Source organism: Vulpes vulpes, chromosome 5 (genome assembly GCF_048418805.1).
Source record: "Vulpes vulpes isolate BD-2025 chromosome 5, VulVul3, whole genome shotgun sequence".
NCBI classification, from domain to species: Eukaryota; Metazoa; Chordata; class Mammalia; order Carnivora; family Canidae; genus Vulpes; species Vulpes vulpes.
This window is the reverse complement of record NC_132784.1, coordinates 100314272-100386360: the sequence shown is the minus strand read 5'-3', so window position 1 is coordinate 100386360 and position 72089 is coordinate 100314272.

Sequence of the window (72089 nt, the reverse complement as noted above, 5' to 3'; positions counted from 1 at the left end):
AGATAGGTGGCACATGAAATAGATGAAGGAGATAAGAGGTACAAACTTCTAGTTACAGAATAAATAAGCCAAGAGGATATAATATACAGCAGAGGGAATATAACCAATAATATTGTAACAACTTTGCATGGTGATGAATGGTAAATAGATTGTCATGGGGATTATTTCATAATATATATACAATCACTATGATAAAAACCTGAAACGACAGGATACTGTAGGTCACTTATATTTCTTGGGTTGTAATTGAGCGTACTATGACTCCATTGTCTCCCTTTTCTTAGTATGTTATATTTCTTTTTTTTTTTCATGGTTGTTATAATACAGGTACTTTATAATAGAATATTCCCAATCTCTCCCTCCTTATTGTCAATTCATCCCATTTATCTATATACTGTAATCACTCAATACATTGTTCCTATTATTATTTTGAGCTGCTATCTACCAATTCATTATTATTAAGAATAATAAAATTAAAATATTTTGTTTACTTCGTTTATCTGGAAAAAGTTGTATTTCTCCTTGACATTTGAAGGATATTTTACTTAAAACAATTCTATGTTGATTTTTTTCTTTCAACACTTCAGATATTTCTCTTTAATCTATTCATGTTTGCATGGTTTCTAATGAGGAATTCAATTAATTATTTGTTGTTTCTCTATGGGGAAATTCCTTTTTCTCTGTTTTTTCAAGATTTTCTTTTTGTCTTTGGATAACTATAGCTTAGCTTGTGAACACCTCAATTCTCTGATGGAACTGAAAAAGTCAGTTTTTTAATTTGTTCAGATATTTTCTTGTGAGGATGGGACTGATAACTTCCAAATTTCACTTGTCAGAGCTTAAATCCTCTTTGCCTACATATTTGTTCTTTATAAAATTATTAGAAAAAACTTAACACACATTATTATGGAGTAATAATTTTATCATAAATAACATTTATTTACTATGACTTTGTTTAGACTTTCATGTAAACAGTCATTTAACATTCTCTAAACATTTATATAATATTTTACAAAACAGATTCCTCTGCATTCATAAGGAAGATATAAATAAAGAAAAATTACATTTTGTTACAATATTCTGATGCCACATAGACTTCAGACATTTATACTACTGTTCATTAATTACACCAGGAAAGAGGATAATTTGACAATTATGTTGATTCTCAAAAGATCACTTAAGTATTAAAAAAAAAAAAAAAAAGATCACTTAAGTATGTGTAAATTTTCTATTTGTTCACTTCCAAGTGTTAGTGTATTCATTTCTAAACACTTCAATATATGTTTGAGAGGTAGCAAAAAGCACCACTAAAGGCCCTTTCAATAATTACAGTAAATTTGAATTCTATGATAGAACTCTTTTAAGATCTTTATTTATTTATTCATGAGAGACACAGAAAGAGAGAGGCAGAGACACAGGCAGAGGGAGAAGCAGGCTTCATGCAGGGAGCCTAATGTGGGACTCAATCTTGGAACTCCAGGATCAGGTTCTGAGCTGAAAGCAGACATGCTTAACAGCTGAGCCACCCGGGCATCCTGATAGAACTTTTTAATTAGCCCTATGGACCTAAATTTTATTTTTACAGATTACCAACATTGAAATATACAATACAGAATAAAGAAAAACTAAATCATCATTTGCATGATATAAAATATCTAGATTCTTAAATATCTTATTAATTATCTGCAAAACTTCCATGGCTCTATAATTTCATTTAGAAAATGAAAAAGTTTCCAGAACAACTGTAAATATGTAAAATTTTGAAATATAGATCAACATTTATAGTAATTCTATACTCAGTAGGAAAAAACATGAACACTTCACTCTTAGTACAATCTATTCTGGAATATATCCTATGTGTAGGATATATTTTTCAAACATTTGAAGCAAATTGCATATGGTAAAAACATATACCACAATATCTATGGTGGTTCTTAATAAAGAGAGAGGAAATACCTGTGACAGTTATGTTATAAATTAAAGACGATCAAGATATACAGAGTATATGATTTTTAGACTTAACCCCAACAGGTAAAATGCCAATACCAGTAGGCTTAAATAAGTTATGTATATTTAATATAAAATCTAAAGCAAACATTAAATGAAAGTTTTACAAATAGCACATTTATAAAAACTATAGATAAATCAAAATGACATCTTGAAAAAAGGTTCAAATAACTCATATGATGTCTGGAAAGGGAAAATAGAAAAAATAAAACAACAGCAACAACAAACAGAACAAGCAGAAAACAAAAAAAAAATGTCAGACTTAAGCTATAACATGTAATAATTACGTTAAGTGTAAATGGATTATATTAAAAATTTTAATGGATACAAAAATAAACAATGTACTATCAAATACTATAAGTAATTTATATAAAATACAATGACATAAGAAGTTGAAATTGAAAGGATAGAAAAAGATGTCCTGTACAAACATTAATTGAAAAAAATCAGGTGTGGCTATATTAATATCAGATTAGGTAGATTCAGAGCACATAAAATTACCATGAATAGAAAGGACATATGCAACGATAAAAACTCAATCCCTCAAATACATAGCAATATTAAATGATGCATATACACAAAAATACTGAGCTGCAAAGGTTATGAAAGGAGAAATAGATATCCATGAATACAATTGGAGACTTTAACATTCTCTCTCAACAAATAATATAAAAATTGGATAGAACATCATCAAGGATATAGCAAAGACCAGAAACATTATCAATCAAAATGATTTATTGAATATTGCTCCCAACAACTGCAGAATACACACTCCTTTCAATTGGCTATGCAATACATATTAAGAAAGATCAAATACTGTGCCAAAAAAAATCAACAAACTTAAAAGAGTTAAAATCAAAGTGCATTCTCAAACTACAAATTTAAAATAAAATCAAATAACAGATATAAGAGGGAAATCTCCAAACATTTGGAAACTAAAAATCTACTTCTAGGTATCAATGGACCAAAGAGGAAATCTCAAGGGAAATATATATATATATATATATATATATATATATATATATATATATATTGCATTGAACTGAACGTAAATGAAAGACTATATATCAATATGTGTGGGATTCAGCTAAAACAGTTCTGAAAGGGAAATGTATAACCTTGACTGCTTATATCAGGGTAAACCTCAAATCAATAACCTAAGTTCCCATTTCCAACTAGTAAAAGAATAACAAAATAAATTCAAATCAAACCAATAAAAGGGGCAGCCCGGGGGGCTCCGTGGTTTAGCGCCACCTTCAGCCCAGGGTCTGATCCTGGAGTCCCCGGATTGAGTCCCACCTCTGGCTCCCTGCCTGGAGCCTGCTACTTTCTCTGCCTGTGTCTCTGCCTCTCTCTCTCTCTCTCTGTCTCTCATGAATAAAGAAATAAAATCTTTAGGAAAGAAAAACGATAAAAGGAAATAATGAAGATAACAGAAGCTAATGCTATTGAAGCAGAAAAGTAATGGAGAAATTCAATAACCAAACAAAAAGATTTGGGGCACCTGGGTGGCTTAGTCACTTAAGCATCTGCCTTCAACTCAGGTTATGATCCCAGCATCCTGGGGAAGAGTCCTTCATCTGGCTGCCTGCTCAGTGGAGAGTCTTCTTTTGCCTCCCTCCTGCCCCTACTCTGGCTTGTACTTTCTCTTTCTCTCACTGTCTCTCCCTAAAATAAAGTATTTTTTTTTAAATTCTTTGTAAAGATTAATAAAATTTTCAAACCTCTAGCAAGATTAGCAATGAAAACAGAGAGAAAATACAAATTACTAGTATCAAGAATGAAACAGAATATCACCACAAACCTTGCTGATAACAAAAAGATAATGAGCAATATTACACACATTTTTACGCATATAAATTTGACTAATTATATAAGATGAACTGATTCTCTTAAAAGTAGAAACTGCTATGACTTACTCAATATGCATAAATAATGCAAATAACTACATAACAACTAAGGGAATTTAATTTATAATTACATACTTCCTGAAAAAGAGATCTCCAGCTGCAGATAGTTTCCCGAGAAAAGTCTGTGAAATGTTTCAAAAAGAATTAACACTAATTCTGCACAATTTCTTCCAGAGAATATAAGAGGGAGTACACCCGAACTTATTCTATAAAACTAGTGTCAACCTAATACCAAAATCATACAAAGACAAGACAGAAAGGCAACTATCCTGTATCCATACCTACAAATCTATAAGTCTCATAAATATGGATGCCAAGATTCTCAACAAAATATTAGCAAATAGAATTCATTAATACATAAAAAAAGAATTATATATTATGGTCAAGTGGGGTTTATTCCAGCCTTTTTCAACAGCTGAAAAATCATTCAATGTAACAGGCTAAGGAAGAAAAAACAAATGATTATAACAATTAATGCAAAAAAAAAAAACAATCAAATTCACTCATTGATTAGAAACAACCACTTGTGATTATATTTTTTAAAATAAATGTTATTTTATTTTTTTATTTTTATTTTATTTTTTTTTTTTAATAAATGTTATTTTAGAAAAAGAGAGAGAGAGCAGGAGTAGGGGTAGAGGGATAGGGAAAGAAAGAATCTCAAGCCGACTTCCATTTGAGTATGGAGCATAATGCGGGCCTTATTTCACAAACCTGAGGTCATGACCTGAGCCAAAATTAAGTAAGTGGCTTAACTGACTGAGCCACCCAGGTGCCCTGGAAACACCCCTTTATGGATTTTAAAAACTGAATTAACATGAGAAAAAGAGTAACAGAGGGATGTTTCCTCAACTTGATGGAGAACGTCAACAAAAGCAAAAACATATTTATTGTATATTTTTTAAAATTTATTTATTTACTTTAGAGAGAGACAGAGAGAGAGTGGGGGTGAAGCAGAGGGAGAGAGAGAATCCTCAAGCTGACTCCCCACTGAGCATGGAGCCCAATGCTTGATCCTAGGGGCTTGGGGCTAGGGGTGGGGCTTGATCCTAGGACACTGAGATCATGACCTGAGCCAAAATCAAAAGTTGGATATTTAACCAACTGAGCCCTATTGTATAGTTTTATTATCAAGTTATTTTTGATTTTCGAAAGCTAATCCTCATGATATAATGTCATAATAGAGCGAACAATATCATTAAAGCCAGGAACTCTGCTTTCAAACTTGACATTTCCAATTATTTTGGAGGACAGATAGACAAATAGATCAACGCAATAAAATAGAGAATGCAGAAATATACCTATTTAAGCATGGTTAACTCCTTTTTGACAAGAGGGTAAAACCAACTCAATGGAGGGTGCAGTCATTTCAACAAATCATGCTGGAGAAATGGGATACAAACACACACACACACACACCAAAACCCAACAAACCTTAACCTAAACCTTACACAAAAATTAGCTCCAAATGATTTATAGATTTAACTATAAAATGTAAACCTATAACTTAAATAAAAAACGTTGGTATCCAGGGCCTAGTGAACATGACTGACGCTATAAGTATCGTCCATAAAATACAAAAAATCCTAAATTGGCTTTTTTCAAAGTAAAAATGTTTTGGTTTTATGCACAAAAGATCCTGTTAAGAGGATGAAAGACATCCTCTAGACTATGATAAAATTTTACAAACTGTATATCTGAAAAGAAATCGAATCTAAAATATATGAGGAATTCTCAAAATTCAACCCATAAAAAACAAATAAACAAAAACAAGCAACCTAATTAGATTGTTGAAATGAGCATAAAGACAAGAAATAGGCAAAGACGTGAAAATACATTTCACCGAAGTGGATAAATGGATGGGAAAAATCAAATGTAGATGTTCAATATCACTTGCCATTAGAGAAATGAAAATTAAAACCATGATGAGAACAGTTAAAATTAAAAATAATATCAATATCAAATGCTCTTGATGATACAAAGCAAATGAATCTCTCATACATTGCTGGTAGAAGCATAAAAATTACAGCCATTCTGGAAAATTGTTTCTAGAAAACCAAGCATACACTACCATAGACAATTGCACCCACTCCTGTGTATTTATTCCAGAGAAATTAAAACTTATTTCAAAAACAACAACCCACAAAAACTGTACATAATTAGAACATTCTTGAAATGGAAAATTTCAGATATGGAAAAAATGATCATATTTGTTAGGATTTAAACATGTTAAGGAATTGGAAGGTGGGCATAACTTTACACAGACAGCACTAGGGAGATATTTGCAGAGATGGAATATTTTATATTTTGATTGTGGTCATGATTACACAATTCTTTATAAATTAATATACAAATTATCAATATCAAATTCCCATTTTTGGTAGTTTACTATAATTACATAAGATGGGGAAAACTGGGTGAAGTGGGCATGGGAACTTTAGGTGCTAAATTTTTTCCCTTCTGTGTTAATTTTGCACTTTCCTGAAATATAATTATTTCAAAATGCAAAGTTTTTTTCAAAGAGCTACTTATGATTTCCCTAAGTGACATTGACATTCATCCACTTCAACACAATCTGTGTTCTCTAGTGACCATTTATACTCCTTTTCAGTAAGATTTATGAAAACAATAAGATTTTCAGTAAGATTTATGAAAAGCTTGTCATTAACTTATAAAATATCTGCATTTGCTACAGAAACCTGATTTTACCTAGTTATTCAAGAAATTCTCTAAATGAGAATGAGAAAAAGTAATTGGAGAGTTTGAATGTAGAGCTTTCATCTCCTTTACCTAAACTTACAAGGGCAATAGAATAGAAGACATTAACTCTTTTCGATGTTTATGTCTTTGAAATTTAACTTTCATAGAGATTAGTCTCTCAAATGAATTTCTTCCTAAGAATTCAATAATGGTAGGGGATTTATATCCAAATTTGGGACTTTTCTATATAGCTGTCGAATCACTGGGTGTTTGATCAGAGAAGCAGAAACAGTATGAACAGTACAAGATAACTGATTTATTATAGTATTTAGAATTTACACAATTAAGGGAGGAAGAGAGGAAATATGCTCCGGAATGGAGAGCTGAATTATCCAGATAAAAGTCACTACTGAGCCCTTAGTATACCCTGGAGCATGCAGATAAGTAGGAGCTTGCAGAGAAAGCTGGGAAGCTAGAAATATGCACCTGCCAGAGTAGAATTATAGGAGACGTAAGTAATGGAGAAGATTATGGAAGGCTGCTGGCTCTGTGTTTGTTGTTAGGACTGGGATTGCTCATCACCAGAAAGAAGAGTCACATAAAAAGCACAGGAAAGAGGACCATCATGAACCTGAGAGCACTACTGCATATTTTTCTAACCATGGAATAGATCGAGAGCAGGCGCCAATCCACTGGCTCTATCAGCTTCTAATCACCAGGATGAATATGGATGATGTGTCACTTCTGCTCTCCAAATCTCATATATATATTTCTCTCTTGGCTAAATCTGACTTGGAATAATAAGAAAAGGAATTCTGGGAAATAAAATTCTATCTTAGCCAAAGTGACACAGTCCAAAACCACCACAGTTATTGTTTAAAATCAAGGTTTTCATGCTTTGAATCTCATAGCTGAACCATGGGTGCAACATGTTTGAAAACAAAAGTGGATATAATTCGAGAGAGAAAGAAGAATTGAAAGCACATTTTGCATATTTGAATAAAGTGTTCATGGAATCAATTTAATAAAGAAACTTTTTAATGTATTTTCCTGTCTTCTAGAGACAATCCATCTTGTCCTTAGAGAGTATACTAAATAATGGTTTGTATGAATATAAAAACTTCACAAGTGTATGAAAAAGGCTCTTCCAGTTTTCCAGTATATAATAGCAAATCCTCTACTTGATTACAGGGTTCATATTTTATGCAGATAGATTAACAGAAAATGAGCTCTAGAATATTGGGAGAAAAGAAATTATTCTTGACATCTGGTGGTTCGAGGTATATGAAGGAATATCTGCTAGCATAATTTCCCTGACCTCCAGTTCTTTCACTAACTCATTTCTAGGGAAGGAAGAATAAGTTACATGATTGGTGTATTTGGAACAAAGATTTGGACATATGCTCAACCACTCTGTCATAATTTTCTTAGGAAACAGTTGTCAACAAGAAACATGACTTTACTCTAAGGAGACCTGTTGTTTTACAGTGCCACCTGTAGCTGGACCCATCTATCTAATTCTGACATTTGGGAACGGAAAGACCTTGTCTTCTGGTAAGATTCTGTTAACTGGATACCGGCCTCCTTTTCTATCCTTTGTTTCAGAACGTGAGCAGGGAAAATTAGGGCAATTTCTTACCTGTTTTCATCAAAGCTGTCAAATTTTCTTTTACCTAAAAGTAAAGTCCATCCTAAGTGATAAAACATTTTTCCTTGGGGAAGGTACCACTTCAGTGGTTCCTTCTCATGAGAGAATAGGTATCTTATTGGATTGAAGGCTATATGCTAGGCTGTTATAACAAGAATTTCCAAAATAGAATGCTTTTAACATGACAGAAATTATTTCACCCTGAATATGAGATAGGCAGATGATGAGGGCTGATATTCAAAGCATGTGGTTCCCAGGCTCCTTCTTTTCCATTCTTAAGGCTTTTCCATAACATATAATCAGAGATGTCTTACTTCTGCATTCCAGCCCATATTCAGGTGGAAGAGAAGGGTTCACTCTTTTCAATAATATAAGGACAAAATCCAAAGTGGGTCACAACTTTTACCTCAATGTCATTTCTTTAAACTTAACTATGTTACCACATTGCTAAAAGAGAGACTGTACCCAAGTAGTTATTTTCTCAGTTTAATTTATTTTTTTAAATTATATAAGAAGAGAAGAGTTGATTTGGGATAAGAATTAGCTATTCTTACAAAAATGCCTGGTCTGAATGTCTAGCTGCATCTGGTTTGATGTTAAAAGGCTGATATATATATTATTATATTATATATATTATATATTATACATTATATATTATTATATTATATATTATTATATTATATATTATATATATTATATATTTTATTTTATATTTTATTTTTTCTGCTCTGATGTGTAAAGGATGGGGAAACTGGTCAAAGCTCACACCTTCTGATGGCTGGCCAAAGAACACATCTCTTTTCCAACTCTTGCTTTTCTGTGTCTGACAGGTGTGTGACTGTCTACAATGTTCAATATGCATAAATTTCAGTATATTACCAGCTCCAGTCAGTTCACTAGTTGGTGCTAACATCAAATTTGGGAGGCAGTATTTTTGTTTATTTAAATTTCAACTTTGATCTTCAATCCAGTTACAAAAAATTGTAACTATGAGCACTAAAGTGCTCAACTTTTATGACCATTTCCTGAATTTGTTCAGAAGCTAGGGAAGAGATTAAATAATTAAATGTTATTCCAACTCCAACGTATATTAAATTTTTGATCCTGAAAACAGTACAGCAAGCTAGCTGAAGTGATATTGCTATTCTCAAGTAAATATGAGGAAATTAACATCAGAAGAACTCATTTTAAGGAGAGAATAGATTCAGAAGGGAAACACTCTGGGAAATGTTTGTACAGCTTTGGTTAATTGGTTATTTGCTCAAATAGTGCAGAAATAGATAACAAACATTTTTAAAGCATTCATTTTTATGAGGATAAATAAAACTTATTAATGATGAAGTAAGGAAAAAAGCATGGCTTTGGAATAAGACACCATTGGCTTTGACTCAGATCATCCACTTCTTTGTTATATGAACGCATTCATATAACTATAATTGCATAATTAACTATATACCAGTAAGTTACTTAAAACTCTCAGAACTTCAAGGCACCTGGGTGGCTTAGTCAGTTAAGCATCTGCCTTCAGCTCAGGTCACGATCCTGGAGTCCTGGGATGGAGTCCTATGTCTAGCTCCCTGTTCAGCCAGGAGCCTGCTTCCCCTCAGCCCCTCCCCCTGCTTATTCTCTCTCTTTCTCTCCCTCTCAAATAAATACAATCTTGAAAAAATAAATAAATAAAATAAACTCTCAAAACTTATTTTTTCTATTCTAAATGAGTGTGATGACATTCCTTCATAAGATTATTGGAAAAATTAAGTAAAAGGTAATATGAAAACATTTACACCAGTATTTAACATACCATAACACTTAATATAATTTAATTTTATCTCAATCACAGAAACCCATAAGTAAGAATTTGTTTGCTTTATTCCATAATGCAAAGCCCTGGGATTTAAATTTAAAAATTATATGTCATATCAATTTTTTTCTAGTTACTGCCCAATAATAGAAATTCAATAAACATTTGTTTTATGAAGTAGTTGAGGATCTTAAAGATTAAAGAAATATAGACTTGATGATATAAGTAATGTGAAAGCATTATTACATTAATATGAAAGAAATTCTAAATATACATGGTTTGAGGTAAATATAAAAGAAGCCCAACAAAATCTCTGTAAAATTCCTTTTGAAGTCATTGTTAAAAACAGATATTGGTTATCTGATCAGTTTAATCATTCTTATATTCTCATATTCAAATTGACAAAGATAATGTTACTATTTGGGTGAGTTAAATTTAAATAATAAGACTTTGATGATCTCTGAGATTCCCTCAAGGGTTAAAACAATCCCTATCTTCTTAGAAGTTGCTGCAAGGATTTTTAAGAAAAGTGGTTTTTTTCCCCTTATTTTTCTCAAACTAGAGCAATCAAAAAAACATTCAATTCTGTGCACAAAATCATTCCCATTTGATGCTGAAAGAAATGATCCCATTAAGATGATTATCACTTACAAAAATATTTCATTTTACAGTCTATGATAGATTTCCTATTGACTTGCTACTCTTCAATTCCATCCTAGTCTAACTTCTAAGATTCTGTAGTCCCTGCATTTCCTTCTAACTAAACCCAAATATTCAGTATTATTTTTTGCTCAATAGGATGTTATAACAAACATGTATTTCATGTTGTGCAAGAAATGGTTTCTTAAAAAAAAAAAAGAGGTCTATAGGGAAATTTAAGGAAGAGGACTACATCCACATAATATGGATTTCTGATAGAAAAAAAATGCTTTAATTAAAATGCTTTAATTCTTTTTTAGTATTTGTTAAAGGAAAATTAATCTTCAGAAGAATGGACAGGAGAAAAAAGATTGTAATACAACCACCAGTGACATGAGGAGATGAGGCTGAGGACAGGGATGGGGACAGTTAAAAAGAAGGAGACCAAGACAAAAAAAAAAAAAAGAAAAGGTAAAAAGCCTGACTAAATAAGAAAGTTTTCTTGATAGAAAGGGACCTAATGGGGATTCCTGGGTGGGTCAGCGGTTTAGTGCCTGCCTTCGGCCTAGGGCATGATCCTGAAGTCCTGGGATTGAGTCCCACATCAGGCTCCTGCATGGGGCCTGCTTCTCCCTCTGCCTGTGTCTCTGCCTCTCTCTCTCTCTCTCTCTCTCTCTCTCTTTGTGTCTCTTATGAATAAATAAATAAAATATTTTTTAAAAAAGGGACCTAACCTACAATTTTCCAGGATCAATAACCTTGGAGAGATAAAGAGAAAATGAGGGTAGAAATCAAACTGAACTATACTGCAATGAAAGGTAGTGGCAAACTCATATAGAAACTATTGGGAAGAAAACAAGAATATATATCACACTGAACACATATTCAGATGAATAATCAATGTGGTGAAATATGATGATAACAGTTTGGTAAAAATATCATGACATTTGAATCAATTAGAAATTAGGAAAGTAATTGCACTCAGATCAAAGAGAAGATATAATTGTATTTTGAATTAACGAGGAAAAAAGGTAACAGGAAAGAGAACCAAAGAAAATAATCTAGAAATAATCTCTAGATAAGTGTAAGTTTGTCAACTTTATTTTATTTTATTTTATTTTTAGTTTGTCAACTTTAAACAATACTTCAAATAGCAGAAGGTGATTTGGGGAAAAATACAATCCTTGTTAAAAGGAGAAGGCAGGAGTATAGAAAGAAGAGCCAAACATTATCAGATGGAACAAATGATGCATTTCAAAAGAAGAGCATGTCCAAAATAAGAGACAATAAAAAAGCTGCCTAAAAGTTCTTGGAAAGATTCTTAGAGGGTTATTACTGGCATATTCACAATAAAATTTATTAAAATTGGGGCGCCTACGTGGCTCAGTTGGTTGGGCATCCAATCTTGATTTCTGCTCCAGTCATGATTTTGGGGTCAAGGGATTGAGCCCTGCCATCGATTCTGTGCTCAGCACAGAGTCTGCAGAGTCTGCTTGAGAGATTCCCTCTCTCCCTCCCCTCTACCCCACCCTACCGCTCATGCTCGCTCTCTAAAATAAATAAATAAAAATAATTTTTAAAAATTGTTAAAATCATCCCACCTTGAAAAGTTATATAACCATTATTCTTACTGGCACCAGAAATAACTGCACTTTGATCAGAAAGGAGTATTCTCTCCCTGCCATTGATAATTTGATGCAGATTATCACCTACACATCAACTATACATTTTTGATACCTGCTAAATGCCAGGCATTGTGTTAGGCACTTTGAACTATAAAGATGAAAAGAATACCTCTCATTCTGAAGACATTGACAGTTAATGGCAAAGCTGACAAACACATTTGAAATAAAATATAATAATTAAGAAAATAGCATTGAATTCTACTGAGGGAATGCAAGGCAGATATCAGAGTGGACTTGCCTTTGACCTAAGACTTGAAGAATAAATATGCATGAACTCTGGTAAAGAGTTTTCTTCCATAATATGAAATTTTGCAAAAGGCTCACTAAACTATTGACTATAAACTAAGAAATAAATCACACTACTTTTTATTGAGTATTGGATTTTCTTTTAAATAACTTGGGAATATTAATTTTGAAGCTCATAATAGGACGTAGAATATTACAAAAATGTCATTTCAATTGGGTGTACCTGTGGCACATTTGTATTGTATTTTCTTCTCCTGTGAGCCAAGTATATCTGGGAGTGTACTATTAGCTTTTCCAGGGAAAACATTTCTGTGACTGAAACCATTTTCTGTGACTAAATTTGGCCCATCCACGTGATTGGAGTAGGATAGACTGTAGCAGAGTCTTGTATTGACCCTACTATTTATCCTGAATAAATACTAAGTGAATAAATAAATAAATAAATAAATAAATAAATAAATAAATAAATAAATACTAAGTGCTAGAAGAACAATCTAAAGGGTCAAATGAAGAGTACATAATGTAACACATTAGTTCAGTTGGAGGATACACCTATACTATACTACCCTATATGATAAATGTGACAATTACTTTATATAAATATAGTATAAACATTATCTATTAAAAATTGAGTTTCAGTTTTTTCTTGATATTAAATTTTCAGGAAACCTAAAGAACATACCATTAAATCCACGGCCACAATACATAAACACACATACACACACATGTACATATAGGCATGCACATGCCATTGAAATATGAAGAACTGCAAGTTGGCAATACACAGTTGTCTCTTCATTTCATTAAAAAAAAATAATAGTACCATAAATTTAATTTGAACTGTCCAAGATATGAACTGAAATTTATCTCCCTAGGTTCACATATATTCACTATGACTCAGCGCTATTTTTATACTTTCATGAATAAATAAAAGCTTTTGAGATTTAAGTGAAATATTTTGTTTTGAGAATTCAAATGTATGTGTGTGTGTTTCAAACAAGATACCATTTCAAAGGTAGAAATAAAAAACTACATACTATATGATTCTATTTCTATAAAATGTCCCAAAATATCATTCTCTTTGGAGACAGAAAATAAATTAGTAGTTATCTCAGGCTGGAGCTGGGAAGGGGAATTAACAGCACATGGGCATGAGAAATTACTTCAGTGTGATGAAAATGTTATAAAACTTTATTATGGAGTGTTGCACAACTCAGTGAATTCGCTAAACACTGTGGAATTATATGCTTAACAGGTAAATTTCATGATAGGGATGATTTTTATGATAAATTATATTTCAATGTATTATTTTAAAAAGAAAAAGGAAAAAAAAAGAATATGTTCCAAATAAACATGTTGGATGAGAAATAAATCTCCTTTGGAAAAGAAATCAGTATTTTAACAAATTAATGTGTATTTTATCTTAGGAATAGTTTCTTAATGTTTTAGAGTGAACTATTTTCCCAAGAGATATTTCAATAAAATGACTCAGATCACTTCACAGTTTAACACTGTTATTATGATATAATTACAACATTTCACTTATGTTTTCATCCCCATGCTTTTACCCATATTTCATAATCATAAATCTTACTAATTAGTTTAACAACTACAAAACATCCCATCAATTGGACACATCACAGTTAATTAACACTTCATTGATAAGCATTTAGTTATTTCTCCAATAAATAAACCATTCAGTTAGGACATTGTTGCATATATTCATTTGGATATTATGACTATTTCTTTAATATATTTCTCATAGGTTAGAATATTCACCACGTTCATATTCTTTGTCTCAGAATTTTTTGATCTGCCTATATATGGATCAAAGTACTTGATGTGGATATCCTTTGCTGTTGAATATGTTAAATTGTTTTCCACTTTGTCTGTCTCTTAAACTCGGAGGTTCTTGGGATCTCTGGTGCACAAGATTAGGGCTTGTCACCTGTGGCTTCCAATTAGCATAGCAAGTGAGAGCATTGTTATTAGGTTACAGTATCTGAATCCTAAAATGAGGAAGCGTTCTGTGGAGTAGACATAGCTAAACCAGAATCACTTGTTCTTGCAAAACCATATACTCAATGTCATTTCATAAACATCATCTTTTGTTTTGATTTTTACTTTTCAGTTAGGAAGTCCCGCAATTACCTTTAGCTAGAATGGAAACTTTAGGGTGTACCACTTCAGTGGGAAAGGAGAGAGGGAGGTCTCATTTTTGCAGTTGTTTTTTTGGCAGACTTTCCAATCCTCCTTTCCTTTTGACCATACCCTTATCTTCCGTGACTTCTGCATAGCTAACTCACAATCTGGAACTTCCCTGGCACATGTGTTGATGTTAGTGTACATAACACACATATTCAATTATATATGAACAGTGTTCGAAGAGAAAAGCAAGCTACGTGTAAGTGCCAGGCTCCTTTTATTCACCAATCTAGTTTAGCAATAAATTATATACAAATGTGTGTCATAGTGAACTTAGAAATCATACAAGTCTGTAGTGTAATTGTTTCTTGATTTAATGGTAGGTATTTACATTCTCAACCTTGACTACAAAATAAAATCACTCAGGAATCTTTTAAAAATTACAATACCCAATCTCTTGTAAAGATCAGTTAAATCATTGTTTTTGAAGGCAAATTCAAGAATCACTCTATTTTTAAAGATCTTCAAGTGTCCCTACAGCCAAGGACGGAAATTTTGAATATATCCATTTTTTATCAAAAATAATAATGCAGTTATTATCCTAGTTATATTATTTTTGAAAGTAATTTAAGATTATTTTTCGTAATCGATACCTGGGTATGAAATTGCTGGACTAAGTGGCATGCGCTATCTAAATGTCTGTATGAATTGCTAAATTGCCCATTGAAGGTTTGTCAATTAAACAATATGTGGTGGGATCCCTGGGTGGCGCAGTGGTTTGGCGCCTGCCTTTGGCCTAGGGCGTGATCCTGGAGACCCGGGATCGAATCCCCCATCGGGCTCCCTGCGTGGAGCCTGCTTCTCCCTCTGCCTGTGTCTCTGCCTCTCTGTGTGTGTGTGTGTGACTATCATAAATAAACAAAAATTTAAAAAAATAATAAATAAATAAACAATATGTGGCAATGCCCCCCATATTTCTTTGTATAATGATCAGTACTAGGTATTATGAGTAAATTTAGAGATTAGATTTGTTTTAAAATGCACCATTGAAATCTTATTATTGTTATAATTCATCAATGCAAAAATCAAAATCATACAAAATCCAAATTTGAGAATTTACTATTCCTTTATTTCTATTTTTCATGGTTAAGCCAAGAGAAGTATAATTTATTCATATTTGACTATGTTTTGATTATTTTCTAGCAGTGTGACATCAAAATCTCTACATATTCACTATTTTTATTTTTTATTTTTATTTTTCATATTCACTATTTCTAAATGATAATGACAGTTTCTCACAAACTTAGAGAATCAGATTAAATATCATTTGTTATATAGAAAGCTTCACATAAGTCACATATGTGAAAATGAGAATTTTGAAATCTGAAACTTTACATTCACTTAGTACTCTATAAAACCAGTAACGTCCGCTTTTTGGTTACATGTAAGTTAAAGCAAAATTGCTTGAAGCATAAGAAATTGACAAAACATTAATAAAGCTTTCAGCATTCACACCTTGTCTTTTCTGAACTGAAAGCCAGACTCATTCAGGCATGTATTAGGGTCATTAGGAAAATGACTTCTATTTGTTGTTAGAAATATTACTTTTTATCTGTACATGAATTGCCTCTGAATTTGTAAGAGCCATGTATTGACTGTACATCCTGTCATAAAATGGGATGTCTTGTGGGAGTTTGGGTTACTTTTCCATTTTAGGCATATGAGTGTATATTTTTCCATTGCCCCAACCACATACTTATTTATTTATCTCTGGTAGAAGGACAAAAATGTTTGACATATTCTGATCCACATAGTCATCAGTAAAAATAATTTACCAAGTTTGTGGCTGATTGTATTAGCAGTAGAGTAATGACTCCTTAGACTTTTGGAAAACATGCATATAAGAAAATTATTTCATGATTAATCCCCCACAGTAACAATCTATTTTTCAGTGTGAAACTCTAGTGAATTGTGCTCAATTTTGAGAGGCTAGAGGTCTGAATAGTTGTCAACTAGAAAAAAAGGTGAACTGGAATTGGAGAGGACCTGGAAGAGACTAAACCTGAACTTCGAATTAAATAATCCGTGAAATTGGGTTGAGTTGACTGGAGTGCTAAGCCAACAGCACTATAAATTCCAGAAACAGATCTATACCTACATGGACACTAGGGTTATGATAAAAGCTTTACTGAAGAGATGAGAGAATAATGATGTTTAAATAAGTGTGTTTGGAAAATAGGGTATGTTTATAGAAAAATTAAAAATGACCCCAAGGTCATATACCATATGGAAAAGTACAATTCAGATGAAATGTAGATTTGAATTTAGGCAAAATAATAAAGATTCTAGAAGAAAACATAGAGAACATCTTCAAACTTCATGATGTGAAAATGCAGAATAAAATATTTTTAAAAAAAATATTGATTGGATACATTAAAATTGCAAACACCTGCTTATCAAAAGATACAAAAAAATGAGTGAAAAAGAAAACCAGTGGAGAAAACTGCAACATATATGAGTGATTATGCACACACACATTATAAATATAAATAATTTATATGTTTACTTCCTACCAAAAAATTATGCTACTACATATGTAAACTATCTCCCGCAAAGAAACAAAAATAATTTAAAAGTTGGCAAGAGGGATGCCTGGGTAGCTAACCATTTGGGTGTCTGCCTTTGGCTCAGGGAGTGATCCTGGGGTCAGGAATCGTGTCTCGCATCGGGCTCCTTGCAGAGAGCCTGCTTCTCCCTTTGCCTATGTCTCTGCCTCTCTTTCTCTGTGTGTCTCATGAATAAATAAATAAAATCTTTAAACAAATTTTAAAAGATATTTGGTTGGTATTTTGCACACAAATGTTTTTCAGTGACTTACAAACATAGGAAAAATTATTTGATCTCTTTAAATCCAGAGGAAGAACAGTAAAGCATAGTGAGTTATCAGTTATCATTATTCACACACTATGATGGTAAAGGAAAAAGACAGCTCAGGCCAAGCTTTATAATATACAATGGTGGGTAGTCAGCTGAATGCCTCAGGAGGATGCTCTGCTAATCTCTGGAGCTCTTTCTCTGTGTTGCTCTCTCCCAGGATTCTGTTCATCCTACAAGCTCTAGCAGCATCCTTGGTTTTCTAGCACTTTCAGCTTAGTCTCCTCAACACAGGGTGTCTCTTGGGCTCTGCTGGGGTCTCCTAGCCTGGCTAGGAGCCCTGGAGCTTCTCTCAAGATAGTAAACTTATAGAAATGTAGGGCTCATCTTATTTATTTCCCATCTCTAAGAGATCACTTTGTATTATTCTCTGCCCTCTAGTATCTCAAAATTTGTTTCATATATTTTGTCCCGATTTTTTGGTTGTTTATGAGTAAATCTGGTTTATGTTGCTCCGTCGTAGCCAGAAGCAAGAGCAGTATCACTGCTTTTTAAGTGATTTTTCTCAGCATAGTTAAAAGCAGAGTTCTGCTACTGCAAACTAGTGAAAATACTAGTTGTATCATTTTATTTATCATGTCATGTATTGCTTTCTGAAATCTGCTTTTAGTTTAAATAATAAAATACAATTAAACTGGTCATCATATTCTTCATTATTAGTGTCTGGATTATGAAGACAAATATTTACCAAAGAAATTCTTATGTTCCCATCTGAATTATCACAATCCCCCGAAGTATATCATGTTCACCCCTCAGAAGGGTGATAAAGGTTCCTATTGCTCCCTGAAACTTTCACTAGCTACCATATCTCATGTGTGTTGCAAAAAATGCTAAAGGATCCTTATAGTAGTTGAGTCAATGTGGCTCTCCATGTGGAAATTTTACATTCCATGTTTTTATAATGGAAATATATTAGATAAAGAAGCTTGGACTTGTTTCACTGAACTGGAAGTTGAGGCATTTTTCTAACCATTGTCTTATTGAACACTCATAATTGCTGCTTTGCTTTGTGTCAGATGCACATGCTATTTATTCCTCTTGCCTGTCACTGAGTGATAGCCACTCATGGTTGAGGCGAGTAGTCCTACCACATTCTTGCCTCATTCTCTCATTTAAGAAGATATTCAACACAGCAGAGTCCAAGTGGGGTAGTGGAGGTTAAATCTGCTTAAAACGAAAAAGCATAAAATATGTGGATTTTGTGGGTATATTGAATTAAACGAACCAAAGCAAAAATTGATATTTAAGAAAATCAGGACAAATTAAAGATACAGGTTATTAGAAAACACTAGTATTTATGCTTTAGGTTTCCTTTTTGAATTTAATAATGATATGACTATTTTGAATCCTTATCACTTAGAGATACTTACAAAGTGACATATGAGCCATATTGTATGATAAATATAATTGGCCTTAAAATACTCAAAAAAAAAAGTTAGGTGTTTGCATTTGAATAGAGACAGTGACAAGAGCTAAAAGATATAGTAGAATAAAACTTAATTTTGACAAAAGGTGTGAAAATTCAAATGAGTTATTACAAAGGAAATACATGACAATCTGAACAAAAGAGATTACTACAAAAGTAAATAAAAGAGAATCATATGTATTTAAAATAGTGGTTAAGGTAATTCATAAATAATATGTATTTTTATGAATAGATATTAAATGTATATTAAAATCACATCATCACAATAAGCAATTTTCATTTTTCAGCTTGTATGGTTGAATAACTATTACCATTATGTTTCTGAATATAGGCTGACCCCCCAGTAGTTGCGATTTCTGATGATGGGGTATAAGTAAAATGTCAATAATATTCACTTTTTGAGACATAGGTGAAATAGGAGAAGAAAATCTATTTAGAATTTTACTTTTTTGCAAAGTCTTCAGGATGATTTCTTCACAAACATGCCCAAGGTAGAATCATTTAAAGTTGTTTCTGTTCAAGAGATATACTAAATCGAGAGCAGACAAACGAGTCTGTGGGCCAAATCTGGACTGCCACTCATGACTGTAAATAAAATCTTATTGCCCATAATGGTAACCGTAGAAGTTACATGTCATCTGTGGCTGCTTCTTTCTTTCAATGGCAGAAGGAAGTGGCGATTTTAAATTATATATTATATATTGTATCTTATAAATATAAAACATATGGGACACATGTATTATAATTATTGTTAATTTTCAAGAAATGGAAAAAATAGAAAATCATATTTAATAGAAAGGAATGTCAAAGTAAGACCAAGGTATATTAAAAACATGAAGATTTTTATATGTTTTATCTCTAGAAAGCTATACCATATAGGCTGTTTTAACATAAAAAGAAATGTCTTTGCTACACATAAAATTAGTAAGATTATGTTTTTACTTAAAATAGTTGTGTTCTTTTGCATGATTTAAAAATCCATGTAGTGTATAAAGGTTAAACTAAACAAGTTACACAGGTTTAAATTGTACCATATTAATGCTTTGAGGGTTTTTTGTTTTCGTTTTTGTTTTTTTTTTTAAGATTTCACTGCTTGAGGACATGTGTGAGCCTAGGGAAAGCACTTAATTTGTTCATGCAGAGAATTCATTTTAGGTTTTCTGATCTTTCATGCAGAATTCGATTCATTCTTTAATACCAAAAGATAGTGATCTTTTCTAAATAGCATCATAACATGAGGACTTTTCTGTCCTTCTACATTATAAACAGAATACTAATTTCCGTAAGCTCTACAGGGAGTAAAATTTACTTTATGAAAAAGAGTAAATCACAGATTTTTTTTTTTTTTTAAGAAATCATGCTCTAGGGGTAGGATAAACAAGTCAGATATTTCATGGAAGGCATCAATAGAAATAGCTGTTCACAAGAATTAAGACAGCAAAATGTTTTAACTGTAAAACAAGTGAGATTAGATAACAATATTCATTTAAATGTGTGAGTGACTCATCTTGTCTGCGCAACCCAGCCTCTGCTCTAGGTCATGCACAAAACAAGACAGAAGTTTTCCTAAAGCAAATCTCAGTGTGCCTGTAGTAAAGAAGCTGTCAGAAGGACTTTTCTTTAAGCTCTTAGCCTATGGAGTTTCCTTTTATAGATCATCAATAAACACCATCATAGAAATAATAAATGTCATCACTTCCACATCACAGAAACTTATCTTGTCATGCCATGTTTTTCATGAGGTGCTTCTTGGTCTTATTGGCATGACTATTAAGTATTAATTAAATTTTTGAAGATTGAATCATTAAGATTTAGAGTATTTTTAGTTCACTTAAGCCATGTGAATAATCATCACAATTTCATTTATATTTATCTTGGTTTCTGTCTCAAGTTAGCCTGACTGACTCGTTTATCTGAGTCTACTGGCAGAACCCATAATGGCATTATTTTAACTCCTATCTACTCTTTCTATTCTGTTCTCTGTAGAGACAAAAGATGACCCTCTTTTCTCCTATATATAACTTGAATCATTTAATTATTTGATTTTTATACACTTAAACAATTAAAAGCACTGCAATTCTACTACTACTACTACTACTATCACTACTATTGCAAATACTATAGGTAATTAGAAGCCATTGCCTTTTTATTAATATTTCTGAAAGATATTTTGCTGCTTTTGCCCTTCTTATAAAAAATACTAGACAAGTTTCTCATTTCTTAAGAAATTATATATGAATAAAAGGTAATATGTAGACTTACAGTGACTTTAAGTAAGACAAATACAAATTATGAAATTTGGTTGATATTTTGGAGGTAATCGGTGCAAAAATCATCTATCACAAAGACATACTTGTAATTTAATCTAGCATACTTCTATCATTTTAACTACAAGGAAAATATTTAAATGAGTAGGAGATAATTAGGGTTAATGATTAATATGTATACAGCAGTGTAGACTGACTACATATTATAGGAGACATCTATCTGATGGGTTAGTTATACATTCCAATTGGTTCTTGACCTTCTCAAATAATTTGTTAAATATTCTGATTTTCAATCAGAAACAAATTGGTAAACTTATAATATGATCCCATCTCTACATTTAGTGTCATAAAAAGTTGAATGCCTAATATTCCTTTACAAGATATATCACTTTCTAGATAAAACCCAGAATCTGGACTGTGTGAGTGGCTTAACTAATGTTACAGAGCTAGTTTGTCTATTCCCAAAACTGGTATTTGGCATATCATTGAGTAACTCAGTTGCAATCCAAATATTTCAAAAGCCTGATTTAGAGTTTTATTAGGTACAATCATTTATCTTGGCTGTTTCTGATTTTTTTTTTTAAATTTTTATTTATTTATGATAGTCACACAGAGAGAGAGAGAGGCAGAGACACAGGCAGAGGGAGAAGCAGGCTCCATGCACCGGGAGCCCGACGTGGGATTCGATCCCGGGTCTCCAGGATCGCGCCCTGGGCCAAAGGCAGGCGCCAAACCGCTGCGCCACCCAGGGATCCCTGTTTCTGATTTTTATGCTCAAGATTGGAATATGTATTTTAAACAGGGTAAGCTTAAACACAAGAATATAAATTTTATGTAACAGTGAGTTTCTAAGAAACTCAATCTATGTCTCTTGACTATTCCAATCTGTTAAAGTCTTGGCTACATTACCACTAGTGCTCTTGCTTCCAAATCTTGCCCGTTCAAAATCCAACCTAAGAAATACTATTTGAATATATTTCTAAATTGGGAGAAATATGGAAATCTAGTATATAACTTCAATGCTGCAAAAGGTATTGAATTGATCATCTCTCTCATAAAGTGTAGAGATAACAAAAGGTAAATGCACATGTTTACATAGTATGCTTATACATGAGAATTATACATACACAAGTGCATATGCAATGTATGTCTTTCCTATTCAAGAAATAATATTCAGAAACATAATATTCAGGGCACCTGGGTGGCTTAGGCAGTTAAGTGTCTGACTTTTGGTTTCGGCTCAGGTCATTATCTCAAGGTCGTGAGATCAAGCCTTGTGTTGGGCTCCACACTGGACATGAAGCCTGCTTAAGATTTTTTCTTTCCTTCCCATGAGGTCCCCATGCTCACATGCTCTCTCTCTTTATTTCTCTCAAAACAAACATAATATTCAATGTCTTTTCTTATTGTTTTGTGCAATTTACCCATTGCTGGCTTCTCTCCTAGTAAGATATAATATTTTATAAGTTGATTTGTGAACTATAACCCCAGTGATAGAAGTGAAATACTTTTTCCCCTCATATACTGAGTGTGTGTATATATGTCTATATGTGGAGATTTAAGATGTGTGCCAGCTATTGATTTCTTGCCCCCTCACTTGAAATACATACATTTTCTACTCTGTGAAAATGGATCTGGGCCCTTAAAATATTTTTCTTTGTCAGTCAGCACTGAAGCTTTGTCAGTAAAAGGCACAAAGAAGGCATTGCAAGAGGAAAGAATCTTTGCTTCCTAGTTCGGGTGTGCTTACTCAGCAGGTGCTTGAAGCACTCACTGGGCATGGCTTCTCTAGTTCCCGGTTCCTGCAGCTTCTTTGGCAACAATTTCCTGCAACACACATGGTTTCCAATGAACCTAGACATACTTAGCAGTTTATGGAATCATACATCAGCACACAGTCCCATAGGGGATATTACAGTAGGAAGTATGAACTGGAAGCTCTTGGACTTCAAGATAATAAATCAAAAGCAATACCAAATTCCTGGGGTAATGCCAGAAATTGATTCCACCATAAAACACTTGAAAGAAAGTAGAGGTGATATTGTCTATCATAGTTCTTCAAAGATTTCTGATGCTCCTGATATTCCCCAAAATATCACACTGGTCCACCATGTGATACGACATTATGCTGATTGAATCTGAAGTAACGGGTTCTTGAGAGGTCTTAGTAAGAAATATGTAATGAGAGAGTTGGAGGTCAATTTCACAAAAATTCAGGGACAAATCACCGTAGTGACATATCTAGGATTCAATGGTCTGGAGTAGATTGAGATATCCCTTCAAGGTGAAAGACAAGTTGCTATACCTCACCACTATAAAAACAGAGAGGTACGATGCTTAGTGGACATTTGTGTGGAAATTAGAGGCAACATATTACAGAATCACCTGTAAGGAGGTCAGTTTTTAATGAGACCAGAATAAGAGAAGTGTATAGAGGAAGTTAGTAGAGTCGATATACCTCACACTGATCATAGGGGGACATTACAGTAAGAAACGCTAACTGCAAGCCCCTAAAACTTCCATTCCCTTCCATGATAATAAATTGGAATCAATACAAATTCCTGGGAAAATCATAGAAATTAGTTTCCCTGTACAGTGCAAGTTGCTCTATCACTGGGCATTGTGATCCAGCAAATCCAGAGACATTTGACCTGTGACAAATAAGAATGTTATATCAAGTATAGAATGGATAGCAAATGAGGGAAGACATGGATATTAACTCATAGGCTGATAATCACTTATAAAAACTAATCTTTGCACATTTCTATTTACAGGCTATGTGTGCATGTTTGAAAATGCTATTTTTCAGGTCCCTTTATGTCTTCACTTTATATACTAGTTGTTAGGAGCTAACTTTATAATTTAGTCTTTAAATATTCTGTGGGATGATGGCTGAAGTTCAGGGGTACTTAATATATCCACTGATGTATACAGTGACTCATGATTGTAGGTCTCCTCATTTAGGGGAAAGCAGGAAGATTTTTTTCACTTAATAGAATGATAGCTGTGTCTTTTTAAGTAGAAATACAGAGTTGCTTTGTTGTTTATTGAAAAGTTCAAATGTTCATGGAAGGGTATATATGGAAGCTAAATAGCCAAAGGGGTGGATTGGGTCAGTTGGTGATTTATTTGTTCTTTGCCTCCAATTCATCTTTTTCCCTGCTTTGTGAAATGCATCTTGGCCCATAAAGCATCTTAGCTCTTTACCAGCTGGCACTGAAGCTTTGTCAGTAGAGAGTGCTGGAAAATGGTGCAGGAAAAAAAAAATGCTTTCTGCTTCCTGGTTCTCATGTGCTCACCAGGCAAGCCCCTGGAGTCTGTATGGCTTTCTCCAGGACCAGGGCCCTAGGTTTCCAGCAACTGTAGAGAACAAAAGCCAGGAAGACAAGCAGCTAACAGTTGTGACTGGCATCCCACTCACCTTAGGTGGTTTTTGTGGCAGAGTGCTTCTTGTTTCTGCAGTGCTCACAGTTTCAACAGAAACGGTTCTCGCAGTATTATGGTGGTCAGCAGCAAACACCAGGTAGCATTTTTCCTTGACTCGTCTCCTTAGGCAGGTTTCTAGTGAAATGCCTCCAAAGAGATACCACCTCATGAACAGCTTTCCTAAATACCTTAGAATTAGTATTTCCCACAAGATCTAGGAGGCAAATATCCAAGTTCTTTAGGACAGGGCCACAGAGATTTCCCTGCACATAATGAGCCATAGCTGAGCCCCCTCCAGCACAATCTGGATCTTTTCTTCAGGCATTGTGTATCTCCCTTGGTAGAACTAGCTGCTTGTGATATCTGCTCTTCTTATATCTTTGAGATTTCTGTTTGCTTCTTCTTAACCTAACCAATCCCTTTATTCCAATACCCTTTTATGTGTATTTAACTACCTTCCCCTATTCAAATTTCTATGTAGTGTCCCTCTTCTCTTTAGATCCATTTTAATAGATGACTTCTATCTCCATATTGCTAGAAATATTTCACTTCAAGTATGTGTCTTCTGTTTCAGTAGCTTTATTTAGAATTTATACTACACAATCACAGATCGTCTACCACTAAATATATTACCTACCGTATATATTAGCCACAACTTTTTCCACTCTTCTTCATCATGCCAAATATCAAGGTCTGTACCGCTTAATTTATTAGTCATATGAGGCACGTATATCAGAATTTCAGAAATTGTTTTTAAAGTGTTTGGGGCCTTGGGCAGCCCCGGTGGAGCAGTGGTTTAGCGCTGCTTGCAGCCCAGGGCATGATCCTGGAGACTCTGGATCGAGTCCCATATCAGGCTCTCTGTATGATGCCTGCTTCTCCTAACCTCTGCCTCTGTCTCTGCCTCTCTCTCTCTGTCTCTATGAATAAATAAATAAAATCTTTAAAAAAAAGTGTTTGGGGCCTCTTCTAATTATGTTATTTGTGCTTTTTCTCCGCTGTCTGTTCTACATGCATGTATTATGAGTTATCTTGTCTGCTACTGGTGCTCTACTGCTAAGTTATCTTAGGGTAACAGCTATCTCAAGATGCAGTGGTCTCTGTTCCTAGACATAGTTTATAAATCTGTAAATCATCAGTTCCAAGGACCAGGAACCAACTACTTTACTCTCCAGTCTCCTGTGACCTCCCAGGCTACTTTCCTATACTTTCTACAAAAGTATAGGAACCTCTACTGAGTAACTTTTCCCTGGAATTTCCCACATAGGAAAATCTGACTTAGGGTAGAGAAAGCCCTACAAAGGTGACCGCATTAATATCTTCCAGTGGCAAGCTTCCTGCTATGTCAGCACTATCTTTGCTTCAGAGAAGTGTAGGGTAGAGTCCTAGACCAGATTAAAGGGAAATCAGTATGAAATAACCCACTATCCTCCCTCCTCGATATAATATATTTGATTATATATATGTGTGTGTACATAGACATGAATACCTATATGTATCTATAGAAATCAATCTAGGGAGAGATTTGCAGTAGAGTTTTTTACCACCTAATAATATGTCACTAATATCTCCTGCCAACAATTATCCAACTTATATAATTTAAAAACACCTATATGCGTATCCAGATAACAAAAAGCTATGTTTTGTTATAATACACTTTGCATCAGCTTCTTTGACTTATTAAATATACATGTTCAATAAATTCTATCCAAAGTATTCTGAATTTACATTTCTAGATCATTTACTTAATATCCTGTATCTGTTAGAATACATCACGTATGTTTTTGTACTTCAGTATGGAAGACTAATATATAAACAAATTTAGTGATGTATTGTTTATTCGGAGGAATCTATGAAATGTTCTAGTAGCCTCAAAGAGTACGTGCAAGAAAAATAAAGCCACTGCAGCCAGGAGGGTTAAAATAAGTAGATTTAATAAATCTTGCAAAACAGTTAAGGGCTTGCAGTGATACTATGTATGCTGTTGTGCTCTAACAGCATAGATAAGAAGTGGGGAAATGAGAAGCTGGGCGGATGGCAAGAGGAAGGTGAGCAAAAGAAAGACAAGCTGTATGGTTAATTTTAAGAAATGGTGTGACATTGTTCAGATCTGGTTTGTTTGAGTTTCTCTACTTCTTAATACTCTTAATTTGTCTCTGGTTTCAATTCTATTGATAATTGGGATATTTTGAGGCGTTGTAGGATAATAAATAGATGTGATGCAGGATAGGAAAATGAATCCTTTTTCTAAAATACACTGTGCTGTTTCTCCCTAGGATTAATGCATGTGAATTGGAACATCCAGATAATTTATCCAAGTGAAAAATTAGGGGCTAAATGAACCATGCAGTGTGTTTATGCTACTTAATGGTATAAGAAACTATAAATGCAGAACTGCATGTGCGATTTTGGTAATGAAGCCACACAGTTGTCATGGACCTCCTGCTCTACTATTAATTTTTGTTTCCTCCCACAGCTTCACTACCTCTGAGCTTGGCCAAAACTGTGCAGACACATTTCTTTTGCAAAATTTTCAAAGAAAAATATCAGCATTAATATTATAGTTAAAGATTATAAATTAAAAACTCTCTTTGGAAGGTTAAAATCATCATAGCTAGTATACAGATTCCTTTGTCTTTTGAGGACCTGGTGCTTGTGAAAATACTTTTTAAATTATTTTTTTTCCTTGCTGACATTAATATTGCAAATGCAAATTTAAAACAGACAGAAAAATATGAAGGAAAAAGTTCACAAACCATGCCATGAATGTAATGAATTCACTCACTAAATTGTGCTAATTCTGGGCAAGATTGGTCTGTGTGCTCACAAGTGTGAAACCTGTGCTATTAAGAAAAGTGCTTATTATGATTTATCTAATACAGCATTTAAAAATAAGAAAAGCAAAGTCTTGCTTTCCTTTGTTTAAATCTGAATAGTTTTTTTTAAGCTAAATTACAAAAATCCATGTAAGGAGCTAGAACACACCTTGACAAATTATATCTGATCACTAAAAGTTACCATGTTTTGCTTTTTTATAATTACTTAGATCATTTTCTTTTCAACAATTTGGAACAAAGTTTGAAGCACAGAAGTAAGAAAAAAATTACATTTCTGGCAATTAAACCATGATTCTGGGCAAAGTTCATCTATGCCACCAAAAATTATTGAGTGCCCATTTCATGCCTGACTATGCGCTACAAAGAAGTGCCCAAAACATACGTGCTTTTTATGTTCCTGAAGTTAATCTATGTACATCACATATGAATGAATCTTTCTACTTTTCCTTTCAGCACAATTATGTAAGCTGACTTATAATTATATAAGCTTACTTCTGTGCATTCATTTCAAGTTCCAGAACACCATGGTTCTAATTATTTGAATACTCCTAATCAAATCAGAATTTGGTGGTGGGAATTGAGGAAAAGTAGGGTCAAGTAGAGAAGAATAGATGGCTCCAATCCAGGGAAGAAAAGTACTTTAACACTTCTCTGCCCTATCCCTCATCCCCTAAAATAAATAGACCAACCCCCGCCCCCAAACCCAAAACTTCATTCACTTTGCTTTTAGAGCAATACCTCAATCTTATCATTGTAATACTTTATTTTGGAAACAACAACTCATCTGGGCATTTATCTCCCACTTTATTTGTGTATTCTTGAAGCCAGCAGTTACATCATAAATATTTTGCCTCAATTTAAGAAGCATAGTAGAAGCCTCAGATTTTTTTAAAGTAACTTAACTGAATAATTAAGGAATGTGTCTGGGTAATAATTTGGTATGGATTATATTGAAGAAGATAGAAAGAAAGAAGGAAGAAAATAGAAAAAAAAAATACAGGTAAGTGAGCTACCTATGCAAAATGACCCAGAGTCCTGAGTCTTCTGTATGAGCTTTGGCATGAAGACACATGAGAAGTAATACTGAATACTTAGAAAGATGATATTAGCCAACCCCCCCAAAAAATTGTAGGTGCCCCTCAAAAAATAAAACATCAGACATAAGAAATAATATGGCCTTAAATGGAGTTTAACATATCATTAGTTTAAAACCTGTATACTTTGTGAAGAGTGGCTACTGGGAAAAGAGTTGTCCACCATGTGAGAATATTATATGTAATTGTATATTTGATATACATTGAGACAGGTTCGATCTATTTAAACAGAGGATAGATGGGAAAGAGAACATGAGAATAGAAATGAAGATTGGAGAAAATGGTGCTACAAATCAATTTTTCTTTCTTTTTTTTTTTCTATTGGGGTTTTCATTTTATGTTTTTTTCTTTTTTTTTAAATTAATCAGTTTACTTTAAGTAGGCTCCATGCCCAACATGGGGCTCGAACTCATGACCTCAATATCAAGTCACATGCTCTAATGACTGAGCCATCAGGCCCTCTTCTATTGGGGTTTTTAACTTGTTTATGCAAAGTCCATAAGTCCCCAAAACGACCCTCAGTTGTGACCAACTACCTAAGACTACCCTCAGATTCACTAGTTTGCTAGAAATACTCACAGAACTCAGCAAAGCTGTTATGTTCATGATTCTAGTTTATTACAACAAAAGATACAAGAGAAGAGTTTTATACAGCAGGGTCCAGGAGTCACTATGTGTGGAGCTCCCAGTAGTCCTTTCCCAGTGGCATTATGCAGACACAGCTTACTCCTGTGTGTGACAATGTACAAAGTGTATTGCCAGCCTGGGCAGTTTCCTAAGCCTTGGTTTCCAGAGTTTGTGTGAGGGGTGGGTCATGCAGATAGATCTGACTGCCCATGTGGCTGATGGTCTCTAGCCCTTCCAGAGGCTGAGCTGATACCACATGGCCCAGAGCCCCTATCTCAAATCACATTGTTAGACTAAATAGCTCCATCCAAAGACCCCAGGTAAACAAAGTCACTTTATCAGGCTGGACATTTCAGGGGTTTAGAGAACATCTCCTGAGAGGCAAGTGCAAAGGCCAGACTTCTCTTTTGGCAAAGTTAATACTTTAATGCACAGTTAACATTTTATTTTGTTGTTGTTGTTTTCATGTGTTCATGTTGAAACTGCAACATGAACAAGTGGGGTGTTCAGTATATGATGGTTTATTTGAGTCTTTAAAATTAAGAAAAATTACCTGATATCTCACAAATGAAAATAGAAAAAAATATAATACAGTTTTAATTCAGCACGTTTAATATGACTGACTTGGAGTGGTTTGTGTTCAGAAATAATAAGAGTAGCTTAAACAAACTGGATCAATTATAGGGCAGACAGTTAGGAGACAGCCCTAAAAGCCAAGTGGGTAAGCCATCTGGACTTGAGCTAATGAGTTTTAAGGAAATGTGGTTTTCTTAGCATGACTAGCCTATTGTAGTAATTTTGAAATGAGACAATGATCTGGATTAACACTGTAGGTATCTAAATGAGAATTTATATATTAACAGTATTTTTAGCCTTATTACGGTATAATTGATAAAGCTGTAAAATGTTGAAAGTGCTCAATGAGAGTATTTGATATGGGCATACGTGGAGACATAGTAAAAGGATTCTCTCCAGAAAGTTATTTAGCACATCCATCATCTTCATCTCACATATTTATCCTAATTTTTCTTTCTGGTGAGAACATATAACTTACACTGTCTTAACAAATTTCAATTATACAATTCATCCTTATCAACTATAGTCACCATGTTATAATTAGATCCTCAGAGCTTACTCATTTCATAAGTAAAAGTGTGTATGTTTTTACCAACTTCTCCCTATACCCCAGTAAACAGTAAAATTGAAGCGTTTTACACCTTAATTACTTTTTAAATATATGTTTTTAATATTTTATTTATTTATTCATGAGAGGCACAGAGGCGTGCGCGAGAGAGAGAGATAGAGAAAGAGAGAGAGAGAGAGAGAGGCAGAGACACAGGCAGGGGGAGAAGCAGGCTCCTTTCAGGGAGCCCGGTGTGGGACTCGATTCAGAGTCTCCAGGATCAGGCCCTGGGCTGAAGGCAGCGCTAAACCGCCGGCCCACCGGCCTGCCCCAAATATTTTTTAAATAATCCTGTTTTGTAAAACTATCAAACTAATATAATCATTCTGAAAACAAAAACAATCAGTTAAAAACTTTGAGTGGTATCATAATCATAAAAGCTGTATTTACTCATCTTGAATTAAACAGACTGGACATCATATACTTGGAATTATATAAAAGAAACTAAATCCACATAATGGTTTATCTAGATGGCTCTTTACTACTTGCTTGTAAAGCTCAGTCTTGTCATTTATTATTTGGTTGTTATAGGAAAGCTTTTAACCTTTACACTGAAAATATTTTGCAAAGGCTGACAGAGAAAGAAAAAATCCATTAAAAAGGACCCTTCAAACTATGTAGCTTGTGTCAATCTTTGAATTATTATTGATTCCATACTTAGAAAATTTATTTTATGTCTACCTACCTTGACATTAATTTGGAGATTGAAAAAGCAAGCAAAAGCAAACTAATTCTTAGAAGATTTTAGAAAGTTACAAAAACCTTTCCCTTTATCATGTAATACTTTCAGCTATTACACATTAACACAGAGAAAAATTTATGTTAGAAACAATTTGGGGGATCCCTGGGTGGCTCAGTGGTTTGGCGCCTGCCTTTGGCCCAGGGCGCGATCCTGGAGTCCCGGGATCCAGTCCAGTGTTGGGCTTCCAGCATGGAGCCTGCTTCTCCCTCTGCCTGTGTCTCTGCCTCTCTCTCTCTCTCTCTGTGTGTGTGTCTATAATAAATAAATAAATAAATAAATAAATAAATAAATAAATAAATAAATAAAATCTTTAAAAAAAACCCACAGGGGGAAAAAAAAAAGAAACAATTTGAAGAGAAATTGTTACCATGGGTAAAAATAACTTAGTTTTTATTGAAAATTAAATTAACTCCCTTTTGCAATAATTTTATCAATAAATTAAATAATGATGAAAATAATAATAAACATTTACTAATCACTCATCAAATACCAGGGCCCTTAAAGAACTTTGTACCTATTACCTCAGTTATTCTTCATAATAAATCTATAGATTAGGCATTGTTATTTTGCATGTTTGAAAGATAAGGAAACTGAGATTTAACAACTTTTACCTTGACCAAAATTTCTCAAAAAGGCAAACAATAGATCTGATATTTGAACACATCATGGCTATCTGATGACAGATCTCCCTAGATTTAATTTCTGTCTTCCCTGCCTTATAACATTGGGATTTAAGATTGGTGGAAAATATGAGTGAGCCACAGCTCAAATTTAAGTTGAAAATTAAGTAGGGAAGCCAGGGCCAAGGTTCAAAAGAGGTAACATATTTTGATAAAAATAGTATATGTTTATACCCTGAGCTTAAAACCTAATTCCCCTAGTTCTGTGTTTGAAATTCGACTTTCTAATCTATAAAGTTGAAAAATAATGACTATCTTCCTTGGTAGAATATATGGGTAATATTTAAGGGGCACCTGGGTGGCTCAGTCAGTTAAGTGTCTGCCTTTGGCTCAGGTCATGATCCCAGGTTCTGGGGACCAAGCCCAGAGTTGGGCTCCCTGCTCAGTGGGGAGTCTGCTTCTCCTTCTCGGTCTACCTCTCTCCCCTCTCCTCCTATGGTCTCTCTCTCAAGCATAGCCCTCTCTCAGATAAATAAATAAAATCATATATATATATAAAATCATAAAATATATATATGTGTATATATATACATATATATATACATATATATATATTCAAGAACCAAATATTGATAAGTGAAGTCTAATAGGAAGTGATTTGTAGGAACTATCCTCTTTACAAATGTTCAGCCCAAATGGATCTTACATTTGAGGCAGAGACCTGAACAGTAAGATAAGTAGCTTCTGACTTGCAAAAAAACATAATATAATAAACCTTCCTCAACATGTTGAAGCTACAGATTATTTAGCAGAGAAATATATGGTATTATCCCTGCATATTACAAAGAAATGAAATTAATTGGTCCACGGCTGAAGTCACCTTTCCCTTACATAACAAATACTGACTGAGCAATTGTAAGCATCTTTTCTGGTATATTCTGACTAGGACATCAACATATCAAAATTATAATGTATTTTCAGAAGTCTTCTACGATCTTGCCTAGGGAGAAATACCATATTCACAAAAATCAAATAAATAATACACGTGGCAGTGATAAAGAATGAGACGAAGGTTGTAAAAATGGGGCAAGCAGATGGGTTGATGATGAGAGACGAAGTCTCAGTGGAGCGCAGGCTTGGAGAGGATGGGCCCTGGAATGAGAAGTAGAATTTGATGAGGAAGAGAGAAGGAAAATACAATGAAAACTTCATCATCCCAAAAATAGGTGCTGTCTCCACCTCCATGAACTTAACTCATTTGCTCTTCTTTCTGGAAGCATGGTCTATGACAAAAATGGTAGATAGAATTTGTAATTCAGGTTTTGGATATCTCCTGGAAATACTTGAAGGCCGGACTGATAACTTTAAAACTTTATCCTTTTAAATAAACTTCAAATGCACTGAGCTTCAAGTGATTTCTCCAAGGATAATCAGTCAGAATTTTACAATCACTTTTGGCTTTTTATTCAGTTTCTTTGATTACTCCTCATTTAAACTGGTTTCCTTGCTGTTTCCTCCCACTCTGCAAATGCAAGCACACAAACGTGTGTGTTCACACATACACACACACACACACATGCATGCATGCATTCACACACATAGTGCATACGCATATACACACAGTGTAGTTTTGTCTTTTTAATCAAGAGCAGTACATAAAGCATGGCTGAAAGCAGAATTGGATTGATGTCTTTAGCTTGTTACTTTTATGTTTACATTTCAGACCCTGATTACTCTATTTTATATAGCTACAGTCTTGTTATTTATTATTTAATTCTTGAGATTAACTTGAATTTTATACATAGTATGATGCAGAAGTCAATATATACTTGAAGAATATAATTGAAACAGCAAACAATGTTTTCACTTGATGATAGTAGTTACAGAAACAGTTTATTTTATGTTTTAATTTTCTGTGTGTTAAATGTGTGTCATTGAATCACCTTAGTCACCTGGCAAATGTGCTATTCTCAGTCTTTGAATTCATTTCTCTAAATATATTAAAATTTGAGAAGTTGAGTCCTTATTTCTGGATCATGAGCTGCCTCATTACTGCAGAAATAGGTTACAGGGACCGTGAGCTTTCTTATCAATGCCCTAGCCACTTTAATCATCTGGTAGTCCCTAAATCAACACAATGTAACACAATTTCATCTAGATTCCTTGTTGATTGATAGATACACATTCTATTTTTTTCTTTTCTATGAATGCTTACTAATACTCCACTAAAAGCTAATTTATGGCACAATTCTGTAAAACAATCCCAACTAATGTATAAAAGGGAGGTATTATAATGCTTATGAAAATTTTATTGCTTGTATAATGCAAGTAGTGAATAACTATACTGTATATTACTTTTAAGGAAATGCTAAATTTCTGAGGCTTGCAACTACTTAATCCTAGGAAGCAAAGACCACTAATCCACATATAAGAGTCTGAAAATAATCCAAGGGTTGGGAGAAGACTTGTCCTTGTCTGTCTTTCTTCTGAATATTGTTCATTAGTGGATAGCAAAGCAAAGTTTATTGAGGGAAAGTACATAGCCCCCAAAGAGGGAGGAGGACACAAGAGGGCTGCCCCTGGAGTTTCAAAGTCTAGGAGTTTTGATGAGAATGTTGTTGGACTGTTTTACTCTGATTAAGCCTCCATGCTCCTATCACCTAATCAAGTTTTCATCAATAGGCTCATCTACCTATCTGGTGGTGGTTCAGTGGGAAAGGGTAGAGGGCTCCTTCCAGGGTGGTGTGAAATCCTTTTGGCGGTAGTTTCCACTTAAGGCAAGGCCCCTTGTCCCTGCAAGCCTTTTTTCTGACTATCCTTCATTACCATGAGTCCTGAGTCAGAAAATGAGATATTTTAAGCAACTCTTTCATTTTGTTCTCGTCATTTTATTGTCTATTGGCAAGCAGATAATTAAATATTCATTTAAAAAATAAATATTCATAAAAATATTTATAAATATATATATACATGGAGGTACCTGGGTGGCTCAGTGGTTGAGCTTCTGCCTTTGGCTCCAGGCATGATCCCGGGGTCCCAGGATTGAGTCTTGCTTCAGCCTCCCCTCAGGAAGCCTGCTTCTCGCTTCTCCCTCTGCCTATGTCTCTGCCTCTCTTTGTGTCTCTCATAAATATATATATATATAAAGATTTATATATATAAAGGTTTTATTTCTATATGTTTCTATATATTTCTATATTTTATATATTATATATATTCATATATATAGAGAGAGAGAACATGTGTTTTGTATCAAAAGATGATCATGGTTCCTATCGTCATTTAGTTAACTTCTTAATCTAAGAAACAGATATTAGACAGAAAATCTAATTATTAGCATACTTGTGTGTATAATTAGATAGGATGTATGTGCCTTATTCATAGTACACTAATAAAATTATAATTTATATCTTGTTTATACAAAATTCAACAACCTTCACATGCTTTTCCTTCCAATTTTACCTCCAGCCAGTCCCTCATTTAAATGATGGTGCTTTCAAACTCAATTACAGTCCTGACTTTCAAATATAAGTTTTATTCTCATAAGAATATGAGTATCATCTCTAGTTCTATTCTGATGACATTTTGAAATTTACATATTATTAATTCACCTATCTTTAAATAGGTGTAAGATAGATACTCATCTGAATTACTTATTGGTTAAATAAGAAAATGTTCATGAGCACCAAATATATTATTGGCTTTGATAAACATCTTTCTCTATATTTCTTCACCCAACAATCCTTTTCCTCACAACTGAATACGGATGTCTTATTTTGGCTTTGTATATTTATTTGTTTTGGCTTTTTATTTATTCATTTCTCATACATTATAGAAGGACTTAAAGGATTTCTATGTTTTTGTTTCTGTTTTTATCTAAGGAAAAAAAGTTAAGTGGCTTAAGCTATTTACTTGGTGTTTGTTTTCAAGGATAACAATTCTCTAAGACAGCCATGACACAAAATACTTGATCTTTTTGAAAAAAATTCTGCTAAGGCACCTGAAATTCTCATTTATTTTTTTCTCTTTCAGATTACTGCATACCAATTTCTTGTTAAAATGCCTGACAAATGGGTGTGGGAACAAACTGAGAAGCAGCTAGTTTAAACTTACTCCAAATTATTTGATCCACTTTGTAAGCACATTAGTATCAGCAAATTCATAAGGAATTAAACTACACAATTCTCAAAGTATTTGATTTACTTTCTTTCTTGAAGGGGAAGAAAGATGAAATTTTGGAGCGAGGTTTATTGCTATCCTCAATGGAAAATTATATGATTACTAGCATTACATGTGACCTTCGAAGATTTGTGATGAGTGGAGAAAAAAGAATAAAAAGATGCTGAAAAACTTTCCAGTTAAATATGATATCTTTGAAGAGACATGTTGAATATAATGTTATTTTGTACTAGAAAAAAAGTCCATCTCTCAAAAAATGAAGCAGTAATTATAGTCAATCATGACACATTTTTAAAGATATGCCAGTAGAGTAAAAAGTAGTTTTGCTTACCTAAAATGAAATAAAAGCAAAAAACTATATTACTATGACAATGTCTAGCAAATAGTAAATACTATTTCAGTTCCCATAATTTTTATTACTATTTTTTAATATGCTAATCTTACCAATTGTTTCATTTTTATAAAATATAGAAGATACTAAGGGGGATGGTGGCTCACCCAGTTAAGCACCTGACTCTTGATTTGGGCTCACATGTTGATCTCGGGGTGTCCTTGAGATTCTCTCCCTCTCCTTCTGCCTCTCCCTCCACTTGTGCTTGCGTGTGTACTCTCTCCATAAAAATTAAATCTTAAAAAAAAAAAATAAGTAACAGACTTTTTCAAAAGTAGAGAGAAAAATAATTACTGAAGCAGAAACTGTTTTATAAAGATTATAATCATTATTTAAAGAATTTCTAATTATTATTTTTACTTCTAGAATATAAGAAACTTAAAAGGGAATTTTTTTCCCCATTCAATAATCCTTTATCTTGTGTAAAAGCCCCTCTGTGATTTATATTTTAATGAAGTCAGTAACAAAACACCTGTGGCTATTCTAAGTGATTTGTTATCATGACTTTTTTCTAGAAATAAAAAGACAGTGAATTTGAACACAATTATACAAGCATAGAAAGATGTGTGACCTATAGTTTCAATACTCCACCCAATCTTCCTCTATACAGGTATTTGAATTTGTGAAAAGTATGGTTTATTCCAATACATAACAAAGCCCTGACTGTCTCTGAGTTAATAGTCACACATATGAGGTTAACTGCCAAAGACAAAAAATACTCAGGCTATCGTATCATATGACTGCCTAATAATTTTGATTTTAAAAAATGTGAATGGAGATAAGAAATTGCCTAAGTCTATATCAGTCACTGATTATTTGCAAAATATACTTTTCATAAAATACAAGGCAGATGTGTCTCCAAAAGTTAATTTCTAGGTGGAGAAGGAACACTGTATCTTTTGACTGTAGTTTCTTGCATACCCAGTTCATTACTAGGTGTTTTAGCATATGAAATTGTATCCTGCTTCTGCTCAAATTGATTTTCTACTGAGTCTGAGTGATGGTGCTCTGGGAGGGCAGACTTTACAGTTTCATCATTGTTCTGTTTTGTGGTATCCCAAATCATAGCCCCATCTGTGTTAGATTCAGTACGCATTAGAGCAGGTGACCACCTTTGCTATATAAATGTGAAAAACTTCTATTTCCCACCAAAAGTGTTAAATTCTTTTTTTTAATATTATTAATATCTTCATGATGGATTGCTTCTTGTTATTTGAACTTTGTTCCTTTATAAAGGAAATGTTTTTATACATTTTGAGCTCAAAACAGACGTTCAAATTTTAAGAAGTCATATTTGAAAGGACTAAAATAATAAGCCCAAAACTAGTCATCAATATTTTTGACGTATTCACTAGTATGACAAAATCATATTTTACGATGTCTATGAGAGATCTCTAATTACATTTAATTGTATTCGCCATAAAATTAAATAAACTACATTTACCCAGTTTTACTTTGTTACTGTCTTGTTAATTTAGTAAGACTGTGTAGTATTATAATGATACTCTTTTGTGAACAGGAGTAATATTTTTCTATATATCCATAAAAAGACTTTCTTTCATTGGATTTGCTTAATATTGAGTGTAGCTTCTTGCTTGGTATAAATTATCACATCTACATAACACAGCTCAAGACCAACTCAACTCTATGTTTCACCATGTATCCATCATTGTAAGAATATGAATAATCTGCTGTAATCAAAATAAAAACAGTTTGACCACATAATCTGTTTAAGGTTATACTTAGGATCTCCCACTGGTACATTTTTTTAAATTAATTCATAAGGAAAACAGTTTGAAATCCAGATAGAGAGATAGTGAAAAAGTCTGCAATGAGCACACTAATAAAAAAAATAGGATCCTTTTTTGCAAAGTATATATTTGGAGTAAAAATTTCAAGTCACTGAAAATTTTATAACATGCTTTGCTTTTATATAAACTATGTGCCAAAGTATTATCTCAAGGCATTGAAATTGACCATTTTCATATCCTCAAAAATTCTATTTTTATTCTTCATGGTCTTGAGGAAAAAATTTGACAGAATTAGGTCATTTTCCATTATCCTTTTGGCCTCTACATTTATCTAGACTAATAAACTTCAAGGCTCTTCAGAAAGTAAATACAACTACAATACTGTACTTGATTCCTGGAGTATCCATGGTATGAGGACAATCCTCCTGATTTTAGAATAGTAAAACAGAAATCTGCAATCTATTTTCTACAAGCAACAGCATGACATTCTGAACAACCTTGACGTGGGGAAAAAAAAGAGACAAAATAAAACTGTTTGAATTCCATTTGATAGTATTTTATCTTTAGTATAGAATAGAACACCATGCACTATCTGTTGATTTATTTTTCCAAAGGAGGAAAGCAAATTTATTGTGACATAAATTACTCTGCTAAACATATTTAAAAGTCTAACCCTGCAAGATCTGCTTCACCAAAGTGGCTGCCGTTCAATTTTCTATATCTTTTCTCAGGTCAAATATTCCAGGAAAGAAAACTAGAACAGGATCCACAGAGTACAGTATGTTATATGGAGAAGCAAACTAACTACATCAGTTTCCTGCCCATAAACGTGGTAAAGTGAAACTATCTGCACAGTATTATTGGCTATATAATGAGATAGAAAGAAAAAATGATGATCTTTAAAAATATAGTTTAATATCCTTGGATATGATCAAGCATCACCTCATATTTGAGTTGATTGCCCAGCAATACATATGAGAATGTGTGTGTAACTACAAAATGTTTAATGCTTTTGAAATAATAGTTCAGCTAACATCTCCTACAGTGCTTTTCATTTGTATAGCAGTTCTACATATGCAATACCACTTAGATCACTGTGAAAATAGACCCAGAAAGATTCAGTAGTTGCCCCAAAACTCACAGTCAGTGAAATATCTACAATTTGAAACCATCTTCTGATTTATATCCCCACATTTTTCCTAAATAAGTAAAAAGATTATATCAAAAGTATAATACTGTGTGTTACATGAAATACTACCCGGTTCATAGTGAATTATAGTAAATATTTATTGAAAGAAATAAATGGGGTTATCCCGGGTGGCTCAGTGGTTTAGCACTGCCTTCAGCCCAGGGCCTGATCCTGGAGGCCCTGGATCGAGTCCCATGTCAGGCTCCCTGCATGGAGCCTGCTTCTCCTTCTGCCCGAGTCTCTGTCTCCCTCTCTTGTCTCTCCCTCCCTCTCTCTCTGTGACTCTCATAAATAAGTAAATAAATAAATAAATAAATAAATAAATAAATAAATAAATAAATAATGTATTTTACAACCGTTAAAATCATAGAAGTTAAAACGAGAATAATTCTCAATAAGGTTGTCTGGGAGACTGAGGAGACCTCTTCCCCCAGGCCCTCAGCCCTTCACTCAGCACCCCCAGGCTGCCTTTGGCAGCTCTCTGTCTCATCCCAAGAAGGAATTCAAGGAGAGACCAGACACAAGGGTTGAGTGGTGCCAGTGGGAGAGTTTATTAAAGTGAGAGTACACTCAGGGCACCTGGGTGGCTCAGGGTCTTGGGATAAAGCTCCCATCAGGCACCCTGCTCAACAAGGAGCCTGCTTCTCCCTTTCTCCTCTCCCCGCCTCCCCGCTCATGTTGTCTCTTACTATCTCTCTTAAATTAATTAATTAATTAATTAATCTTTAAATAAATAAATAGAGAGTACACTCTTGACCGGTGAGAGTGGGCCAGCTCAGGGAGGCTTGCACACCCTGGGGGTTGGGTTTCTATCTTTTATTGATGGCTGTCAACTACAGGGTGGAATATTTCCTACTTAAGGGAGACATTTTTGGGGAGCAGTGTTTCACCTTTTCCTCCTTACGTGGTCAGTCTCTGGCCTTTTTTGTCTTGTACTTGCCCGGTTTCACCAGGCATCTCATCGCTTTGTTTTGAGTTCCACTAGAGCAGGTTTCTCATCTGTCCTGTTGGGGGTCATGACTCCCTCTTTGCTGGTCTCCATGCTCCTATTTAAACCTAACTAACTGCCTACTCTAACAATAAAGGTAACAGAGTATATTGATTTGAGGTAATTTTCTTTTTTTCTGGTTAAATGCCAACATAGCCTATTGATTTGTGTCTAGATCTATGGAGGCTGCGTTGAATGTCAAATTGAGATACACATGGTCCATAACACTTGATGCACTTTTGTATGCCACTGCCCAAAGAGTCCAGTAAGGTGTTAGGCCTCATTTTTGGTTTTGGAGGAAAAAGAACAGCTTTTCCTTCATTGACATTCAGAGGGATTATTTGTTATGAAATCACTCATGTAGTTCAAAACAATTTTGCTTGGTGAGCAGTCTTGGCATTTTGTGGGGGCTTTTTAGCCATTTCTGCCAGAGGAAGTGTAATAATATCACAGTCAGGGCCATTGAGATGGAGGTTTTGAACTGCCAATAAATAGAACATTATATAATGAAAGCTTTGGACATCAGAGGGTAAAAGCATTCTTACTAAATCTAAAAAAAAAAAAAAAAAAAAAACCCTCTGGTGACAAATGGGAGGGAAGTTTGTCTCACTAACATGCTCTGCATTTGACTCTTCCATCTGGAATATATCTTCTTAAAATAATAACACAGGGTAGTACAAATAGAAAATTTAATTTTTTACTTTACTTTTACTTAAACCTAGGAAATCACAAAAACGGAACATTAATTTGGCCCCCTGGATACCACCAACAGTCACATTAGCTTCTCTTTTCCACTGAAAACACCACCCAAACTGCATTAGTTAAATTTAGTATGATGTCATTACACCATAGAACCAGGTTAGATTGTGACTTGGACTTCTGTGTCCAGCAAAATCATGCATATTTGAATCTCTCTCTTACGCAAATTTCCCCAATTTAGTCAAATGTGCATCACTTTAAACCCCCATGGGGAGATTTCCATTTTTAATCCTCTTTCTCCATAGAGCACTAAGGTTATGGTAGAAGGAGAGGAAAGAACTTGGGGACATTGAGAGAGAATGGCTCTGTCTCATTTTCTGTCTTTTTTGAGGAAATTAGTGGCTTCTTGTGATTCACCTGAACAAATTTGTGGAGCTTTCTATCCAGATCTCTATATATCATTATCACTGACACTTAATTTTAGCTTTGGGAACTCATGACTCAGCTACAGCCACATTGTTTTTTGGCTGGAGTAATAAGATTTTCTGCCCTGTTGTCATGATGACATTTTTTCCTCTGTCTTCTCAGAGAAGACAGAGGAAAAACCAAAGCATCATTGCATCATGTAAGCAGTCTATTCCAATCCTATTTCCACCAAGGAGTCTCTAAATAGTCATTACTTTCTCCTCTCCCTCACCCACAGCTTGGCTGAGACATTTACTAGGAGATGCCAGGACATCTTCCCATATCTCCTTAAAGGGCAAGAAAAACCTCATCCGTTTTCTTTAAAAAATGCATGTCTTTGTTAACAACCCATTCTCTTTGTCAAAACTTCCATAACTATGAAGGCCTCAGTGATTTTATCCTACATTTATGTTAGCATGCTAGTCTGCTCTCTGTGATATTGTGATTTGTAATAAGAAATACATAGCTGGTCATCCCCATTTCAGACACAGAGCTCCTAAAACCCTGGGAATTTTGGAAATGCTGAGAATGATTAAGGTGTATCTTGTTATGTTAAAGAGGTAACTTTTGGAAAACCCCTAAGCCTGAGAGCTATTTGTTAAGAGAACCAAAGATATAATTGAGGGTTAGAGGTTTCATTTAAACCTCCATCCCCAGACCTCCAAGGAGAGGCTAGAGATGGAACCCAAAGGCCAATGATATCATCAATCACATCTGTGTAATGAATCTTGCATAAAAATTCAAAAAGATCTTATTGTTTGGTGAACAAATGCAGGTGTTGGGAGAATGGTGCCCTCAGTGAGGGCATGGAAGCTATTTTATCCATACCTTGCTCTGTGTATCTCTTCCATCTAGTTGTTCCTAAATTATATCATTTTATAATAAACCAGTGGTATAGCAAGCAAAATGTTCTTCTGAGTTGTGTGAGGCACTCTAGCAAATTAATTGAGTGAAAAAATCATCTGGGGAAACTGATTTTTGCCAGTTGGTCAGAAGCCTAAGCTTATGACTAGCATGTGAGGTAATGTTAGTTCTGTAGGACTAAACCTTTAACCTGTGGGATCTAATACTATTTCTCAGTAGATAGTGTCATAAATGAATTAAATCACACCCAGTTAGTGTCCAGAGAATTGCTTGTTGGTGTGAGAAACACCCCACCAATTGGTAGAATTGGTCCAGGACCTAAAAGATCCCCATTTTATGGATGCTAACAGAAGGTACAAGACTCCTGGTTCAGATACAAAGGATTATTTCTTACTCATAGCAACAGCAGTAAGTGTGGAGGCCGAGAAAATTAAGGCCATTCCACTTTAAGTTCAGGGTTAGCACAAGTGCAGCCATCCCAGGCCCCTGTGAATAAGAGCTGAACTTTACCTTACTTCAGTTACAGGAAGAAAACAGCTTACAGCTTAAGGTCCTAGAAAGCCCCATCTTAGAATAACAGAGCTCAATGCCCTAGAAAGCCCCATATCAGAATGTAAACAGAACTTGAGAAATTCCTCCACCCCTTCTGAGGGTCCCCTAGACCAGCCCTTAAAAGCCAGCTGTAACCCACTTCGGGGTCCAAGTCCCTGCTCCGCTGTGTCGGGTGTACTTGGACCTAAGCTCGAGCTTGTAAATAAACCCTCGTGTGTTTGCATCAGTGTCGGCTCCTTGGTGGTTTCTCGGATTCGCAATCTTGGGCACAACATTTGGGGGCTCTTCCAGGATCCAAGAAACCCCCAGGACCCCATCCGGAGGGTTTCACACGTGGTGAGTGCACTCACCTTTTCCACCTTTTGCGTGCATATTTTCTGAGAGCTCTACACTGTACTTTACCTGTAGGAATTCCAATCTGTATCCAGTTGGCATTGGCTTAGGTGGACGCACTGGCGGCCTTCGACTGGGGGTCTTGAGGAGACGTCCCTTGCCCCCGCCTGGAGGACGAGGTCCTCATCTGTAAGGGGGACAGAGTCCTCATCTATAAGGGGGACGGAGGTCCTCATCTGTAAAGAGGACGGAGGTCCTCATCTGTGAGGGGGACGGAGGTCCTCATCTGTGAGGGGGACGGAGGTCCTCATCTGTAAGGGGGACGGAGGTCCTCATCGGTGAGGGGGACAGGGTCCTCGTCTGTAAGGAGGGCCGGCTGCCAGCCCTTTGGGTTACTTTCTGTTTTGTCTCTGCAGCAGCATTGAAACGTTGATCTGTGTTACTACGTCCTTGTTCACTGTTCATTCGTCTGTGTTGTTGGGTCCTTGTTAATCGTCTTTACGGTCTGTGTCTTGGTGTGGATTGGGGACATAATGGGGGAGACAGAAACCACTCCCCTGTCTCTTATGCTCTCCCACTTCTCGGATGTTAGGGAAAGAGCTCGTATTCTGAGCACAGACATACGGAGAGAGAGAGATTCCAAATTTATTGCATATCAGAATGGCCAACCTTTGACATGGGATGGCCCCAAGAAGGAACTTGTCACCTACCTATTATCTTACAGGTTAAGGCTGTGGTCTTCAGGGACAAACTGGACGGCCACTCTGACCAGGTTCCCTACATCCTGGTCTGGCAGGAAATGATCAAGAATCCCTCTCCTTGGCTAAAACCATTTTTACCCCCCAAAAGCAGGACCCACTGAAATTCTAGCCCTACGGAAAGCCGAGAAGGAGACCGACTCTACACCCCAAGCGCCCCTTTATCCAGTCTTCCAGGATTCCTCCCCGGACGACCTGATTCTCCTGCCGCCCTACCAGGCACCCCCTCCCCCTTCCCTGAGATGCTTGCTGAGTTTGATGATCACCAACTTCTTTTCTCCTTCCAAATGTCACAACGAACCCATGAGCAGGTGTTTCCTAAGCTGAGGGCCCTCTACAAGGCTGGGCCACCCCCAGGGTCCCATCGATATTGGCCAGGTGACTGGGTGTACATGCGGAGATACCAATACCAGACACTTCAGCCTCACTGGAAGGGATCCTACATCGTGATCCTGACCACTCCCACCACTCTCAAAGTCAACGGGATTACTCCCTGGGTCCACTACACCCACGTCCAGCCAGCTGACCCACTCGCCGTTCTCAAGCACTTTGTTCCAGAATGGAAAAGCCAACTGGACAAGGACAATCCCCTAATGCTAAGACTGTGCCGTTCTTACTTATTTCCCACCTCCAAGACTCCCTAGTCTGAGGTTGTCCTTCAAAATAGAAGGAGATTAGAGTTAGTCTTCTTACAACAAAGGGGGGGGGTATGTGCTGCCTTAAACGTGGGATGTTGCTTCTTCGCAGAAATGTAAATGGAAACGAGAACAGCAACAAGGTTGGTTCGAATCCTGGTTTAATCATTCCCCCTGGCTCACTCTGAGAGCAACCTGGACCCATGACTGGGTCCTTCCTTAGGTTCGTCTGAGAGGGGGAAATGTGGAGTCTGAGAAAATTAAGGCCATTCCACTTTAAGTTCAGGATTAGCACAAGTACAGTCATCCCAGGCCCCTGTGAATAAGAGCTGAACTTTACCTTACTTCAGTTACAGGAAGAAAACAGCTTACAGCCTAATGTCCTAGAAAGCCCCATATTAGAATGAGAACAGAACTTGAGAAATTCCTCCACCCCTTCTGGAAGATCCCTAGACCAGCCCTTAAAACTCAGCTGAAACCCCCCTCGGGGTCCAAGTCCCTGCTCCGCTGTGTCGGGTGTACTTGGACCCAAGCTCGAGCTTGTAAATAAACCCTCGTGTGTGTTTGCATCGGTGTCGGCTCCTTGGTGGTTTCTCGGATTCGCAATCTTGGGCACAACAGTAAGCAGAACATCATATATTCTTGCCTTAGTTTTCCAAAACTCAATTCCCACCAAACAGTGCCTTAAGGGCCAGTAGATGCTTTCATGTGCATAGGGTTGTGTTACAGGAAAGGAATTCTGAACTAAAGAATTTTGAATCTTTCGGACTGGATTGCAAGCAAACCTGTCCAATCTTTTCTCATACAGAGATACTATCTTTATTACACTGGGTGGTAAACAGACCTGCTCTTTACTCTAGCAAAGGAACGATCTCTGTCTTCCAAGGCTGTTTGCTATGCACATATCCTTGAAAATGCAGTTTGAAATGAAAGGGAATTATTCCATCTGTTTTCAAGACAGGCAGAAATGTGAGAGATACATGGAGAACAGCTTACAATATAGTGATCCTGTGGTTTCCTGAGAGGTATTATGTTAGCAACCATAGGGAACAATTATTCCTAATACCTAGCTTAGATGTTACACTAGTAGCCACATGAGTCCAAACGCACATACGTGTAGGTGAGCATATGCCCATACACACACACAAAAGTGTTTTTTCTTTTTCTTTTTTTACTGTTCCTAAATAAGTAATTCAATTTCGTGGTACATAGAGAATAAATACTCATTCTAAATATATATTATATGATGGTCTTAAATAACCTAGAAAATACCCACAGACACCAAAACTGATATAATACTCTATATTAATTATACTTGAATAAACAGAAGAAAATATTCACTAGAAATATCTTCCAGAATTAACAAAAGTAAATTTCCTGAAAATTACAGTTCTGGTTGTTATAGGCAAATTATTACACTTCTAGAGAGTACTGCGAATTTAGCACAATGCTAAAATTTTAATTTAAAAATTATGTCAATTATGTACTGTGGAAAATGATTTATCCTTTACCATCTGTATCTAGACTAACAGTATTTTATATATTATGCATTATATAATAAAGAATACAGGTTTAATATATATGTGTATGTATTTTTAAAAAATATTTATTCATGAGAAACACAGAGAGAGTGGCAAAAGCATAGGCCGAGGGAGAAGCAGGCTCCCTACAGGGAGCCAGATGTGGGACAAAGAACCCTGGACCCTGGGATCACACCCTGAGCTGAAGGCAGATGCTCAACCACTGAGCCACCCAGGTGCCCCTACATGTGTATGTATTTTATATATGGTTATATTGTCTCTTCCAGAAGCTTGAATTTTTTTTCATAAACTTGAATCTTACTCAGGATCATTTTCTTTCCTTCTTTCTTTTTTTTTTTTAAGATTTATTTATGTATTTTTTTTTAATTTTTTTTTTCATGATAGACGCAGAGAGAGAGAGAGAGGCAGACAAAGGAGGAGGGAGAAGCAGGCTCCATGCAGGGAGCCCGATGCGGGACTCGATCCCGGGACTCCAGTATCGTGCCCTGGGCCAAAGGCAGGTGCTAAACTGCTGAGCCACCCAGGGATCCCCAGAGGATCATTTTCTTAAAAATACATGAGTTATATAGAAATCACAGTTTTGGACAACCATTTGGTTTTAATATTAGAAATTTGTGCAAATTTTACTACATGATATTATGTATAAATTAATCTCTTTAATACTTGATGTTCACACTAAAACCACAACAAATTTAAAAGTTATTACATGCATGTCAATTTTTTGCGATTATTAAACTTATGTCTATATGCATATTTTTTGGATAATTTAATTTAGATGAGTGTTTCACTTTTACTCAGCATTATACTTTTTAAAAAGATTTTATTTATTAATTTAAGAAAAAGAGTGAGAGAACGGGCAGAGAGGTGCAGAAGGAGAGGCAGACTCCCCACCAAGCAGGGAGCTCAATGTGGGGTTTGTTCTCAGGGCCCTGGGATCACCACCTGAGCCAAAGGTAGATGCTAACTGGTTGAGCCACTCAGAGACCCCAGTATTATATTTTCTTAAGACATATTTTGTGGTTATAAAGATATTATAGACTAAATTTTTGAAGTGAAGGATGATGAAAATTTGTATAATTTGTTGAACAACAGTTACTCAGAATAAATTCTCCTTCTTTTGAAACATCTCTCTTGCAGTTTTACTTGAACAACTGTTTCCTGGATTATCAAAGCCTCTCTATTTTGATAGATTTTACTGTACAAACACATGTAATTGGTATTTCTTCTTTGTGTTCATTTCTGATCGATGCATGATAATATCATTTTTAAAGCTATAATAAGTTGTATTTATCATTTAGGAAGACTATTGTGATTTTTTGACTTTGTATTCCTGCTAGAGAATAATATAATTTTAATATTTGAATGTTAACTTGGTGATCATCTTTTCAATTCTTACAAGAAAATTTTCTTGAATTACTTGTTTTCTTTCCTTAGAAAGTTCCTTGTAGCTTTTGCCTATTTATATTGCTTATTGTACCATGTATAAATTGTCATGTAATATTAAAGCTCAGAAAAACTTTTCTTGCTCATTCTCTGAGGATGAAAAATGATAAATAAATGTGTTTTTCTGTTTGGCAGGAAAATCTGGAAGCTCCAAACAATTTCCTAGTTTACTAGGAAATGACCATTTTATTTTAGGGGAAAAATGATTTAATTTATCAGATATTAATATTGAATTATATCAGCAAACATTACCTTATTTTTTTAGAAGAAAACGACTTCCATATTTTCAAAAATATAGTTTCTTGGTACTGATAAACAAATTATCACAAACTTAGCTACTTAACCACTAAAACTGATTATCTGACAGTTTGAGTGTCAGAAGTTCAACATGGTATGGCTGGGTTATCTGCTTAGAACATCACAAGGCTGAAACCAAGATGTTTGTAGGGCTGAGTTTTTATCTGAAGAGCCTGGGGGGCATGAGATGGGGGGACCTATTCCAAGCCCTATCTTTTTTAGAGATTTCTCTTTCATGTGTTTGTATGAATGGAGTCCTCATTTCTTTGCTGGCTAAAAGCATTGGATTGCTCTAGACTCCTAAATGTCATCTGCATACTTCGCCACATGGTCCTTTCATCTTCAAGTAGACCATGGTGTGTCAAAGCCTTTAGTGCTTAAAATCTATAACCAACAGAAATAAAAAAATCCCTTTAAAGAACACATGCACATATATCAAACCACAGGAGTAATCTTCTCTTAAGGTCAATTATGCCATGTAACATAATCAAATCATAAGAGTAATATTCATCAAATTCAGAATCCTAAGGTTTATGCAGGGAGTATAAATAGAAGGCAGACTATGCTAGGGACCATCTTAGAATTCTATTTAGTGTAATAATACATAGAAATATGTGGGAACATTTATTCATATTCTCCTCATCCAAAGATAAACACCTCTTGGCAATTGTGGGACATTTTAATCAAGTCTAACTTTTAACTTTTTTATATAACTATCATTTTGCAGTTAAAATATATCCTATTTTAAACTTATACACCAATTTTCAATATTATAAAATATTTTTAATATTCTTTTAAATTGAAGCACTGATTTTGACCATAGGGTTATTATATCTTCATTATTATTTTCTTATAAAAATGAATTCTCTCTTCCATTGGCTCTCTAATGGTTCTCTAATACATTAAAACACATAGATATAAATATATACAGATAAAGATATAGATAGATATTTGGAAAATTATTTGGTAATAAAGATTTATTCACTATTTTATTTGATCTTTATTACTATATAAACACATCAATGTGTTTCATAACTCTAGATGTAAAGACCCATTGTTTGATCAAATTTTTGCGTGAAGTTATTTGAGATCAATTGGTGCTAAATACAAAGAATGCATATTTTTAAGAATATTTTAACAAAGTTCTAATTAAATAATGTCACTTTAATATTTTGTTTTCTGTAACATATAATTTAGAAAATGCCAAAATATCTTTGACTAATTAATACATAACAAATACCACAAGCCTATCTAATCTGCATAAATAATTTCAAATGTATAGATACTTATGTTTCAGCATAGTTTACAAAAGCTATAGTCATGTGAAAGAAAAAAAGAATATAATGCAATTTTAATTCAAATTTAAGAGTGTAGTGTCTATGATACTGAATCATTGGTCAAAAAAATCTCAGTATCAAACCAAATCAAATAACATTTACGAAAGTATTTTGATTAAATCAAATCAGAATATTTTGATTATTTAACACCTTCTACAAATGAAATATTGTGTCTATCATTGAAATTTTTAGATCTAATTTATAAACTTTAGTAAGCTTTATCCTATGCAACACACAGATATATTGTCATGTGGAAGATTACTTATCCCAAAATTTAAAGACCTACATTTTTCACCCTATGGGAAGAATGTGAATTGTTTGAACTAAAGCAAAAAGAAAAGAAAAAAAAAAAAGGGAAGATCTATCAGATATATAATTTTGAATCAGAAGAATCTGGTGCCATTCTCTGAGAGGGCGTTTATTATAATGCGTTATTATACTTAAGTGTATCTAATGTGCCATGGCATTTGTGAAACACAGAATTTAAGTACTTGCTGAACAGTTTCTCTGATCATTATTGTCTTTTTTAAGTCCTATTTATGAAATTGTAAATTTCTTTCCTGATATTAGCTATTAACCTATTGATTTTTTCTGCCAAATCTGAACTTATAATTTATTTAAATGAAAATCAATGTTTAGTGTAATTCTTTTGTTGCCTTTCAGAAATCAGTAATTATATATGAGACTATCCTTTTTAGTTTAGGAATTATATGACATGTAGGGAATCATAACCTTTAAATATAGAAGTTTGTGTAGTCTCAATTTAATATTTTTTGTTGCATTTTTAAAAGATATTGGGCATTATTCAATATAGCTACTTTAAGAGAATGTCATAGATGTTATCTTTGGAATATAATAAGCAGAAGTACCCACAATAAAAAGTGATTCAGGAAAGCATTTATAAAAACTAGTTTGATCTCCCACTAAAAGGAAAGTATTAGGGACACCTGGGTGGCTCGGCAGTTGGGCGTCTGCATTCGGCTCAGGGCATGATCCTGGAGTTCCAGGATGGAGTCCTGCATTGGGCTCCCAGCATGGAGCCTGCTTCTCCCTCTGCCTGTATCTCTGCCTCTGTGTGTGTGTGTGTCTCATGAATAAATAAATAAAATCATTTAAAAAAGAAAGAAAAAAAAGGAAAGTATTACAGGGTATATGGAAACCATGCTTTCTCACTAGGTCCTGGGAAGACTTTCTAATTATATAAATGGTTTACATTATAAAATCAGGTAACTAAATTAAGATGAGAATAACTGTAAAAAAAGAATCATATTCTATAATGATATGCATATAAAGTTGAAAAGGTTGAAAAATCTATCCAAAATTTAAGAAAGCCTTCTTTTTTTATTTTTATTTTTATTTTTTTTAATTCATGAGAGACAGAGAGAGAGAGAGAGGCAGAGACACGGGCAGAGGGAGAAATAGGCTTCATACAGGGAGCCTGACGTGGAACTGGATCCGGGGACCCTAGATGGGACATCTCCCATCTAGGATCATGACCTGAACCGAAGGCAGGCACCCAACCACTGAGCCACCCAGGGATCCCAGGAAAGCTTTCTTATATTAATCCAAATTTTAGGCATTTCTGTAACCTCTTTAACTTCCTTGTCCATGACATAGCAACTGGGAGAAATCTTGCAGGACAAGGGCTGAGAGAGGGTTAGCTGCTGTATTTAGGTATATAGAAGAGCAGGAAGATGGTAGCAGAGTAGAAGGATCCTAGGCTCACCTCGTCCCATCAACACAAGTAGGTAACTACCAAATCATTCTAAATAATACTCCAGAAATAAATCTGATGACAGAACAAACTCAACAAGTAAAGAGAGAAAAGAGGTCACATTGAGGAAGAAGCAGGAGACATAGTGGCTTTTCTAACACAGAGAAAAAGACAGAGACTTAGATAAAATGTGAAGACAGAGGAATGTATCCCAAATGAAAAAACAAGATAAGGCCATGGGCCAGAGACCTAAGTAAAACAGATATAAGCAATATGCTTTTGGAGAATTTAAAGCAATGATCAGAAGGATACTCACTGGGCTTGAGAAAAGAATAGAAGACATCAGTGAAACTCTTACCACAGATATGAGTTAAAAAAAAGAATCAGTCAGAGATGAAAAGTGTAATTGAGATTGGAAACACAGCTGATACAATGAAAAGTAGTCTGGAAGAGGCAGAGGAACTAATTAATGATCTAGAAGACAAAGTAATGGGAGGCAATAAAGCTGAACAAAAGAGAGAAGGAATAGACTTAGGGAACTCAGAGACTCAATCAAATGTAATAACATTTGTGTTATAGGACCCAGGAGCCCCTGGGTGGCTCATTTGGTTAAGCATCTGCCTTTGGCTCAGGTCATGATCCCAGGGGTCTTGAGATGGAGCCCGCATTAGACTCCCTGCTGAGAGTCTGCTTCTCCCTCTGCCCTTCCCCTGCTTGTTCTCTCTCTCTCTCTCTATCTCTCTCTCTCTCTCTGAAATAAATAAATAAAATAAAATAAATCTTAAAAAAAAAGGAGTCCCAGAGGAAGAAGATAGAGAAAAGGGGGCAGAAAATTTATTCAAAGAAATAATACCTGGAAACTTCCCTAATCTGGGGAATATCCAGATCCAGGAGGCAAAGAGAACTCCCATCAAAATCAACAAAAGCAGGCCAACATCAAGACATATTGCAATTAAATTTGCAAGATATAATGATAAAAAATCTTAAAAGCAGCAAGACAAAAGAAGTCATTAACTTACAAGAGAAAAGTCATAAGACTATTTGGAGATATTTCAACAGAAACTTGGCAAATACAGAAGAAAATGGCATGCATTTTAGACATAAAGACACATGCATATTGAAAGTGAGGGGATGGGAAAACTTTATAATGCAAGTGGCCATCAAAAGAAAGCTGGAGCAACAGTACTTATATTGGACAAACTAGACTTCAAAACAAAGACTGTTACAAGAGACAAAGAAGGGCACTATATCATAATAAAGGGAACAATCCACAAGAAGACATAACAATTGTAAATACTTATTCAACAACATGAGAACACACAGATGTATAAAACAATTAATAACAAACATAAAGGAACTAATTGATAATAGCACAATAATAGTAGGGGACTTTAATATCCCATTTATATCAATGGGCAGATCATCTAAACAAAAAATCAGCAAGGAAACCATGGCTCTGAATGAAGCACTGGACCAGATGGACTTAAAAGATATATTCAGAACATTCCATTCTAAACCAGCAGAATATATATTCTTTTCAAGTGCACATGGAACATTCTCCAAAATAGCTTACAAAAAGATTGAGGTCATACCGTGCACCTTTTCTGACCACGGTGCTATTTAAAAAGAAGTCAATCAAAAAAAAAAAAAAAGAAAAAAAAAGAGAAAAAAGAAAGAAAAATCAGGAAAGTCCACAAATACCTGGAGATTAAATGATGGACTGCTAAACAATGAAGAGACTAACCAGAAAATCAAAGAAGAAATTTTAAAAAATACATGGAAATAAAGGAAAATGAAAACACAATGGTCCAAAAGTTTTGGGATGCAGCAAAAGCAATCTTAACACAGAAATATATAGCAATACAGGCCTATCTCAAGAAGTAAGAAAAATCTCAAATACTTCAAGTATTAGCAGCATTTGGTATACTGTCTTTCCTCTATTATTTTCTTGAGATTTGTCTAAAATTCTTTTTGATATAAGCTATGACTTGTCTAGCATACAAATACTATATAGTTCTGCCTCTTTGAATAACAATTGTTTATATCAACCTTGAGGGTGTTACATTAAGTGAAATAAATCAAGGAGAGAAAGACAACTGGCATATGATTTCACTTATATGTAGAATTTAAAGCAAAACAGAACAGCACAAAACAAAACTCATACATACAGAGAGCATATTGATGGTTACCAGAGAGGAAGGGGGTTGGGGATGGGCAAAATGGGTGAAGGGAATCTATTGTATGGTAACGAATGGTAATTATACTTAATAGTGGTGATCAGTTTATAGTTTATACAAATATTGAATTATAACATACATTTGAAACTTACATAAGGTTGTATATTAATTTTACCTCAATATAGAAAACCTATTTTTATATAATTTTAAATATGTTTTAAATTATAATCAAGAATCGCTAAATTGTACGTATCTGTTGAACACTGACAGAAACAATCCTAAAACAAATGACATTCTTAGATTTTTTAAACTCAAGGAATTATATTATAGTACTTTTCTTATAATAATATCTGTGAAACTTGAACAAGTACAGATACCATTTACTATAAATTAGGAAATCTTGTTGTTTTGCAAAATATTCATATACCTATAAAAATGATAGGAATTAATTATTTTTTGTTCTAATATCCTTCTATTTTAGTATAAGGTAGTCCACATACTGTGCTCAGTTAATTACTGAAACTTTGAGTCATTGGATGAAACTTGTAAATTCTAATTCTGTTTAATTTTTGGAAAATAAAGAAATGTTTCTCAATAACTGGGATTAGTTATGTAAGCTTTGCTTTTTTAAAAAACAAGTATTTGACAGAACTGATGCATAATATAATACATTATTAATATTTTACTAGAGTCTAAGTAAAAATCAATATATTGTTACATGTTGGTAACTGACAATTTGCCATAATAGCAATTATATTAGTTACAACAAAATTCTTGCAGAATATTCCATTTTAGACTTTCAACTATAATTATTTCTGTACTTAAATAGGTTCTTCTACCTCCCTTGAACTGAAATAAGAACTCATTAATGAGAAGTTTGCAGTGATTAATTAGAAACCTGTTGAAAAATACCTTTTGAAGATAGCTAAATTAGGCATTTCATTTTTTCCCCCCAGATAGAGCTCTATACTAATTGGAGCTTTCTCTCCCATTCAATGGAAATTTGTGATTTGGGAAGTTACTGTTCTTGCTTTAATATCTTTTAAGCTAACAGATGAAAGGAGAAAGTAGTTTTATTTCACACATTTTTATCTTTTATATAGAACAGACCCAATCGGGGATCCCTGGGTAGTGCAGTGGTTTAGCACCTGCTTTTGGCCCAGGGTGCGATACTGGAGACCTGGGATCGAGTCCCACGTCGGGCTCCCGGTGCATGGGGCCTGTTTGTGTCTCTGCCTCTCTCTCTCTCTCTCTCTCTGTGCGTGTGTGTGACTATCATAATTAAAAAAAAAAAAAAAGAACAGACCCAATCAATCTAATATTGTATGAACTTGGCAGAACATTGGAGAGCACAGATGGCCAGCCCTCTATAGGAATGCCCAGGGGTCATTTATTGGAACAGAGTCATTAGAAAGGTAAGTAACAATGCTAAATAAATAATATGACCAGCCAATCAATCGATCAATCTCCTCCAACTCTGTCTATATTTGTACCCATATAATTACTAATGGAAAGAATTCAGTTGTGTTATTTCTCATCACTCGTCTTAAATATATATACATCTAGAGCCCTCTCAAAATGTTTTAAAATGGCTTCAATATTTTTTAAGTGAGAAAAAGAGATTTATAAATACCAAGTAGCCCCCAAATCTTCAAAGTGTGTTGAGTTTCCTTTTAGAGACAACATTATGCAACTTAAAAGCAAACTCACCTGATTTGGACCTATTGAAGAAATAAATCAAAAGGACAAAAATTAAAGACAGTTCAAACGTTTTGGGAAAGAAGAAAGTATGTTAACTAAGTGGACCACATATTATATTTCAAGTGAGTTTGTCTTAATGTCTAAAATAAAATGTCTTTTCTTATCTTTTATCTTTATTATTATTTTATATTTATTATTACTACCTTTTCACTTTGATGTTTATAGAGTCTTGACAAAATGTCAAGATAAAACATGCATTTTGATACACTGGAAACACAGATTCAAATTGTGTATACTCATTTAATCATCCCTCTCAACTCATCAACCCCCTCAGTTGTCTTTAAACATAACTAAGGGAGAAAAAATAAAATTTGAAGCAAACTTTTGGACAGATTTGTATTATGTGAATCTAAACTAGTTCTTTTCCAAAATAAACTAATAATGAGAATTCCCATCCAACATTTCCATTGAAAAACTGGCTTTATAAAGAAAAGTTTCAGAGATTAAGTGTGGTCAGGAAGCAACCTGAATAAGTCACTAAGCATTCTGTTTCTCAGTCTTTTTCTCTGTAAATTCAGGACTTTAAATAAAATTATCTTACATTCTTGCTAGTATTAAGTTTTATACTTCCTTCATTTATGGAGAATACCAATTGAGTGACTCTGGGAAATCTAAATTGTTTCTTAGTTTTCTCATTTGTAAGTCTATGCTCCATCAACCTTAAAAACCTTTGTTTGAATATAATTATTGTTAGATAAATGTTCAAAAACTATTTTAATCTCATGTAAATATAAGTGATAGGGTCTGGTTATTAAATCATTTTCTCCAAATTTAGGCGTAATTACTTATAACTTAATTATGTCTTTTTAATTTTTAGTAATATGACAACTACAAATATATATATTTTACAATTGTATTAAGTAAATGTATTACACTTTGATAATAATAATGTTCAATTTGTTATGTTCATATTTCCATTTGTCTCCAAACTAACGTATCTAGAAAAATGGGACCATTTTTCTATTTTTAAAGGATTTGCCATGTTTTTATTTTATAAAATGTATATTATATAAATATTTTTATTTTAAATATTTGATATTAATGCCTACATAAGTATGCAATATAATTTAAAATTTTATGTTTACATATTTTAAAAATAAACAAGAATTATAAGAGATACTCAGTTTGGCCTCTTTCCAATCACAATTTCTTATAACCCTCTTCCCATTTACCACTTTTTGTATTTCCCATCACCTCCTTAGATCCAACAAACTTACCTCGAACATGAACAATGAGCTACTTTTTCTATCAACTTATTATTGTCAGAATCCATCAACTCTCCTCTCTATATTTCTTCACACAAATTATAGTTAATGGTCAACCACTGAAATTACTAGATTCTATGCATCTTCAACTTATTTATTTTTCCCTTGCATTATGGAGCTCCATTGTCAGAACTACAATATTAGTGAAATCTAACTCTTAGTTTAATTCTTGCCTGCAACCAAGCAGATAACATGTCTGGAAAAAAATATGTCCAATTAGACACTTAATGGCTATCTCAAATATAATATATCCTCAACTGAAGAAATCTTCACTCAAAGCATTCCCTGTTTTAATAAAGTTAACTCTGTTTTTCCAGCTGTTCCTTCTAAAAACCTCAGTCATCATGATCCTTCTTCTTGAGTATAAAACAATCTTTTGAGGAATCCCATTAATTCAAAATTACCCAGTCTAATTTTTTTTTCTCTCTACTTCTATATTTACCCCCATGTCCCAAACCACCATCATCTCTACCTTGGATTATCTCATATCTCTCACTAATTTCACGTTGGCTCATCTCAATCAGTTGTCAAAAAATAAATGAAAGTGACTGGGATATTCCTTTGCTCAGTACCCTCCATTTGCTTTTCACCTCTCTCAAAGTAAAATCCAAGACCCATCCAAAGACCCATAAAACCCTTTACAATCTGGGATGCCTGAGTGGCTTAGTGGTTGAGCATCTTCCTTCAGCTCAGGTCATGATCCCTGGATTGAGTCCTGTATCACATTCCCCGTAGGGATCCTGCTTCTCCTTCAGCCTATGTCTCTGTCTCTCTGTGTGTGTGTGTGTGTGTGTGTGTGTGTGTCTCATGAATCAACAAATAAAATCTTTAAAAAAAAGTCCTTTTATAATCTAATGTAGTCCATATTCCATTACCTAATTGCCCTGACTCAATTTTTTTTTTCTCTTTTGCTCCATTCCAAGCTTTCTTTTGGTTTTGTTTGTTTGTTTACTTGTTGTTGTTCTTGTTTGGGGATTTTTTTCAGACTGAGCAGACTTCCTGCCTTGTATTTTTTCTATAAATGGAATATTCTTCCTACAAATAACCAAATTGGTCACCAATTTACCTTTTCATCATTTTGCTCAGATATCTTTAAACTGTTGCCTTGCCTTACCTAACTATATTTGTAAAGGTTTCCACTCACCTCTCTAGTGCTCCCAATTTCTTTTCTCTGCTGATTTTTTTTTCCTATGAATGCTCTGGCATACTATATATTTTACATGTAGTTTGGGTATTGCCTCTTAATCCTCTATAATATAAATCCCATGAAACTAGAGATTTTTGATTGTTGTATTTACTCTCCAATGCCAGAAATAAAATCAGTTATCAGTCATTACTACAGAGATAGATTATTCTGAAATATCCTTTAGATGAGTGGAACTGCAAGATTCATCTCAATGAAATGGTCTATAGTGACTTAAAAAATGCACTCATTATATTATATCCTCTTGGGCATTTACAATGATTTTTAATATAGCAAAAGTATTTGATATCCTGTTGGAATAGAACCTTGATATTCTTTCCTAACAAGAGAACATTCTCTGTTGGCAATTGATTAGCTTTATTGTTTATTTTTTGTTCCTTAAAGACCTTACAACGTTAAAAAGACCCCATAAACTTTGCTTACAAAATCTCTACTTAAATGTCTAAAAAAAAAAGTCAGGAAATATTTTGATCTAAAGCTTGGAGACATTTTAAGAAATATTTAAATTTTGATTTATGTTTATTTGCACTTTTTTAGGACAGTCAAAATATTTTGCAGAATATTATGCACAAATTTGTAGAATAAATGTTAAAAATAAACCTGAAGCATCTAGAGATCCTGCATGACTCTACACATGGAAAGCCGTTTGTCATAACCACATCTACTAATAATTGAGCTTGGATATAAATAGTCCCTGAAATCTGCTGGTTAATGTACTGACCAAAAGCACCTTGACAGATAAATCAAGTTAAAACATAATCAAGAGGCTAGTGTATTCTCTGGAATGCTAGTGAAAAAGAAATATGAGAACAACCTCAGGAGAAAGATGACCCAGAAGAAAAGAGACTTGAGCCAGGATTTTGAGTCTTTTTTTATAAAGCTGTCTGTACCAGCAACAGCAGCAGAATTTAGGAATTGGCAAATTGATTGGAAGGTAAGCCTGAGAACCTTGTATCAATCCCATTTCTAATTACATTGTATATTACATTCTATCTATTATAAGAATAATATGGATTATTGAAAAGAGTTCCTCTCTTTCTCAAACCATCTTTGTCACCACTGTTATAATCTATACAGTGAGCTAGATGTTGTGCCAAACACATTGCAAGCATTTTATTTAATCTTCATTGTAACCTTGTGGGGTAGGTTTTATTATCAAAGTTAATGGAGGTTAAACAACTTCCTCAGAGTAAATGACAGTTCCAAGATTCCAACACTAGTTTATTGCATTCCTAAATTCCCTTAACCAGTATTACATATTCTTCACATGGGAGGCCAGGAAAAGCATGGAGAAAGGGAGCAAGGAAGAAGACATTTGGGGGAAGAAGTAGTAAAATAGTACTTGGGTATAAATTGCTACATAATTATATGCTATGAAATCTCCCCACAGGGTAAAACCATTCAGCAAAACCTTGCATCTCAGTTTTTCTTTGAAGTATTTTCTTTTTTTTTTTTGTACTGAAGAGAAGTGTTTAGATTTCCTCCAGGGTTAATTGCAGAAATGACCAGAGATGGCCCAGGAAATACAATTATTCCTAAGAAAGACAATTATTCTCTTTTAATATGAGTAGTTTTTGAAATGCATAAACATTTTGTCTGATAAAGGGCTTTTATTTTTCCATATGTTTAAGCATTTCAATTGTAGAACCTACCACCTAGCATTACATCATGCTTTATGTTTTGTAATAGTTGGATAATTATTATTCCTTATGTAAAAATAAAATCTGTCCTGTTGCCATTTATGTTAACTTCCAAATGTGTGTTCTTTATTAGATAATGGATAAACTACTTTTGAGGAGGAAGAATTCCTGTTGCCCCAAAGGTCCTTCTAGCTGGACTAAGAATCAAATTGAAATGAGTGAGTTTAACAGAAGAAAATCAAATTTAATGGGCATACATACAAGGAATCCTCATTGACATGAAAATTCCAAAGACAGGAAAAATGAGCCAAATATATCATTTTGAACTAGAAGAAGAAGATAGAGGCTTGGGACATCAGATAAAAGAAATGTACTTCATAGAGCAATAAGAAGGGACCATGTTTGGTAATTAGATGTTTGCTCTACCATACAGATGGGTCACTTAGATAAAATTTACTTCTGTTAATAATCCGGATTCAGTGAAAGAAATCAATTTAGGTTCTTCTATGTGGTTACAGGAGGAAAAAATTTTTCTCTTGAGCCCATGGAGCCTCAGTTGTCTTCAGCTCAAAATAATCCAAATACCAAAGTGGCCAATTCTGAGAGACCCATGAAGCTGAGAAAATTTGGTCCACAAGTAATATCTTGACCACAGCCAGCCAGATAGCAATCATTTGAAAGATGCTTCCTACAACAGAGAAAAAAACAAATTTTAGTTTTGTACCAACTTACTTTTGATATTCAAGCTCTTTCACTTACTTAAATTCATTCCAATCTTAGCCAGTCCTGACTACCTGCCCCCAACACAGACAAATCTGTTCCAATGATTCCTATTCCATAAACCTCTGACAACTTTTTTTCCTTAACAAAACACATTTTAAATACTTTGAATATAGAAATACTTCCCTTATTATTTCTAATAGCTTTAGTTACATAATTAATTAGGATTCATAACATTTAGAAACTGTAATTTTTAATGAAAACTAAGCAATTGTGAACTGTTATACTAGCATTCTTTAGATTGACAAATTTATGGGTACATTTCATAAATTCTAGAAGCATATGTCTTTTTCAATTTTTCAATGCAGTACTAGTCAAATATCTTTTAGTTTCTCTGTCATAAGAAACTGAAAGTGGATAAACCTATGTTTGGTAATAAATATTTCAGCATTTTATCTTATTTGGAAATGATCTAGATATTTAATGACTATCAATCATCTAGTGTAATTTAGGTAAACTCTCATGTTCTAAGTTATCAAAAAGACTTGGAACTATTTCAGCAGACATAAATATTGCTGAAAAGTTTCTTTATAAACTTTTATCTTACATTCACCTATTTAATTCAGTTCTTAATAACTACTAAATTGGTCATTAAAATTTCATGTGACATTAAATAGCTACCATCTTATCTTTTTTGCTGACAAATTCTGTAAGAGATAACATGACCTCATTTGACCTTTAGTAAGCCTAGGTAGAATGAAAGTATTAATGCTGATGACTCTAAAGACATGCCTGTTTTAATTAAACCAACAAGCTTAAACTAGTTTTAATACTGAGTATTTTCCCAGATCCTATGAATCTGAAATTCATTTGGATTAAGTTCCTATTACATTTCTGAGAATTTAATTTATATAAGTAGAAAATTTTTTATATAAGTACTTAATTTTCTTTACAATTAAATATAACTCTTTTGCAGATTAATTTTGGCAATAACACCTGTACAGGGGAACTACCACACATCAACTGTACACATAATCAGTACACATAATCACTGACACACTTGAAAGTAGAGACAGACACAAACAGAAACTTTGGAATTTCCATCTTTTAAATATCTACCATGGGGTGACCTGGGTGGCTCAGCAGTTTAGCTCCACCTTTGGCCCAAGGTGTGATCCTGGAGACCTGGGATCGAATCCCATATCAGGCTCCCTGCATGGAGCCTGCTTCTCCCTCTGCCTGTATCTGTGACTCTGTGTGTGTGTGTGTCTTTCATGAATAAATAAATAAAATCTAAATAAATAAATAAATAAATAAATAAATAAATAAATAAATATCATGAGACAGGTACAAGACTCATTATTTTATAAAAGGAGTTGAGTTTTTCAAATAACTTTTCTTTTCCTTTTATCCTACTCCTAATAACAACTATCCCCTAACTCAAAGTTTGCATTTCAAAGAGATGGACTAGATAACAGTTCTGGAGAAAACCCTGTGGAATATCTACATCTTGAGGTAGCAGAAAAAGAAAAAAAGTGCAAGTTTCTCCAAGATGAATTTTGGTCTTATGAGGCCAATATTTAAAGCCTTTTGAGATAAATAGAGGAGTTTTGGGGATTGGTAAAAAGAATTGGTGGACTTTGATTTGTTTCTCTTTTATTAAGATTTATTGATTATTTATTTATTTATTTATTTATTTATTTATTTATTTATTTATTTATTCATGAGAGACACAGAAAGAGAGACAGAGGAAGAAGCAGGCTCCCTGTGGGGAGCCTGATGCGGGACTCTATCCTAGGACCCTGGGATCATGACCTGAGCCAAAGGCAGAGGCTCAACCCCTGAGCCATCCAGGTATCCCTAATTTGTTTCTGAAGCTACGCTTCTAATTATGTAAAGACTAGATTTGTAAAATAAGAATGGCTATCTTTAATTCCTGAAAGCATTGTCACCTAATTTATACCAAAGAATTGATACACGCTTTCACTTATGTTAGAATATTTTTCTTTCCCTCTGGGTACATTTAGCTTAGGGCAGAAAACCTGAAAACATTCCTATCAGGCTCTGAATATTACCTTCTAATCTGGCCATGTTTTTGATCATAAGTTATTACATTTTTTCAAATGTCTTGTCAGGTTTTACGTGGAACAAACAGTAAATACTTCTGGCAGTTTTAAACAACCCCATGGACCCAAGAGACATCCTCGAGAAAAGTACAAAAGATAATACCTTATCTTTCCCAAGATCTAGACTCACTCTCAAAGAGACCCCAAAGAAAGAATTGACAACCTTCATGTCCCAGGCAGGCAAAAAAAAAAAAAAAAGAAAAAAAAAGAAAAAGCTAAATTCTTAGGATGGAAGAATGAGACAAGCAAGAAGGCAGTAGCTATTCCTGGATAAGAGAGGATGGGTAACTAATTGGTCTGGATTTGGAAAGAAAAGGACAATGTGAATTTTTATTTCCCTCTGTTTAGTAGGTTCAGGAAGTAATCTATTTACAATAACTTTTGAGCATCCTTCCTGGGTTTAAAACATTTTTAAACTGTGGCCCTTAGTTTGGTCTTTGACCAATGAGTGAAAGGAAACGGTAGAGAATTGGCTCTAGCCTCCAGTGGTTTTATTTTAAAAAGGACAATAGTTAATAGTCTTTTCAGAATGGAAAGGCAATTCAAGGTAATGAAGGATAGCTGGAAGCAAGGTAGTCAGGGACAGGGCTTCCCCTCTATACCACCTCCCCCCAAGAGGAAAATCACCCTTAAGAATTTTACACCACTCTGGAAGGAACCCTCCACTCTTTACAATGTGATAGGTAGATGACAAAATCCTGATTGGGTGACAGGCTCATGGAAGGTTACTCAGATTAAAACCGCCTGCCAATAAACCCACAGAAACCCCTAGATTTAGCAACTCCAGTGGTAACCTTCTTGGGCCCTCCCTCCTCAGGAGCTTTCTACTGTCACTTTACTATCACTCGATAAACTTTGCTTTGCTGCCCACCACTCTTCATCTGATCTACCTCTTCATTCTTCAAAGTAGTGAAGCAGGAAAGCTTGGTTCTTGCCTCACGGAGTCAAAGAATGAAGCTCACAGACCAAGGAGAGTGAGTAAAGTGATAGAAGTAGAAGTTTATTAAGCAAAGATACAGAGAAAGCTCTCAGAAGTTAGAGAGATTCTGACAAGGTTGCCACTGAGGGCTTTTTTTTGGTTGGTCTTTTATAGAAAACCTGACTAGGGAGTTGATGGCCTTGAGATTTCTTGAGTGAATGACATGATAGTTTTGAGCCATCAAAGGAAGATACCCCTTGTATTTTGGAGCCAGGGGGCCAGATTTACTACTCTGTTTTTGTTGTTTTCTCTCTGTTAAATCTCAGTGTCCTTGGGATATATGGGAGCCCAGAGATTTGTGGGATCCTGACTCTAGGTCTTTCTCTTATCTTTCCCTGCCTAGTCGCATTTGTCCCTAACTCAGTAGCATGACCAAGAACTGCAGGCACTGAAGGAAAAGAAATTCTGCAACCAAAGGATGACCAGAATGAGTAACCCCAAAAACGATAGAGAGGAACAGTAGGAATTACATCCATCTTATATTTCAGCTTTATAATCACTTATTTTAGGTAACTTTTTTATCTCGTTTTATTAACTTTTGGCAATAAATCTTTCAATGAAACTATTTTGAAGTTTTGAGATCTTTGGAGGCTTTTGCATGCCAATTAAAAAAGGTATCCCATTCTGTTCCTTTAATTGGGAATCCTTGCATTCAAATGCATTTTTAAAATAATCTTTAAATGGAACATTCTCCATAATGGATATTGGAACTCTAGATTGTCTTTAGTAAGATTATGCCATTTTTATAGATATCTATAGCTTTCAGGGCCATAGTTCTTAGACATAAAATAAAGACATCTTATGGCACACTCAGCTCTTTGGATTAAAAAAAAATCTCATTTCTTTAGCTTAGGTCCTTAGGTTTCTCAGAATCAAGCTAATACCTATGAGGGATGTGCTGTGGGGTTGGAGATTGTGGGATATTTTACAGTATCTTGCTGCACTGAAATATTTTTGAGGTTAGCAGGTGACCTAGTGTCAATCTGATGCCAACAGGCTGGGCCTAAGAACCCAGAGAATGGTCCCAAAAGACCAGCTAAAGGGTCCTTGACTTCATGCAGAATAGTGAAAGCAGGAAGTGAAAGTAGAGTTTATTGAAGAGTAGAGGGATCAGATACAGACAGACCATTCAGGAGACTTGGAAAGGAAGGAAGCATGAATCTCATCTTTGTTTGAGGTCTGAATGTTTTTACTGAGGATATAGTCTGGTATATGTGTCTTCTTAGACATCCAGGTAATAGAAGAAGGACAAAGTCCAAATGTTCATTATAATTCCCTTATTCCTTGAACCAGGGGTCTTGGCATTGATGTCTGGTGCCAGTGGTTTAGATATTAGTTATGGTGCTAGACGATTCCAAAGATCATTAACTCTTTATCCTCCTCAAAGAAGATATACATTAAGGCCTATGTAGGGAGGGATACAGGTCTTAGCAAGAATAGAAGAATAAAAGAAGCAAATTTTTTTCTTCTGTGGGGCTCTTTTGATTTCCCTGTCTTGTGTCTAACCCATTTTGTGACCAACTCACCCTATCACAGGAGTCTTCTTGAGGCGGCAAGTGCTCTAACAGACTTTAAACCCTCAACTCATGCCCGCCAAATTTTGCAGCTTTTTGGCTTACAAGATACCCATTAGCAGGATTTTATGGGACACAGTCCCGCTCAAGTCAGACCAGGTCCAACTCTAAGACTAGTTTAGTTTTTCAGTCAAGACCCCGTCTGATCTGGGCCAGTAACCACCACCAATTTCCACCACCAATTTCCTTTGGACTGAGGAGAAGTAATGAAGCAGCAGATTTCAACAAATGGGGACTGTGGACTGATTCCCAACGGATGAGGAATTTCAGCTGCCACCAGCAGTTCCTAATGTGGAATCTGGGGATCTGAGGACAAAACCAGAGGTGGGGTTTCTAATCAAATGGGGGTACTGACTGGAAAGCCGATTAGATTGGAAACTCAATGCAAAGAGAGCAGAGCTAAGAACCAAGAAATGGTGGAAAGAGTGAATGCCAAGTGTTTTTGAGTACCACACCTGTGTTTCTCCTTGCCCTTGTATGCCATAGGAAATTTGTTTTGATTCCCCTCACTATAACTAAATCTGTTCAAAAAAAATTCAACTCAGTAAATTTAAAGATCTAATTGGTTTTATCCAATGGTTCATAAATTGGACAACAACCCATTTAGCAAATACAAGGGAGCTCTGAGGAGTTGTACAAAATGAAGATTTTTATCTGCAAAAAGGAATTTGGTACAAGGAAGTGAAAGGGTGGATTATTTCAGGCAAGTTTACTTCACCTTCAGAGAAGACAGGAGGTCTTATCATGCAAAGTATATCACTAATGGTAATCCAAAAATTCCAGAGTGATTAGGTTAAAATTTCACTCCTGGGAGAAACTGAAACTGCCATTAGGTTAGGCTTTAAGTCTTGATGGGGCTTGACAAAAGTGACTCCATATGGGGCCTATTGTTTCTTTTAATAGGATAATGATAATTATTGGCTTTTTAATCATTTATTAAAAAATCCCATAATATATTATGCATACCAGTATTATGAGCCAGTTTACTTTTAATATTGTATTAAGTTCTATTTATGTATAGGTTTTGTGTTTTAGGCCCAAAGTGTTTTTTTTAAGATTTTATTTATTTATTTATTTATTTATTTATTTGAGAGAGAGAGAGAGCATGTGAGTGGGGAGAGATAGAGGGAGAAGGAGAGAATCTCTAGCAGACTCTGTGCTGACAGCGTAGCCCAACACAGGGCTCAACTGCAGAACCCTGAAATCATGACCTGATCCAAAGCTGAGAATCCGAAGCCCAACTGACTAAGTCACCCAGGTGTCCCTAGTCCTAATGTTTTATTGCTATTTTGTTAGTTCCAAGCTTAAACATTTTGACAGTAAGGTCAACACTTTATACAATTTTTGGCCAAAGTCCAATTAAAAAATCAGGCTATTTGGAAAAGAGCTCAATTTTTTATCTGTTTATAGGATCACATTTTATTAGGAATGGTTAGCAAGTGCCTAAAGAAAGGAGCTATCCAAGAATAAGCTCTGAAATTTTGGAAAATGAGCTATTATTTTGATTGAGGCTTATTGGCAGTATTGTGGTAGAGACTGTATTAACCAAGGACTGTATAAGAGTACAGATTTAGGGTTTTAATGCTGACATAATTTTTAAACAGTACTTTCAACCAAAAAATGTTCTGTTTGGACAATATATTATGTAGTCTTGCAAAAGAAGCAGAATTTGCCACCACAAGAGATGCCACTTTGGCATTAGAATTATCTGCAGTTGATTATTTTTAAGAAACTATGGACACAAGAGAAGCTCTGAAAACTGGCAGAAGTTATATTTTTGTAAGCGATCTTTACATTCATAAGAAAAATCTCCATTTATAAGGCTGACTTCCTCTCTATACCAGGAATAAGAAGATGATAAAATCTGTAGAAACTCTTATCAATGGAAAAGGCATAGACTTAAATCTGCTTAACAACCTTACTTTTATTTAAGGAGCCTTGCCTGAAAACCTGGCTTTCCCAGCCCAGTCTTTTGTCTTCATCAGGAGATGATATTTAAGGTGATGGCTTGGGCCATTATGTGGAGTAACTCCAATTTTCTGGGTACTCCCTACATATACAGGAGATAAATAGGTAGTTGAGTCTAAATCTGTCTGCCTGATGTGCAGCAAAGCCACTCACCAAGACATCAAGTATGCAGCAAGGAAAGGGTTTATTTGAGAGGTAGCCAAATAAGAAGATGAAAGGCTAAGCTTCAAATCTGCTTCCCCAAAAGGGGAGAGAACAACTTTTTTATAATCATAGGGGTTGATTGAGATTACATATCTCTTGATGAAACGGGTAGGGAAACTTATGACTGTGCATGAGGAAAGATGGAGCACATGCATTGAGCAAACGTATATAACATGCATCCCATGTTCACTTTGGGGTGGAAACAATACCAGAAGGAGGCAAAATTTAAGCCCTGACCTCAGGATCATTCTAGGACAAGAAGGAGAGGTAATGGACATAATCTGAGAGCTGGTATAAACTGAATGGGGTCTTGGGCTCATTATCTTAGATAAGCAATGCAAGATCTTACTAGTTTCTAAGCTGCAACCATATCAATTAACTTTGAGTCCAGGCTTCTGCAGAGAAAGCTAGTGGATTTGTTAGTGGGGTCTGAAAAGATACAAGAGCTGATTAGGGAGAAACAGTTCTCTGAAACACAAGTTTTAAAGTTTCTGCTCATTTTAAACTCATTAACTCGGGGTGGGGGGGGTTAATCCCCTCTGAGTTATGATCATTCCTCAATCTTGGAGGAATTGGGATAATGACTTCTCTGGCCACTTCCCTGTTTCCTCTGATGAGGTAGGTTTTGGGTAAAGAGTCTTTTTTTTTGCAAATCTTAGTTGTATACAGAATATCTTTGATGATTAACATGCCTACAGGGAGGACTAAGCAGAAGTTTCTAACCTATAGGTTGTAGCAACAAGGGAAATAGAAGCAGCATGTAGTCCAATATATCAATTTCTTTTTCCTGTTATAAATATGTCATTGAACATGTTTGTTTTTCTCTGCTACTTTGTTTTCTCTTACAAGGGGAGTCTCAGCCAAAAACTTATAAAGATAGAGGGGAAATTATTTTTCTTCCCTACACTGCCCATCATCTAAAGGCAGATAGAGTAGGATAGAAAAGATTCAGTTCTTGATCACCTCCAGTTTCTGATGAGAAATTCATAATACGCAACCCAAACCAACTTTCATTCCCATACTCTGAAGTCTCTCTTTTCTTCATGCTGAGAATTTTTCCCTGGTGATGGTTTAGCATTATCATGCCACCTGTGTTCATTACATTTTTGCCTCATGTACTGGGGGACATATGCAGCTACTTATCACAGGAACTCTCCTGCCCTTTAATGTGACAGGTATAGTGGAAGAAAAATAGTTTATAAGTGGTCAGGAAAGAAAATCTAAGAGAACTAATATTTCCTGTTATGTATTTAAAGACTGCAAGCAATGACCATACAGAACATTGAGGCTATAAACAGAGTATGGAGAATAATCACTGACTTAGATGATTAGGTCAGAGGCTTAATATCCAAAGGTAAATAAGAAGGAAAAATGTCATAGAAAAAGCAATTACATACAATATGGTATAGCTGAAGATTAGAGTGACCCATGATAAACTGTAGACTGAGTCTTAAAGAAAGATAAATATTAAAAAATAATTTCTCCTTTTAAATGGAAAAGTATATATGCAAACTACAAACTAAGAAAACTTTTACTTCAATATTGTTTTCATGACTGAAGTTGAGAGTATTGGACACTATTTAAGTAGGTGATGTATTGCACTAGGGATAGTGAAAAATGGTTGTATCATAGATATTTAATATTACTATCAGTGAAACAATTGAGATTTGCAATAATATGAACAAAGTCAAACTCTTGAAAGACATTAACTTTGCCTGATTTTAAGGAACCCGTTTAACATAGAGAAGAAAAAAAGAGGGAGCCCTGGGTGGCTCAGCGGTTTAGTGTCTGCCTTCAGCCCAGGGTGTGATCCTGGGGTCCCTGGATTGAGTCCCACATCGGGCTCCCTGCGTGGAGCCTGCTTCTCCCTCTGCCTGTGTCTCTGCCTCTCTCTCTCTCTGTGTCTCTCATGAATAAATAAATAAATAAATCCTAAAAAACAAAAAAGAGAAGAAAAAAAGACGACTAACATTTTTGTAATAAGGAAGTTATAAACTAGCTAACCAAACCTCAAACTTTTCAACTAGGAGACAGAACCTCTGTTCCATTTATTTGAAATGAAAAGCAGGTATTGGGCTGTGTTTTAAAGGAAAGTTGAATTGATCAAAATTTAGTGTTGCAAAAATGGCAGCAATGCATTTAATTTTTTCAATTACTGCAAAACACAAGAAAAAGACCAAAGAGAACTTACCTCTAATTTTCTCCTCATGAGGACTTAAGTTTATTTTCTCCAGAAATCACCTACAGTCCATATGAAACTAATTCCTTCATTTAGGAAATCCCTACCTTGTTAACAGTGTGAGAATGTAAAGTTAAAGTACTTTTGACTGGGAAAACTTTATCATAATAAAATAGTTTAATTTCCCTGAGCTTGAAATATTCCCCCCAAGGAGTATATCTATTAATGGCATGCTATGATTAATTAATTGGTTCTGGGAACTATTATCCCATATTAGTCACTTTCATATTAGTGTTCCCAAGAGTGGCAAATAAATAAGACAGTGATTGTACTTCTACGTGTCCAACTATTTCCTGCCAAGACGTTTTGCTGATGTGCAGCTTCTCTGTAATTTCCCACAGAGTACTTCTCATCTGACTTAGTTCAAGCTTTGTTAGTTTAATGCTTAGAAATGACTCATGTTCTAGCAGAAAATCTTTTCCTCTCATTACTTTTTTGTGATATTATAGGCAACAGTGTCCCTTGGGGGCATGGCAACTGATCCCAGCAGGGTTATTTACAGTGACATGGTGGCACTATTGCCAAGGGGAATTGCCAAAGGGTAAGTTTCTTCAATGTCAATTTCAACCCAGTAGTGATTTCTGCAGTTGTAAATAATCCTGTCTCTTTCATCTCTAGTCAGGTAACTGCTGTCAAATTAAAGAGGTGTTCAAAACTCACAGCACAGTTTTGCTTTTTTATTATTGTATCTGCAATTTGATTGGTGTGATATATTTTCTTGCATGAATGAGTAAATTTATAGAAAATTTATTCAACTAGAGAGGCTTGCAATTCTTTACATGTCATCCTTCTAAATTCATATTGCAATGCTATTTGGGGAATATAAGAATGTAGTTCAGGTAATAATTTTGAGTGTAATAAAATTATTTTCCTAAAATATTAAAGCTTACATTTCATTAATATTATACACCTATTAAAACATTGAATTGTGTAAATACAAGAACATGACTAAAAAATTATGTACCAGCCATTTCACTTACATTATTTAATCCTAATAACCTATGAATAAGCCATTTATTGTTATACAAGGTAACTGATCCTTACATAAATAACTTTCTCAAATCCACATTTTTTTTTTTTTATGTCTATGATCTAAATTATCTGACACAAAATTTAGCATACAGGCATACTTCATTTTGGGATTCGATCCCGGGTCTTCAGGATCGCGCCCTGGGCCAAAGGCAGGCGCCAAACAGCTGCGCCACCCAGGGATCCCAGGCATACTTCATTTTATTGTGCTTTGCTTTATTGTGTTTTGCAGATAATTGGGTTTTTACAAATTGAACATTTGTGGCAACCCTACATCCAGTAAGCCCATTGGTACCACTTTCCAACCCCATCTGGTCACCTACTGTCTCTGGTAATTTTGGTAATTCTCACAGTATTTCAAACCTTTTCATTATAATTTTATTTATTATGATGACCTGTGATTAATGATTATGACTTGATGAAAGCTGATGTAATGGTTAACACTTTTTAGTAATAAAATATTTTTTAGGACTGCTGGGTGGCTCAGTCAGTCAAGCACCCACCTTTGGCTCAGGTCATGATCCCAAGTTCTAAGATCCAGTAGATAAGTAGGTTCCAAGCTCCTTGCTCAGTGGGGAGTCTGCTTCTCCCTCAGGCACTCCCCCCATTCCTGTGTGTGCACTCTCTTTCTCTTTCATGCACTTTCACTCTCTCTCTCAAATAAATAAAATAATTTTTAAAAATTTAAGTATTTTTTACTTAGGGTATGTGCATTGTTATTTTAGATGCAATGCTATTGCACACTTAATACACAATAGCATCATGTAAACATAACTTTTATATGCAATGTGAAACCAAAAAATTTATTTGACTGGTATTATTTCACTGGTTTGGGACCAAACCTGCAATTTCTCTGAGGTGTGCCTGTACTTCTCTCTATGCCATGTTGATTTCTCACATTTCCTGTAGAACACTGAATGAAGGTCAATGGCCTTTGCTTGCATTTCAAGCACTGGAGTGACTGTCACACTTGTTCTCAGACCTACCTTGAGATCAAAATAAATGCTCTAATCAATTTTCAGCATGACAGACATTCAAATACATGAAGTTAATCATGTCACTCCACATCTTGTCTTTTCCATTTTCATCATATTGTCAGAGTCAGGGCTCAAGTCCCCAGTAGCTCACAGAATGCTTAATCCACTCTTGTTTCTCACTAGTCTTCATATATAGTTACCAAGATTTAAAAACATATTTTTTTTAATATATATATTTTTATTTATTTATGATAGTCATACAGAGAGAGAGAGAGAGAGAGAGAGGCAGAGACACAGGCAGAGGGAGAAGCAGGCTCCACGCACCGGGAGCCCGACGTGGGATTCGATCCCGGGTCTCCAGGATCGCGCCCTGGGCCAAAGGCAGGCGCCAAACCGCTGCGCCACCCAGGGATCCCTAAAAACATATTATAGGTGGAATCTGCTCATCTCTCAAAAGTTATTGATTTTTTTAAAAGAGTACTTCTATGAATGGGACATTACTTTTCTAATTATTTTTCTATGCAGTCTGCATTTTTTTGACTCATTGATTTAGCCAAACCACATAAATCTTTATTTTTTTTTGGTTCATGTTTTGTATCTCATAATGCAAAATTTTCACCTGTGGTGGTGGGGGGGAATACTAACATCAGTTCATGATTGTGGGAATACAAAATTCAGATCAGAATTTTCTATAAATAAGCTTAAAATTTAGGAGGTTTTTGCCAACATATTCTGATTTTAGTGAATAAGTACAAATAAAAAAGTATTTAAAAGTTGGTAAACTATATATAATTAATATTAATATATATTTTTTCAGTCTATTAGGCAATGTTAATTGATAAATCTTTTTTGGTTTGTTTTTTTTTTCCATTTTACCAATAAAAAATAAATGGATCTTAGATATCGGCATATCCTCTCCTTCTTGGAGAAGATTCTCACACATAGAAACACATATATCACCAAATATTTACCTAATGATTATTTTCCACCTTATATGGTTGATCTTGTTTATAAATATATTTAATATAAGGAATATTTTTTCTTTAGTGTATTTTTTAAATGCTTTATTTACCTTGTTTTGAGTTGGGAGCTAATATTTAACAAGAGATCTATTTCAAAAAATAAGATAAAAATAATTGTAAGCTGGAGGAAG